This window comes from Peromyscus maniculatus, chromosome 22, assembly GCF_049852395.1.
Source record: "Peromyscus maniculatus bairdii isolate BWxNUB_F1_BW_parent chromosome 22, HU_Pman_BW_mat_3.1, whole genome shotgun sequence".
Classification (NCBI taxonomy): domain Eukaryota; kingdom Metazoa; phylum Chordata; class Mammalia; order Rodentia; family Cricetidae; genus Peromyscus; species Peromyscus maniculatus.
In genome coordinates, this window is record NC_134873.1 from 39895987 (window position 1) to 39966637 (window position 70651).

Genomic DNA, 70651 nt, shown 5'->3' on the forward strand with positions numbered 1-70651 from the left:
GGCGGCCGCGTTCTCTGTCTCAGGGGCTCCCCGGAGCGAGGCGCGTGCAGAGAGACGAGGGGTTGGGTGCGGGGAGGGCGGCGGGACGCCCCGGGGCCTGCTGGGCAGCACCGTCCCCTCGTCCCGTCGGGGCCACCTCAACGGTTCCACGCCGAGCGACGCGTTCGCGGGAAAAAGCGCGATCCCACCGGGGAGGTCCACGGAGCTGGAGCGGAATAACGGCAGAAGACGCGGGGGGGCGGGGCGGGGGCGGGGCCACAGCGCCAGCCCCGCCCCCAGCCGTCTCCGCGCTCCCATTGGCTCCAGCGCCCCGCCGGCCCCGCCCCCCGGCCGTCCCCGCGCTCCCATTGGCTCCGGCGGCCGCACGCTCCCGGCCCGGGCCAGCTGGCGGCTGGAAGCGCGGGTGTCGCGGCCTGCGGGCGACCGGCGCGTAACCGCCTGAGGCAGCTCGCTGACGCGGAGGCTGCTTGCGGGGGCCGCTCGCCCTTCGCCGCTCTGCGCAGGCAGGTACCTCCGCCCTCACCGGGCGGGCGGGCCTGGTGACGCGTCCCGAGTGGCGGCGGCGGTGGCGGCGGCGCCGGTGCCCTCCGCTCGTCCCGCCCCCGCCCCCCGCAGCCCTCAGCCAGCGCCGCGGGCTCGCGGCCTCGAGCGCCCCGGCGCCGGCTCCCAAGGGTCGCGACATCGCGGGGTGGGCGTCGCCGAGGGAGGCCCGGGGAACGGGAGCTGGCGGCGCGGGGCGAGAGGAGGGAACCCCGGTGGGGTCGGGAGCCGTAGGAGGGACCCCGGCCACCCGGCAGGGGGCGCGGGGTGCGGGGAGAAAGGGGGCTGGGGGGGGCGGTGCGAGCCCTGGCGCTCCGTCCCGGGTCCCTCGCCCCGAACCCCCCGAGCCGCACCGCGGGAGGATTGAGTGGGGAGCTGCTGGGTCTCATCGCCCCACCCTTTAGCCCCGTTTCCCCGCGAGTACGAAAGGGTCTCCCGCCTACCTGTCCCGAGTCTCCCAAGATCGTTAGGTTTTTCATACAGAAAAACTTAGAATTTTATGATTCTGTCGCCAGGTGCCCTTTAGACTCCACCCAGACAGAACTTTCCTCAGATGCCTGCAAAATTGACAAAAAAAAAAAAAAAAAAAAAAACCCAAACACAACCCCGCACCTCACAGACCCCCGGTCTTCGTCATTATGAATTATGCTGTGATTTTTCCAGATGTTGGGTAGAATGCATGCAGGTGCATTGAAGGATTTTTTTTTTCTTTTGTACCTTGTGTTGTGAGACTTTTCCTTGAGAGGTGCAAACCAATATCTGCTTACCCCAGATAGGGAACCAGTGACCCCAAAGTAGGGGTTCCACCCGAACCAGTGAGTGGTTGTTGGGGTTACTCAGAGAAGCATGGGTGAATCGACCGCATCACTGAAAAGGCCACCCCAGCGTGGGTGATGACTGGGAGAGGGCTGTACAGGCAGGCAGTCGGGTGCCTCTCCTCCAAGTCCTTACTGCTTGGGTCGGGGTCGGGGGGGGGGGGGGCTCGTGAGTCTTGTGAATTGTTTGTTTTCCGAGCCCCGTTCTGTTTACTTCCCGACCCGGAGGCAGCGTCCCTCCAGGATGGAATGTGCTGTTGGGAGGAACTTACTCCACAATCCCGTTGGGCAGAGTTTCTCTTAGGCCCCCTTCCCCCCTTTCTCTTGAGAAATGCCCCCATAGTTTCATTTGCCTTTTTATTCTTTCCCTCTAGACCAAGAGCTAAGTCAAAGACACCCTGCAAAGTGGAGCTTGCCACAGGCTGTAGCATCGATGGCTCTGTCCTCTTACCCCACAGCCCTTCAGTCTTGGTTAACTTCAGGGAATCTCTGTCTGGGAATTTCAGACTTTCCCCTCTTCCTGTCTTCTCGGGTCTTCGATGAAATAGTCTGATACACGAAGTTTGCATTTTCCTATTTACCCATTTCAATGTAAAAACGTTATTTGAAAGTCACTTACCATTGAGTCAAAAGGACAATGTGCCACGATAGTCCGTATTCTGGTGTGTCCTGTCACTGACCCTAGCCCTGCCCCACTCCGTTTGAGAAGCTTAGTGACTGCTTGGTTGTTGTTTTTCCAGAAGACAGATGAAGGAAGCAAATCAAAAGACAAGAACTAATTTTAGAACTAATTGTAATTTCTTCAGTCTAACTTTTGTTGTTGGCTAGTTGGTTCTGTTTGTTTACTTTTGAGATACAGTTTCTATATATTCTCCAGGCTCCTCTTAGACTAGAGACATAGATAGCTACTTGTCTCCATTCCTAACTGTCCTCTGCCTAGTGTGTTCTCTCTCTCTCTCTCTCTCTCTCTCTCTCTCTCTCTCTCTCTCTCTCTCTCTCTCTCTCTCTCCCTCCCTCCCTCCCTCCCTCCCTCCCTCCCTCCACTCTCTTCACACACACACACACACACACACACACACACACACACACACACACACGGAGTATTTTGCCTGCCCGTGTGTCTGTACACTACATACATTCCTGGCACCCTCAGAGGCCAGGAGAAGGCCCCGAATTCCCTGGAGCTGGAGTTAGATGCTTGTGAGCCACTTGTGTGAGTGCTGAGAACCTGCATTCTCTCAAAGACCAGTGAGTGTTCTTAACTGTTGAGCTATCTCTCCAGCCCCTTCTGCCTAGTTCTTTATAATCTAACTCTACACTGGTTAATACTGTAGCCAGTAGCCACATGCAACCATACACACTCGAATTTGGCTGGGTGCAACAGAAAACTTTAATTTTTATTTAATTTAAATATAAAATGGAAGGGGTGTTGTTATGCCCAGATAAGGACTCCCAAAGAGACCACCAGGAGGCCAGATATATCCAGAATGCAATAGCAAGGTTTACTTCTTGGCGCAATACGAGCTAGCAAGGAACCTGGTCCGCAGTGCCCGGCGCATCGAGGCAGGGAGGAGAGTTCCTCTTTCTTGGGGAGATTAGCTTTTGAAGGCAAAAACCACAGAATTCTTCAGAGAGGAGGGAGTTAGTACGGGTCCACCCTTGATTGGTCCAGTTTTCCTGAGTTTGGACTTTTATCTTATTTTTTGCTCTGTCAGGAGTTTTACAGCCCATCTCCAAAATTTGGTCATATTATCTCAGGGGAGGGGGGCATCTCGTGGTTAGCTACCACCAGACAGTCTGATTTTGTACTTTTAAAACTTCTGACTTCACCCTGTCTGGAAATGGGAACTGACTTGGTTCTGGCTATTTTAAGATGTCCCTTTCCTCAGCTCTCCGGGCCTTAGGGGGAACTGGGGTGGGGGTCTCTCAGTGTAAAATATTCTCTCATACACTACTTCATTTTTATGGGACTACATTTTGAGCTATTTAGTAGTTAGCATAAAATTGAGATATGTATAAAATATCAAAAATGTACCAGAATTAAAAGATTTAGGATGTAAGGCATTTTATTCATTTTATATTGGTTATATGTTAAAATTGCATGTTTGATTTACTACATTGGATTTATTAAAATTAACTTTGTTTTCAGCACTGAGGATTGAGTCCCTTTTCTCATGCATGCTCGGCAAGTAGTCTCCCCTCCCACTGAGCTATGGCCCAGCCCTCATGTTTTCTTTTTAAATACGGCTTAAAAATATTAAACTATGTATGTGACTCTCAGATTGGACAGTATTGGTAGTACCCAGCTAGTTTGGATGTAGCCTCATCTTCAGCAGGGAAGTTTCTGAGAGTCAGGAAAGAGAATCTGTACATAACTCCTTGAGTGCCAAGGGAAGTGTGGCTGCTTGGGTCACTATGAGTCATGGATTCAGGTGTTCTTATTAGGATCTTGGAGTTATTCCAACCTGGTCTACCTAGTGATTTCCAGGCCAGCCAAGAACTACATAGGGAGACCCTGTCTCAACAAAAACCAAGTATATATGTATGTATATATATACATACATAAATTGTGAAAATTCTACAAAGCACATGTGCCATTTATTTTCTAAAACTGTTCAGAACATGCCAGTAATTGCTTATTGAATATGGAAACTTTGTGACCAAGGAAAACTTAACAGGAGAAAGGAACACCACACTGCAATAAAGAAAATAGACAAGTTTCAGATTTGATTTTGAGTTCCAGAATAACCAAGGCAAAATGCAACAAGAGGGAGTATATCATTACCCAGAGGAGGTATAGCATTTCTGAGTGCTGTAAGAACAATTTCTAATATGACTCAGTGTTACAAATGACATTTTAATAGCAAGATCAACATTTTATATGACTCCATCTGGTAGTATCCAGCTAGGTTTTAATGTAGAAATGAATAAATGTGATCAATAATTTTGTATTTTTATTTTTATAGGAATCTTGGGAAGCCAAAATGCGGCATAATCAGATGTGTTGTGAGACACCACCTACTGTCACTGTTCATGTAAAATCAGGTTCAAATAGGTCACATCAAACTAGAAAACCTATTAATCTGAAGCGTCCTATTCTTAAAGATAGTTGGCAAGCACCTGAAAAAAATGTACATAATAACAAATCTAAGCGGCCCAAAGGACCCTGTCTAATTATACAGCGTCAGGAAATGACTGCTTTCTTTAAATTATTTGGTAGGTGTAAGACATTTTAATAGTATAAAGTACTTAAGAATCAGAATGTAAATCTCTTGTGTCAGTTGTTTACAATGTAGTATTTATACCAGCCAAGAAAAGGAGTCTGCTTTTGCAGTCATAGAGCAAGGTAGACATCAGAGTAAGGGATAGGGTAGATATTTCCTGATAGGAAGTCACAGCACAGTCTAATAGTTGTGTGTAACAGACCTCCTTGTTTATAGAGGAAGGTTATGTGCATGGTAAGATGTAAAGAATAGCAAAACTAAATGATGAGATAAAATATGTAAGGAATGTAAACAGAAGTTACAAAGATTTTCCCCATCGAGAATGTTAACATGTTTCCATTTCTCCTTATTAAGAATAGAACAAAATTATGACCCACAATAATGCCCAAAACTTTTCTTTACCCCCTTTCTTCCTCCTCCCCACCTCCGTATCAGAAAGGGTCTCATGTATGCCAAGCTAGCCTTGAACTCTTTATGTAGCCAAGGATAACCTTGAGTTTCTGACCCTCCTGCCCTCCCTTGCCAAATGCTGGGAGTACAGGTGAGCAAATTCCCATTTTGTTGGTCATCTCCAGCCCTTACCTGCAAGGTTTTTGAATACTCTTCACCCGATTCTACCATGTTAGGTAATTTAAGAAGTAGAAACAGAATTAACACACAAATTAATTCTCAGAAAATCAAGTTATTCTTAGAATTTTCCAAATATTAATTACATTGCTGCAATTCATAACATGCAAAATGAATAAAAAGACCTTTTTGCTTTGTTACTAAAATGAAGGGGATTTTTCTAGATTATATTCTGATAGTTTTCAACATATTTTGAGATCATCTATTTTAATGCTTTCTAATCAAAACAAGGTTTTTTTAAATTTACTTTTTGGATGTTGCTTTTTGTTGTGTTTTTGTTTTGAGACAGAGTCTCGCCATGTAACCCTGGCTGGTCTGGAGTAGAACAGTCCAGTCTTGAACTCAGAGAGATTTGCTTGCCTCTGCTTCCCAAGTGCTGGGATTAAAGGCATGCAATACCACTCAGGGGTAGATATTAGTCTTCAAGATTTTGTTGATCTTTTTATCCTAATAATCAGTTTTCTCAAAATTAAATGTTAATTATAAGTCCAAGTAAAATTTGAAGTTATTTATATAAACACATTTATATTTTTATTTGAATAATAAGTAGACTGGAGAGGAAATAGGGGAAAGGATCCAAAATGAATAATACCCAAAATGAAAAAAGGAGAAAGTAATAGAAAAAGTAATACACTTAGAACAGTATTAAGATATTTGTTCTTAGAAGATTAATTATCTTGCATCAGATTCCATATCTGCCTCTTAAAATTGACTGCAAAAGAAGGAGTTACCCAACATGATGTTGGATACTCAGAAAATTAAGCATATTATTCACATTTAAAGTTGAGTATATACATTGTAAAGTAAATCAGATAGGAAATAGATGTCCTTGCAATAATAAATATACTAAAAAAAATGACAACTAAACCTTAGCAGCCATTTTTGTTTAATTTCTAATCATTACTTTAAAATGTCCCAATATAGAAATTATTTTTTCAAAAGGAAACATTTTAAAGAAGATAAGTCAAAGTTATCTTTTGTTGTAGATGACGATTTAATTCAAGATTTCTTGTGGATGGACTGCTGCTGTAAAATTGCAGACAAGGTAAACCGGAAATAGTATAACCATAAACCATCATTGTTATTGTTACTAAACCATTAAAATTTTTATGATACCCAATAAGAATTTTCTCCTTCATTAGGTTAGAAAAACAGCTAGCCTACATTTTTCCTTCAGAGAGGAATTCTTTTGTCATATTTGTTTCATATTTGTGTGTGTGTATCACAACATGTATGCCATAGCCAGTATGTGGAGATCAGAAAACAATTTACACAGACTTGTTTCTTCCCCCATGACAGCATGTGCTTTTACCGACTGAGCCACCTCACTGGCCCCCAAAGCAGAATTCTTACACTTAATTTTTACCAAATCTGTTTGGAAACAAGAACAGAAACTCAATGCTTTGGTGGCAGGAGTGGACATAGGGAGTGGGGGTGGAGGGCAAGGATACATTCTCACTCCAGCCCACCCTGACCTCAGATTCATAAATTCACAGTCATCTTAACTCAACCTCCGAAGAGCTAGCTAGGAGTGTAGACATATAGCATTGTGGTCAGCTAGATTCAATACAGTTTGGGTGGAATAACTTCCTTTAATTGGTATGGAGAAAAAGTTCTTAAGACTCAGTCCATTCAGGTGGCCTCCTATATGTTTGAATGTTTTTTTGTTTGTTTGTTTTTGGTTTTTCAAGACAGGGTTTCTCTGTGTAGCTTTGCGCCTTTCCTGGAACTCACTTGGTAGCCCAGGCTGGCCTCGAACTCACAGAGATCCGCCTGGCTCTGCCTCCCGAGTCCTGGGATTAAAGGCGTGTACCACCACCGCCCAGCATTTGAATGTTTTATAAGTAATTCATACCAAAAATTCCAGTTATATCCTCAATTAATTTTATTACTAAAATTCAACAGGCATTAAATTGCTATGTATAAAATATAATTTCTAATAGCATAAATAACATCTTATTCCATGTTGGCTTCCTCACTGCTGGATAACAACCATAGATTGGCACCTGTCACATACTTTGAGAAACACTAGACAAATGAAATTTGAGAATTATTCTATAGAACAAATGGCTTGTATGGCTGGAAAAATGACTTCGCAGTTAAAAGCACTTGGTGCTCTTCCAGAGGATCTGTGTTAGGTTTCTTCCACCCACATCTGGCCGCTTACAACTGCCTGTAACTCTAGCTCCTGGAGGGAGGGTGCATGAGTTCGTGCATATGCACACACACACACACATGCATGTGTGTGTGCTAATACGACATAATTAAAAATATCTTTAAAATACCGGATCACTCTCTTTTTGCTTAGTATACAAAGAAATGAGTTTCATTGTGACATTTTCATATGTGTGTGTCATTGTACTTATTTTCTTGAGACATGGACTTACCTATGTAACACTAGCTGGCCTAAAACTTCCTATATAGACTTGAACTCAAAGATATCCACTGTCTCTGCCTCCAGAGTGTGAGGGTTAAAGGCGTGTGCCCAGATGCCCGTCTACTTTATTCTTATTCAGACCTCTCATTCCCCACCCTTCCTAATACTCTTACAAGGTACAATTAGTTTAACATGTTCTTCAACTAGATGTTAATAATTTCATAAACTGTCTAGTTTCTTAGGAACAGTGATGGCTGTGCTTTTTTGTGGATACATTCAATATTTGTTTCTATGCTTTTGAGTAAGCTGAATAGTTGCCATTTTACTTTTGTAAATACCCATTTAGACTGGGCAGTCATATATTAAGTTCAGTAACAGTTAAAATATAAATCAATAGATAAAGGAATGTTTAGGAGATTAGCTTATGGTTTAATTCTAAGTATTGAGATGAAGGCTTTTATTTCATACTTAAATGTGGCAAAGATTAAGAAAAAGTTTATTTTTTTTTAATTTGGGAGGCTAGAGAAATGGTTCAGTGGTTAAAAGCACTTCCTGTTCTTCCAGAGGACCTGAGTTCAGTTTCTAGCACCCATACTAAGTGACTTATAACTGCTTGTAATCCAGCTCCAGGTGATCTGATGACTTCTGGTCTTCTCAGGCATCTGCACTCATGTGCACACACACACACACACACACACACACACACACACACACACACACAATTAAAAACTAAAATATTTTTAAAATAAAAAATTAATTTTGGAAAGTTTTTTAAAAACTTTGTGTTTGGCCAGGCGGTGATGGCGCACGCCTTTAATCCCAACACTCGGGAGGCAGAGGCAGGCGGATCTCTGTAAGTTCGAGGCCAGCCTGGGCTACAGAGTGAGTTCCAGGACAGGCTCCAAAGCTATACAGAGAAATCCTGTCTCGAAAAACCAAAACAAAACAACAAACATTTATGTTTGGGTGTTTAGCTTGTATGTGTGTCTGTGCACCACTTGCATGCTTGGTGCCTTTGAAGGTCAGAAAAGGTTGTCAGATCCTGAAGACCGGGCCTTATAGACAGTTGTGAGTGTGCTAGGAACCAAACTTCCTCTGGAAGAATAGACAGCACTGTTAATTAATGGCTGAGGCAGCTCTGCAGCCTCTGGAGATTGGTTTAGAACAACTGAAACGCACACAATTTAAAATAAAGACAAAGACCTACCATGTGGCTCTTCGAAGTACAGTCATCATCAACGTGGCCATTCTTGTTTCTTTTAACCCTTCTTCCTGGGAATGTAAGTTACTTTGAGGTAAACCTGAGGCATGCTAACATCTTATCATAAACATTTGATAATGTGAGGCAGGCGGGATACATACATACTACATCAGCTGCTAATGGTGCCTGATGCCTGAGTTGATCCCGGGATTCACATGATGGAAGAGAGAATGGAAGGGACTTTCCTAAATTGTTTTCTCATCTCCACACCTTGGTGGTGACCTGACACATGACGCACATAAATAAATAAATATATATAAATAAGTGTAAAAATAGAATATGTCTCCAAAATGTACTCTTTAAAACAATCACAGTGTCAGTTTTCAAATAAACAGTAATGATACGCCCAAATACTCAGTTTCTTTAGAGGTGTGGTTAACAGTACAGTTTAAGTGCTTTAATGCTGGAGGTCAGCAGGGGGCAGTGTTTGAAAAGTAACTATCCCAGAATACCTGACATTAATTCAAGAGCCCTTTACTTGGAAATGAAGGGAACACTTAGAACCATCTTCTTGTACAATTCCCTTACTAGATAATGAATAAGTATGAGAGAGAAAAAAATTTATATTTTAACTTGTTACAAATTTGAACCATTAGATCTTGGGCATATGTTCAAATAGGATAATTGTGTCTTTGTAATATTACATTTAAAATGTGTTTTCTCAATGAAAACTAAGCCTTGCTATCCTAATTTCTGAAATTATTTAAAGTCATTCTTAAATGTTATTTTTAAAAGTAACTATTGGTGAATCTAGGTGAAAGATGTTTGGTTAATCGAATTATTTTAACTTCTCTGTAAGTCTGAAATTTAAGTTAGAAAAAAATGGAGTTTTAATTTTTGAATGCACCAGCTATAATAAAACTTAGAAATCCACCTAGCTAAATGTGATAAATTATCAGTAATTCTCATACTATTCAAGTGGATTAATTACAGGAGACAAAAATAAGTACTCAGGTGGTTGTATAAAGATTAATAATGTCTTAAGGTTTAAAGTCAACTATTTTATATCAATTGTATTACTGAAAGCAAACCATTAATATTAATTTCTAACTTTTCCTTATAGTATCTTTTGGCTATGACATTTGTTTATTTCAAGAGAGCTAAATTTACTATAAATGAGCATACCAGGATAAATTTCTTTATTGCTCTGTAAGTATGCTTTCTATTAAATGAATTTTTTGATTATTTACAATATATGTGATTTGTAATTTAAAGCAGAAATATTAAATTTTTATGGATATTATTAATAGGCCTTCTTGTGTATGAAAATTATGTATATTTTACTTTAATAGGATAGTTTTAATGTTCTTTTCCCTGTTCTTACATTACATGCCACATTTGTTGTTCAGTATCCCACTTCAGATTGTATTGTGTATTTTATATTTTCTACAGTGCTCTTATGTAAATTTCCCCAATTCTCTTTCTCTTCCTCCCAACCCTACTGGTTTTTTGTTGTTCTTATTGTTTTGTGGGGTTGGTTTTTTTGTTTTTTTGTTTTTTTTTTTTTTTTTTGTTTGTTTGATTTTGTTTTTTTGAGACAGGGTTTCTTTGTGTAACAGCCTAGAACTCCCTTTGTAGACCAGGCTGGCCTCAAACTCACAGTGATCCACCAACCTCTGCTTCCCAAGTGCTACCCACCCACCTCCACTCCTACACCAGCTCACACACTATTTTTTTTTTTTAAAGACAGGGTCTCTCTATGTTGTCATGGCTGTTTTATAACTCACTGTATATAGTCTAGGCTGGCCTTAAAATTACTGACATCAACTTGTCTTTGCCTCCTGAGTGCTGAGATTAAAGATGTTTGCCACCACACCCAGCAATTTATATTTTTTAAAAGGCAGAATATTCTTTTTAAAACTGCCAGTTAGTATGTAGTAAAATCATTATCATACTTTTATAACTTGAATCTTTGTGAAAAATATTTTGGATATATTATTTGGGGGGAGTTGAGATTTTTTATTTATTTATTTATTTTTTGTGCAACAGTCCTGGCTGTCCTGGAACTCACTCTATACACCAGGCTTGCCTGGAACTCACAGTGATCCACTTGGCCTCCCAAGTATTGGTAAAGGCATGCATCACCACTGCCTGACTTGGATATTATCTTTGTAGGTCTATATCCAAAAGATAGGAATTAATTCATATTTAATACTTTTGTGTTCACTGATGGTCTCATCAAACACTGAATATTGTTTATTCTTCAGATTTTCTATTTATATCACATTAATTAATGATAGTTTTGTTATCTGTTGTTTTAATGATGTAATTTTCCAATTTATAGGTCATAATTTGGTTAGAAAAAATACAATTTCAGGGCTGGGGATATAACTCAGTAGTGGAATACTTGCTTAGTATGCACAAAACCTTGGGGTCAGTCCCCAGCACTGCTTTAGAATAAAAGGGAAAAAATTAAATTTAAGAATACATTTTGGGCCGGGCAGTGGTGGCTCATACCTTTAATCCCAGCACTTGGGAGGCAGAGGCAGGTGGATCTTTGTGAGTTCGAGGCCAGCCTGGTCTACAGAGCAAGATCCAGGAAAGGCGCAAAGCTACACAGAGAAACCCTGTCTGGAAAACAAACAAACAAACAAACAAAATAATACATTTTGGAGCTGAGATATGGTGACACATGCCTTTAGTCCTAGCACTCAGGAGGCAGAGCCAGGAGGATCTCTGTGAGTTTGTGGCCAGCGTGGTCTATAGAGCGAGATCCAGCCAGGACAGGCACCAAAAAAAAAAAAAACCAAAAAAAACCAGAGAAACCCTGGCTTGGAAAAAAAAAAAAGAACACATTTTGGTTCCAGGATAGCCAGGGCTCTTACAGAGAAACCCTATCTCAAAACAAACCAATAAAAAAGAATACATTTTGGAAGTTGTGGTGTGTGAGTAGAGTGTTTCCCTGGTATGCATGACGCCCCAATTTTAATTACTAGCAATGCCCCCACCCCTGGCAAAAAGAAAAAGACAATGAATATGTTTTTTTCTACCCTATATGTGGATACAACAATGCAGCTAGAATATATGTACATTTTTTTTTTTTTTTTGGTTTTTCAAGACAGGGTTTCTCTGTGTAGCTTTGTTGCCTTTCCTGGAACTTACTCTGTAGTCCAGGCTGGCCTCGAACTCACAGAGATCCTCCTGGCTCTGCCTCTCAAGTGCTGGGATTAAAGGCATACGCCACCACCACCTGGCGTATGTACATAACGTCCTCTGGAAGAGCAGCTATCTTAAATAACCTCTGAGCCAATCTCTCCAGCCCCCAATACTGCAATGTTTTTGTATACAACTAGGAACTGTGGTTTAAGATAGCAGCTCTTCTAGAGAACTGGGGTTCAGTTCCCAGCACAACCACCTGTGACTGCAGTTCCAGGGAATCCCCCTTCTGGCCTTTGGGCACTAGGCACACTCATGGTTCACAGGCAGGCAGGCAAAACACTCAAACACATAAAAACAAATTTTAAAGACACTGGAGCGCCATAATAGCTATCAGCACTGAGGAATAAGTTTTTACTCAAAGTGTGTTTAGAATCAGAGTTTTTAAAGAAGTCAGACCAGAGGAGCCTTATCTATGCATTAGAGAGACATTTTTTTTTTCAGAATGTAGGAAAAATAAGCTGGATTTAATATTTAATGATGGTTGCTAAACTGGAAGAATTTAATAGTAATAGCTAATACTGAGTATATGTGTCAATTGCCACTTCTTACAGATTTATACATTTAGTTTTCTTATAAAATTCATTTCTTTTTGTTGTTTGTTTCCAGACAGGATTTCCATGGCTATCCTGGAACTCACTTTGTAGATCAGGCTGACCTCTAACTCACAGAGATCTGCCTGTCTTCCTCTGCCTACAAGTGCTGGAATTAAATGAAATGCATTTCTTATTCCTGATTTATAGATGTAGAAACAGAATTTAGGAAGATAAATCACTTTGCAAGATCACAGAAGTTAGTAAGGAGGCCAGGTGTTGTAGTATACACCTACACCCCCAACATTTAGGAAGCTAAGGCAGGAGGATCATGAGTTTGAGGGCATCCTGGGCTAAAACGGGAAAAAAGGGAGCAGAGTTGCTGAGGTGCAAGTTCATGTATGGTTTTTCCAAGAGCCAGATTCAGCCTTGACACTGTTAAATTGCCATTTACATGTTTCAGTATTATATTTTCATTCAGTATCATACATACATATTCTATAGTTTTCTTCACCTGACAAAGATAAATCAAAAATGGCTTTAGTGCAAATCCAGGTAGAAGCCTGAAATTGAATTTGTTTCACTTGTTTTGTGGTTATAGCCATTAAAGTGCTATTTAGCTTTTACTCTGCAGTAATCTTTAAGATTGGACTGCAGATTGTATTATATTTTAAGTAGCATGAATTATAATTTTCATACTGTGTCTGATCATATATTTTCTATAGGCTAACTTGGTATTTCTTTTCATTCAGCATCTCTTGTTAGCCACAGTTGTAATGCTTGTATTTTCTATGTAGTTATGCAATGCTTTCTTAAAACATTCTTGTAACACTCTGATTTCATTTTCTTATTTTTTAAAATCTTTTTTAAAATTTATTTATATTTTATGTATGAATGTTCTGCCATATGCCTACACACCAGAAGAGGGCATCATATCCTATTATAGATGGTTGAGAGCCACCATGTAGTTGCTGGAAATTGAACTCAGGACCTCTGGAAGAGCAGCCAGTGCTCTTAACCTCTGAGCCATCTTTCCAGCCCTTAGAATCTTTTGAGACAGGTATTTGTAGCCTAGGCTAACCCCAAGCTCCCTGTGTAGCCAAGGATGATCTTGAACTGATCTTCCTTCTTCCCTCTGCCTTTTAAATGTTAAGATTACAGTTACTGGGAACTGAAGCCAGGTCCTCCGTAAGAGCATCTCCAGCTCCTAGACAGTTATTTTTATGTTCTCTTTTGACTTTGGGATTTGCTTCTGCTCATGGTGTCTTGCTTCCTTGTGCATTTTGTAATGTTGTTGTTGTTAAAGTAACCTATGGAGCCTGCATTGCTTCTTACTGGAAATCTGCCCCATCCTTAACTTTATTTCTGCCTCTTTTTCTTTCTTTCTTTCTTTCTTTCTTTCTTTCTTTCTTTCTTTCTTTCTTTCTTTCTTTCTTTCTTTCTTTCTTTCTTTCTTTTTCTTTCTTTTTTTTTGGGGGGGGGTAGGGGGTGGGGAGAACAGGGTCTCATGTAGCCCAGGATGGACTCAAACTTACTATGTAGCTGAGAATAGCTTTGAATTCCCCATTCTTCTGTCTGAACCTCTCAAGTACTAAGATTACAAATGTGTGCCAACACACTAGCTAAATGTGTCTCTTTTTCTGTCTGACTGCTTTTTAAGATTTTATCATTGCTTTTGAACAATTTGGCTATGATGTTGTGATTTCTTGTTTCTTATTCATTGAACTTCTTTGTAGATTTCTATGGTTTTTTTTGTTTGTTTGTTTTGGGTGGGGTTTTTTTGTTTTGTTTTGATTCTGGGGGATTTTTTTGGGGGGGGTTTCAAGACAGGGTTTCTCAGTGTAGCTTTGGAGCCTGTCCTGGAACTCGCTCTGTAGCCCAGGTTGGCCTTCAACTCACAAAGATCCATCTGCCTCTGCCTCCTGAGTGCTGGGATTAAAGGTATATGCCACCACAGCCCGGCTTCTTTTTTAGTTTTTCAAGACAGGGTTTTTTTTTGTGTGTAGCTCTAGCTGTTCTCAAATTTGCTTTGTAGACCAGGATGGCCTTACACTCAGAGATCCACCTGCCTCTGCCTTCTAAGTTTTGGGATTAAGGCATGTGCTATCACCACCTGGCTATAGATTTATAGGGTTTTTTTTTTGTCAAATTTGTATAAAAGGTCTCCTGTAGCCCAGGTTGGACTCAAACTTTTTATGTAGCTAAAGATGTCCTTGAACTTCTGATCTTTCTGCCTCTACCTCCCCAGGACTGTAATTACAGGTATATGCCACATACCTATTTATGCAGTGCTGGGACCAAACCCAGTCCTGCATGCTGTGGGAACATGGTAACAGCTAGATTACATCCCTAGTCCCATTTTCTTCAAACTTCTGAAAAATTCATCTATTTCATCAATATTTTTGTCTACCTGCCACTTTTCAGATTTCAAGTTCACTTTGAATTCACTTGCTGAAGTGTTCACACATTTAACTAATGTTCTGTTTCTGGTTTTTATGTTTGTCTTTATATTCTGGTTTGCGCAGATGCTGTTGCTGTACCTTCAATTGGCAACTCTCTTCTCCAGTGCTCAGTCTTCCATTAATCCAGCTCAGTGTTTCCATCCTACACACTGTAGTTTTCTTCTCTACAAGTACAGTTGCAGTGCATCTCCTTTTTGAGCAGACAGAATAGTTACAGCTGTCTTGATGGCCCTTTATGTATCAGTTTTGGGTTGGTTTTGATTGGTTAGTTAGTCTCTTTATCATGGTGTTTGTTTTTCTGCTTCTTTGTATGCCTGGTTCCCCTCAAGTATTTGGCAAAATACTGACTTCCAAATGTGTATAAAGGAGCTGTCTGAAGACATCCCAGAGAAAGACAGAAAAAGTGGCTCACAGTCATTCATCTAGAACATGCCTGTTCTCAGCCAGACAAACAGCCACAGTCCCTGGAGTAGTCAGGAGATACCCTAGAAAGTCTTGTCTGGGTTTGGCTGATTAGCTCCAGACTGAACACACCACAGATTCACCTAAGAAGTCAGAAAAGCCTAGTCTGTTTCAGGGTTACTGAATGTTACTACATCCCAGAGTAAAGGCCAACATTTATAGGAATACAGAAACACCTAGAAGGTGTGACAGATAGAAAATTCATTGTATCACCATTTTTATTGTGTATTTTAGATATGAGTATCTTTTGTGCACTGATAAGTCATTTGTATTTCTTTTCTATTCTTTTTTTTTAATTTTTTTTTATCTGCTGTTCTTGTTCTTACCCATTTCTTTTTTGGGTTGTTGACCCTTTTTGTTAGGTACCTGGCTAATACAGTTGAAGAAGATGAAGAAGAAGCCAAGTATGAAATTTTTCCATGGGCTTTAGGGAAAAACTGGAGAAAATTGTTCCCCAATTTCTTAAAGTTAAGGGACCAACTCTGGGACAGAATTGACTATAGGGCTATTGTGAGCAGGCGGTGCTGTGAAGAGGTAAGGATTTTAAAATACTTTTTATTTATAATCTTTGTTTACCTAATTTTCCTTGGTTTATTTATTTATTTTTGGTTTGGTTTAGTTTTCTTCCTTATTTGGAGGTAGATACCCGCAAGTAGCCCACCCGGGCTTGGAATTCACAGCCCTATTTTGTCCTCTTTTAGGATACAAGTGTATCATGCCACTATGTCCTGCCACTTTGGATTTTAATGCTCTCTTCCTATCTCTCTCTCTGTCTTTGTACATGTACAGAGATCATTAGCCTTAGTCACTATTATGAGAACAGCTTGTATGTTCTGTTTCTGCTTGAATTTTATCAGAATTATTAAAAGTTGTAATTTCCATTTTTCAGAGCAGACTACTTCTATACTATTCTAATTGTAGTGTCTCCCCCTATCTGAAAAATCACCAGTATGCTAGCAAAGGACTTGTGGACATTCTACAGCATCTTATTTAAGATTTGTATACAATTAGGAAACTAGAGCTGAATAATAATTTCTACTAAAGTATATGAATTTTCAAGTTTCCCACATTGAGGCCAACAGCATGGTATATAGTTTGAATAAATTTAAATATATTTAAAATCCATACCTCTTTTCACAAAGAATACATTTTTTATTTAAAAAATTGTTACATAGTTTGCAAACTAATATTGTATTTTATTTTTTATTTATTTATTTTTCTATTATCAGCTTGATACAGTACAAATTCTTATCCTAATAGTGAAATGTTTCATTGAGATTTGACCAGTGATTGAGTAAAACCAAAACTTATTATAAGCCACAGTCATCCTAGGGTCCCTCCTGCTAGATTGCCTTCTCGGTTCTGTGGGTTGCAGTCTGATTGTTCTTTACTTTATATCTAGAATCCACTTATGAGTGAGTACATACCATGTTTGTCCTACTGGGTTTGGGTTACCTCACTCAGGATGATTTTTTTCTAGTTCCATCCATTTGCCTGCAAATTTCATGCTGTCATTGTTTTTCTCCGCTGAGTAGTACTCCATTGTGTATATATACTACATTTTCTTAATCCATTCTTCAGTTGACAGTCATCTAGGTTGTTTCCAGGTTCTTGCTATTATGAATAATGCTGCTATGAACATAGTTGAGCATGTATCTTTGTGGTATGATTGAGCATTCCTTGGGTATATTTCATTTCATTTGAGACAGGGTCTCTCTCTGTGGCCCTGGCTGTCCTGGAACTTTCTATGTAGACTAGGCTAGCTCACAGAGATCTGTCTGCCATTGTCTCCCAGGAGATGGGACTAAAGGTATGCATCACCATGCTCAGCACATTGTTTTCTTAGGTTATATTTTATTAAGGTAAATCATTTTATTTATAAATGGGTTTTTTGTTGATTTGGTTTTGGTTTTTTGAGGCAGGGTTTCTTTGTGTAACAGCTGGGGCTGTCCTGGAACTCAATTTGTAGACCAGTCTGGGATCAAAGGTGTGCTCCACCCCTGCTTGGCCCTAGTACATATGCAAGGATTCAGAAATAACAGAGGACAGGAAATAACAGAAAGAGTATTTAGCAGGCTAAGACTCTACAAAGTTAAAAGTCAATGGGAAAAGATGAAAAGTTACATATATGAGGCCTCTAAAATTAATGCACTGTCATTCAAACTGAACTCATCCAGTTCCAGGGTACGGAAAGAACCCTGTAACTTACTTTTATGTCTCTATTTCTTGTATGTGGTTTTTACCTCTCTACTTGGGTCAAGTGGATAATCAATCAGTGTCCATTCCTACAATCTCAGTACTCAGGAGGTTGAAGCAGGAGGATCTCAAATTCAAGTTCAACCTGGACTGCATAACTAGTGAGACCCTGTCTCAAAAAGTAGTGAATGGCAGTTTGCATAGCTATTTGCTATATGCTTGAGAGTGACAGAAGGCCATTTTGAACACCCTAACTTTTTCCAAGTATATCTACTCTGCTTCTAGTCTGTTCTCTTCCATTCTCTTTGAAACTATTACACAAAGCCTTTCCTCTGTTGTTGAACAGAACTTTGTCAAAGCCTCCTGACGGCTTCATGTTGCCAAAAGCATAGGTCAGTTTTTAGTTTTTAGTTCTCCACTTAGCAGTGGTATTTGGCACACTTGTTTCTCTGATCCACTGTCTTCATGAGGCTTTCTGAATCTCAAGGTTGACAGATTTCCATGTGTTCTGTCGGCTCCCTTTCATCTCATCAGCCTTATTAAGGTGCCCCGGAGCTCAGTCCTGGGACCTATTCTTACCTGTACTGGAATTAACTTAGTAAGTGATCTCGTTCATTCTTAAGACATTAACTTAGAGGGACTGGAGAGAGAGCTCAGCAGTTCACCACTTCCTAGTCATCCGGGAGACCAGAGTTCAGTTCCTGGCACCCATATCTGGCAGCTTACAACCACTGTAGCTCTACTGCTAGGGATCGGACAAGCTCTTCTGGTATCTACAGGCATGGGCATGTGCAGACACAGATAAAAATTAAAATATTTTTAGAAGGCTTTAGTGCAGAGCTCTAAAGGTCCCTCCCAATTCCAGACCTGCATATCAGACTGTTTATTCCATTGTCTGATTGAAACCTTAACATGTCAGATTGCTTTCCCGATTCCTACACATAGACCAGCAAACGTGCTTCTTTACAGTCTCCCGTATCTTAATAGGAAGCAACTCTGTCCTTCTAGTTGTTCCTGTCACAAAGCTGTCACCTTTGGCTCTTTCCCTCCCTTGCCTTCAAAAGCTATGCAGGGGGCTGGAGGGATAGCTCAGTGGTTAAAGGCAGGGGCTGCTCTTCCAGAGGATCCTAGCACCTTTCCTGTCTGCCTGCTGCCATGATGTCACTGACTCTGTCCCTCTGCCACTGTGAGCCCCAAATTGAACATCTTCTAAGTTGTCTTGGTCATGGTTTTTTATCATAGCAATAGAAAAGGAACTAAGGAGTATTGTAACTCAATATGCATTGTTTTTTTAATTTACTTTTATATGTATTGGTATTTTGCTTCCATGTATGTCTGTGTGAGGATGTCAGATCTTGGAATTATAGTTGTGAGCTGCCATGTAGGTGCTGGGAACTGAACTGGGTCCTCTGGAAGAGCAGCCAGTGCTCTTGACCATTGAGCCATCTCTCCAGCCCAATATGCATTGTTTTATCCTCACAGAGACACCTCTGAGGATGGAGACATTTCTCCTTTATATTGATAAAATTGATAAAATTGACCCAAGGACGTTAGGATTTATGTGTGCAGAGCATACAATAAGTAGCAGAGCCACAACTTGCCCGGCTGTGTATGTAATGACTTCCTGCTGTTCTGTTTTCTATGCCATCTGCCTCCATAGAAACTTCTCAATGGTAATTTAGAAGATTCACCTGTATCTCAGCTTGGGAATTAAGAAGCATAACTATTCTTTCCATTTCTCAGATTAAAAAATGTGGTTAACTTACAACTTGTCTTTTTGTTAGTACTGTTAAAGAACATACGTTCCCCTTTTAGATAATATTGAGATTTGTAATTTGTCTCTTTCTCCTTTCTTTCCTTCCTTCCTTATTTTTTTTTAAACATAGGGTCTCCCTGACTGTCCTGGAACTTACTACATAGAACAGACAGACTTTGACCTCACAGAGATCTGCCTGTTTTTGCTTCCTGAATGTTGGATTAAGGGGTGTACCACTATACCCAGCCCCCTTTTCTTTTTAAAACCACATTTGAAAAGCTATTATCTATAACCATATTAACTGCATTGCATTTTATAACTCTGTCTGCTTTTTCCCACTTTAGTTCAATTTCCCCTTTGGGTCCAGTTTAGTGAATTCTTTTTTGTTGTTTTTTTTAGACTTATTTTATGCATATGGGTGTTTTATCTGCATGAGTGTATGTGCACCACATGTGTGTCTGGTGCCATTATAGAAGAGAGCATTAGATCCTCTGGAACTGAGATACAGAGAGTTGTGAGCTACCATGTGTGTGCTAGGAACCCAACCCAGATCCTCTGCAGGACCAACAAGTACTCTTAACAGTTGAGCTATCTCTCCAGCACCCACCCACACACTCACTCACCCACTCAATTTTGTGTTCAGTTCCCTTAAATACTTGTTTGAAGAATGGTGGACTATAATTATGTGCAAATAAAAATATTCTATATATACATATATATATACATATATATATATACATATACCTCTGTGTGTGTGTGTGTGTGTGTGTGTGTGTCTTGGCTTCTTACCTACTTACCTTTTTAGACATAGTTCCTTTGGAGTGAAATTAATTTACATTGGTGATGGCTTAATTTCTAGACTGGCTCACGGGTTAGAGAGGGTGCCTGTCCACTGAGAGACATTCCATCCCGTCACCTTTCATGTATCACAGAGGGTGGCAGTTGATTGGAGGGAAGCTTTTCTTCTTGCTGCTTTATGTACTGTGGTGTAGTGCCACAGTATCATCATAGCTAACTTCTGTCAGCTACCACGTGATTTCAGATTAGTAATTTAGGGAGCAATAGTACTGGGCAGAATAATACAATGATGGTATGCAAAAGAGACCCTCTATTGGAATGTGCTGGAAAGAGCTAAATTTGCTAGTTTAGGAACTAGATAGCCATGCTCTGGCAGTGAAGCCAGTGTTAGAAATGTTACAAAAGTATAATTGTTATGACTTTGTAATAAGTTGGATATAGCATATGTGGGAAAGAAAGTTATTGGTTTCAGATCTGTATAATGGGAAAAATGTTGGATTCTCTAATGTAATAAGAAAGGGAAGAGAATCAAACTAGTTTATTGAAAAATTAAGGAATTTGAATCAGGTACCTTTAGTCCCAGCACTCAGGAGGCAGAGCCAAGTGGATCTCTGTGAGTTCGACGTCAGCCTGGTCTACAGAGCGAGATCCAGGACAGGCATCAAAACTACACAGAGAAACCCAGTCTTGAAAAACAAAACAAAACAAAAAAAAAGGAAAACTAAGGAATTTGGTATTTAAACATAGGAATTAGGGTGATAACTGGGTAATAGCAGCTGTGGAGAATTAGCACATATAAACGATGCTTAAAGCTTAGTAATATGTTTTCACTGTAGAGCTCTTTTATTTCCTTGGTTAGGTTTATTCCAAGGTGCTTTTTTTTTATTTTTTATTTTTTTGGGTGGTTGTTGTTCGTTTTTGAGGAAGTTGTGAATAAGATTGTCTTTCTGGTTTCTTGCTCAGCATGTTTGTTATTGTTATATAGGAAGACTACTGATTTTTATATGATTGTGTTATTAATATATGCTGCTACTTCGCTGAAGTGTTTGTCAGATCTAAGCGTTTTCTGGTGGAATCTTGGGATTGTGAACTTTATGTATGAAACCAGATCATCTAAAAATAGGGATACTTTGACTTCTTTTCATATTTTGATCTTTTTATTTCCCTTTCTTGTCTTATTACTCTGTAGACCTCAAAAATGTGAATACCATATTCTTCTCTCTTTTATGCATCTTAGATTTTTATAGAGATGCACCAAGCCATATATGTACAGCTGACAAGAAAATATAGCTGGGATGGCATAGTGGTGCCCAACTTTAATGCCAGCATGTGGGAGGCAGGGGCAGGCAGATCTCTGTGACTCTGAGGCCAGCCAGGGCTACATAAAGAGACACTGTTTCAAATAATAATAATAATAGTAGTAGTAGTAATAGTAGTAGTAGTAGTAGTAGTAGTAGTAGTAGTAGTAGTAGTAGTAGTAGTGAAATAAAAGCAGCAAAACATAAAGGGAACTAATAGGAATGGCAAGGAGTAAAAGGGTAAGGGTAGCGAGGTGTGGGGAATATGCTCAAAGTACATTACACACTTGCATGAAAATGGCCTTGTCACCCAGTATAGTAAAATTATGTTCAATGCTGTGAAGATTCAGGGGAAAACAGCATTTGAAGTGACTGAGAGCCTGTCAGGCATGGCTGAAATCCCCACACATGAATTACCTCTCAACCATTCTGGAGAGTCAGCGAGGTAATTCCAGATGGGGACTGATGGAGCACGGAGGATGCACATCACTGCTCTAGGGACACACAGTTATTAAGGCAACTGCAGGGCCAGTGCTCTTTACACATACTGCTATCCCCTCTTGGGACCAAAACACTACCAATCTTCATCTTTACCAAAGGCACCAAACCAAATATCCCTGACGATAAAGTGTTTTTAGAGGAGAAAATTGTTTTTAGTAGGGCAGCTGCTACCAATGTTTCAGAGAAACCTCTTCCATGGAATCTGACTTAGCACTTGACATTGTATATAAAAGATACTCCAGGACCTAGAAAGTTAGCTAATTTGCCCAAAGTCCTAAAGAATTAAGAACAAGCTTGTGATCCTGGGACAGGCTTAGTTCACAGCTGTTATTATAGTAATATTCTAATTGTATATGTATTTATAGTATAAACATGTAGACTTTTTTGTTTTGTTTTTGTTTTTTGAGACAGGGTTTCTCTGTGTAGTTTTGGTGCCTGTCCTGGATCTCGTTCTGGAGACCAGGCTGGCCTCAAACTCAGAGATCCGCCTGCCTCTGCCTCCCAAGTGCTGGGATTAAAGGCGTGCGCCACCACCGCCCGGCTACGCGTAGACTTTTTAAATGCGTGTTTCTTTCTAGCTGAGTTAGCATGGAGACAGACTACCTACTGCTCACATTACAGAAGGAGCAGTTTACCACACCTTCTGTTTGTGCCCTTTGCTTCCTATTCCCGATGCTCTTCCCACTAGATCAAGAGTCCAACAAAACCACACTAGGCTTTGTAATGTCGATAGCTTCAATCTTGGCTGCTTCCATATGGCAGTAGTCTTAAGACAGCACTGACATTAAGACCTACAAGCTGGGACTTTAAAATGGAACTGGTGCTGAGTCTTCAGGGAACAGTCACACTAAGACAAAAGGGAAAGAATAGTCTGGACATGGAAAAGTGCTGGGAAAAGACAGTCACTAAAAATGAAGAACTAAGGCACCAGGCAGGCCATGGTGGCAGTGCACGCCTTTAATCCCAGTACTCGGGAGGCAGAGGCAAATGGATCTCTGTGAGTTCGAAGCCAGCCAGAGTGAGTTCCAGGACAGCCAGGGCTACACAGAGAAACCCTATGTCGGAAAAAAAAAAAGAAAAAAAGAAAGAAAGAAAAAACAAACAAAAAAAATTCTTGATAAGGGGAATCTAGCACAGTGGAATAGTGCCAGCTTAATTTGTATAAAGCACTGGGTTTGATTCCTAGCACCACATACACAGGTCATGGTGGTATACACCCGTAAACCCATCATTGAGGAGGTGGACAAGAAGACCAGAAATTCAAGGATAAGGTCATCCTTAGCCATACAGTGAGTTCAAAGCCATCCTGAGGTATATGAAACCTAGTTTCTCTCCTCTCCCCACCATCTTCATGTGTGTATGTATTTATTTTATAGATTTATTGTATTTTATCTATGTCTATAAATTCAAACACAAAATTTAAGAAACTTGCATGGAGGTTTGTGATGTGGCTCAGTGGTACAGTACTTGTTTGGTCAAGTCACACTACCATCATTTGCTGAATAAACTCATCTAGCAGGAGTTTCTTTTCCTAGCCAGAGCTCTTTCTCATCAAACAAAATTACACACCTTATACAACACCCTAAAACTGAGCTCCTCTGCTGCTGCCTTCCCTTGACCTTCCTAGGCTCCCAATATGCTCTGAAATTTTAGAATTTTTAAAACATCTTAGAAAAATCACTAGTTTAGGCAACTAGTATGGCTCTGTCTGGCTCTCATTTTAGGATCCTCCCCTCCCCAGGCAGGGCTTCTCTGTGTACTTTTGTTGCCTGTCCTGGAACTCACTCTGTAGACCAGGCTGCCCTGGAACTCACAGAGATCCACCTGCCTCTGCCTCCCAACTGCTGGGATTAAAGGCGTGGGCCACCACTGCCTGGCTCATTTCAGGATTATTATAATTCTCATTTACTGTGGGCCAATGTTAACTGAAGCCAAAGGTTTTGACTTAAAACTCATTGCTGTTTTGAATTTTATGAGGTCAGCATAATACTTTTCCCTATCTTGACTTCTTAAATGTTGTGGTAACCACCATTGTTGTAGTAAGGATTTTACATAGAATATTGAATTGAGGTAGTTAGCACTCCCATTTTATCAATGAAGTAAGTGAACCTCAGAAAGGTTAAGTAACTTTCTCTGTAGCATACAGTCAGCAAGTGGCAGATCCAGAAGAAAGTTACAACTAAAGTCCATGCTTTAACAGACCTATGACAAGGCCTAAAGGTGAGGGCTAAGTGCTTTATAAAATGCTCTTTTCTCACCACAACCTTCTAAGAATATACTCTTGTTTTTATGTTAACAAATAAGGAAACTGAAGAACAAAAATTAATTTACATGTGTTAGTTTTTTTTTTTTAACCACATCCCTTGATGGAACTGCAAATATTTATCAGCCTAACAAACATAGTTAGGAGCCTAATTTTTTTAACCTAACACACTCAAAAGTTAAGAATTATGTAATGCTTTAGATGAACTGTATATCTTTCATAAACTTAGAAATATTCAGAATTTTAAAAATAAATACCCTGGCAAGGTAGTAGCACACACTTTTTCCTGGCATTCAGGAAGCTGACTGGCAGATCTCTAAGTTTGAAGACAGCCAGGGCTATGTAGAGAGACCCTGTGTCAAAAAAACTGACTAAATAAATAAATAGCGACTTAAAAGGTTTCTTCATTTTCATTATCTGCTTGAACTAATTTACTGTCAACTATAATATTAAAGGTCTAAGCAATCACTCTACAGAAATGCTGCTGTAGATGTTTTAAACTTGGTAACTTCACTGTTTTTATTGTTGTTCTTTGAGTCAGGGTCTTAGGCCTTTCTGGTCTGGAACTTGCTTTGTGGACTAGACTGGCCATGAACTCACAGATTCCTCTGCCTCTGCCTCCCAAGTGCTGGAACTAATGTTTTGTTTTTTCTCGGAGACAGGTCTTCTCTGTGTAGCCCTGGCTGTCCTGGAATTCGCTCTGTAGACCAGACTGGCCTCAAACTCACAGAGATCCACCTGCCTCTGCCTCCTGAGTGCTGGGATTAAAGGTGTGTGCCACTACTGACTGGCTACACAACTGTCTTTTTTTCCTTTCCTTTGTCTTTTAATCTCAGTTTTAGAAAAAGCTGCTCTTCGAGTACAACTTCTGTACTTTACTCAATTTAAAAAATTTATTAACTTCACAAAGTAACCATTTCACTATAGGTTATGGCCATTGCACCAACCCATTACATCTGGCAACGAGAGCGCTCTGTGCATCACAGTGGAGCGGTGAGGAACTACAACCGAGATGAAGTTCATCTGCCCCGGGGTCCTAGTGCCACACCAGTCGATTGTTTACTGTGCGGTAAAAAGGGAAGATATATGAGATTGGGATTGTCTTCATCATCATCTTCATCCAGTGACACAGTAGACCTAACGGAAAAACATTCTCAGGAATCACACAATTCATTATCAATGGACATGATAGGTGAACCTTCTCAAGCTAATAGCTATTCTCAAGGTATGATATAATAGTAAAATAAAATTAAACTAATGCATGTTATTTATCTTTCAGGCAGGGATGCATATGTTACATTATTGAGTTAAATTAGTATTGGAAGTTTTCCCTCTTCCAGTTACCACTGTTTACTCTCTGCCTATACCTGTTTTGTGGTAGCCTATAAACATTAAAAAGATTTTAACATATCTTAAACTGAAACTCAATGTGCTGTGAGCTCCAAGTATTAGGGATTGAAGGGTTTCTATGAAATGTATGTTTTATTTAAAAGTGATTTCAAGAAGAAAATAAATTTAATTGTAATCATCATCCAACTATTGGTTTCTTCTATATACTTTTCTAACAAAATTAGACCATATTTTAGCCAGGCTAGCTTTTTATTATTTAGTATAAATCATTTCCCTATGTCATTTAGTCTTATTGTGATGTATATCATAATGTATTTGCATATTTTCATTTTTGTTGAGCTCTAAATGCTTACTTAGAAAAATGACATATTAACTAGAAAAAATTATATTAACCAGAAATACAACTATATTATAACTTTCAAATTATTTTTATATGTAGCATTTCCCTGACATTTCATTTCTAGATTTGAAACAGTATTAGAAAAATACTCTATAAAAGGGTCCTGTTTACTTCTTACAGATTTCTCCAATTTGAAAGACAGGTTTCCTATAGTCCCTTCTAACTATCATGAAAAAACAAAAACAGACCCACACAATTTCAGAATTTTATTCGTTTATTTTTACCATATCCTATGAGAAGGACAATGTCTACTGAAACTTTACTTTACTAAAAGGAGAAACTAAATTCTAGTCCCTTGACAGTAGAGGTTGAACCTTGTTCCTCTTTCTTTCTTTGGACACAGTATTTACATAACAAATTTTACTGACAGTATAGTCTCTTTCTTCTCAACATCTCCAGGCACACTTTTTATTGTCATACTCATTTGACAGGAAGTAGGGCTGATCATTAGCTCAATTATAAAGTAAGAAGTGCCATTTATCAGCCCTCTCCTGTCTCCCAGGCTTCTTTTACTTTTACATTCTTTGATCCTCAGAATAGGTAAGTTTTATTGGATACTTCAATGTCCCAGGCAATACGGAAAACCCCTTACATTCATAATGCCCTTAATATTCACTACCACTGAAGGTTAAGTATCGTTATCTCCACTTGACAAATAAAGAAACGGAGGCTTCTGTTAATTTGCCCAAGGTTGGTAGAGTAATATTGGAAACCCCCAGTCTTGTGACTGGAACCTGAATTCCTACCTAGTATGCTGTACAGGCCTTTGATGAAATCCTGCTTTTAGCAATGAAAATAAGCTGTGGCAGAAGCCTTTAGGAAGACTGCTAAAGCAGTAGAAATATCAAGAACCAAGTTCCTCCTTGTAGAGTGAATTGGGAGCAAATTCTAATAGTTTGAACAGGTATCTACAGAAAGCAGAAGAGAAACCACCATGTTTTCTTTAGACCAATCCCTGTATATCTCATTGGAGCATACTCTGTACTCCAGGTCTTGCCGTCCCAATAGGAAACTGGAGTGCATGCAGGAAGTAAGGCACTTTGCCAGTCACTGTACTGAAAAGGCTGCGGACAGGGGATGTGTCAGTGGGTAAAGGCTGGTAACTGACGATCTGAGTTCAGTTCTCAGTCTCCCTCACACTGTCCTGACCTCCACATGAACACTGCGGTACATACACAAAGCACACACAAAGGAGGAGGGGAGACAGAGAAGGGAAGGAGGAGAAGTTTAAAGCAAGTCTTTGAGACGATATGGATAAAATAGGGTAGGGAATTGTAGAAGGGATTGTGCTTTCACCTTGTTTATTGATGAAATTCCCAAATTAGGATTTATTGGTCCTTTTTTATTTATTTATTTATTTATTTATTTATTTATTTATTTATTTATTTATTTATTTATTTTCTCCAGAGACAGTTTCTCTGAGTGGCTCTGACTGCCCTGGAACTAGCTCTGAAGACCAAGCTGGCCTCGAACTGCCTCTGCCTCTGCCTCTGCCTCTGCCTCTTGAGTGCTGGGATTAAAGGTGTGTGCCATCACCACCTGACTGTGGATCTTAAGGTTAACCTTAAGGTTAACTCTAAAACCTTTGATAATGTCAGAGGGAAAGTGCTATAAAGAAAAAATATTGCTGAGTATGGTGGCAATGTCTTGTAATCCTAGCACTTAGAAGGTTGAGGTAGGAGGATTACAAGTTGGGATACAGTGATTTACCATTAAAAAGGGGGTGGGGTGGGCCCTGGAGAGATGTCTCAGTGGTTAAAAACACCTCCCACTCTTCCAGAGGACCCCAATTTGATTCCCAACACCCACATGGTGGCTCACAACTGTCTGTAACTCCAGTCCCAGGGGACCTGATGCCCTTTTCTGGCCTTTACAGATACCGTACCTGTGATACACAGACATACATATAGGAAGGCATCACACAAGCACACAGGAATACATGCAGGCAAAACACCCGTACACATAAAAACTAATAATAAAATTAAAAAACAAACTGCTACCAGCAACAAAACCCCTATTAGATAAATGGATAGATAGGTATGAAATATTGATCACATATACATTTGACCAGTAAAAAAAGTTTGCATTGATTTTTTTGATTAACAGTATGAACTAACCAGGGATGAAGTTAACAATATAGTCATAGTATTACCTAGGGTAAGGTCAGTCTCTTAGCAGCTGCTCATGCCTTATAGTGACCTCTGTTAACAAAACATTTTCCCTACAGTCTACTTGAGGTTGGAGTCACTTGATGGTTTATAGTCATTAAAAAACTCATTCCAGGTGGGCAGTGGTGGCACACACCTTTAATCCCAGCACTTAGGAGAAAGAGCCAGGTGGATCTGAGTTTGAGGCCAGCCTGGTCTTCAGAGTGAAGGCTACACAGAGAAACCCTATCTTGAAACCCCCCCCCCAAAAAAAAATTCTTCAAGAGAGACACACAAGGAGCTGATGTTGGCTCAGGTTTTTATACTACAATTTATTGTAGATAGTAATTAGTGCATCTTTCAAACAAAAGGAAGCAACTTTCTTCCATCCATCCTAACTTTTTTCTTTTCTTTTTCTCTTTCTTTGTCTCTTTTCTTTCTCCCTTCCTTTCCTTCTTTCTCTTTTTCCTTCCTTCCCTTCCTCCCTCTCTCTCTTTCTTTCAACATGGTCTCATTGTGTAACACTGGATGGCCCAACCTCACTACAAAGACCAGACTGGTCTCAAACTCACAGAGATCCGCTTGCCTCTGGGATTAAAGGTATGCAATACCATGACTAAAGTTGTTTGATTTTTAAGTAACAGGTACCGAAAAGCAGCTTTAACACAGAATTGCTTGTGACATTTAAAAACAAAATGTCGGTTTGACAAGGTAGATGGTAACACTGTCAAAATACTTTCATGGGGATAGAAGAGGTATTCTTTAAAATTCAGACATATTACAACTAACAATATTATACTAGTCCTTTATACTAATCATTAGAAAACTCAATCCCCCAACAAGTTTTGAAGTGGTTTTCTAATATTCATTTTATTGCTAAAATAACAAACAAACAAACTCAGAAAAGTCACACTCTTACCAGTTAAAGAAACAGCAACAAAAATATGGGATTTCAGCTCTATCTAAATATGCAACTTGTGTGTGTGTGTGTGTTTAATTTTATTGTGTGAGTGTTTTGCTTGCATGTCTCTCCAGCCCCCACTTTTTTGTTTTTGCTTGCTTTGTTATTGGTGTTTGTGTTTGAACCTAGGGCCTTATATATGCTATGCTCATGTTCTTCCATTTAGGTTATACCTCCAAACCCTGTAGCACATTTTATAGCAAACTATCACTGTTACTCTTTATACCCAAGGCATCTAGGCTAGTCCAAGTGAAACATGGACATGAATTATCTGAAAACCTGAGGTTTTAAAATAAAGACAAAGGGGAAAAAATACACCAAGCCTTATCTTTGGCATCGACAGGCACAGAATATTCTGTATGCTCGATAACCTATAACCAAATAATTTTCTTAAAAATAAGTCCACTTTTGAACTTCATTTTTTGTTATATTGTCATTCACTGTTCTGGACACAGTCACCTATGTTTAAAATCCTTGCACTTAACAAAGATATAATCAGGGCTAAAGATATGGCTCAGTGGACGAGCATATGTTTGGCAGGCACTGGACATTGGGTTCAAGCCCCAGCACCAAAAAATACACAGAGTAGGGCACATGGAGTAATAATGTGACCAAGACCAACATTTAGAAGCACAGATATTATAGCATTATAAAAGATTGGTAAAAGATTTTCAGGACAAGTAACGTATGAACAGGACATTGAATGAATCCTGTTTTCCCAGAGACTGGCAAACCTAAGGGGCAGGGCAGAATAGTGGACAGAAATTTGAAAATACAGATTGTCTTATACCAAATCACTAGCTAATCTGGTTCTTTCTTTACTATTTTTTTTTACACTTGTCCTCTTTAATTCCTAATCACATCTGTATTGCTATAAGTCAATAGATGAAACAATTCATGATCCAGTGTACACTTAAAGCCACAAGCAAACTTACTGACCATTTACTGGATAGGAAAGGTAGGGCAAGGCCTCTAGAAAGCAACTGCAAGACAGTTCTGCACCAGATCTCTTAAGATTTGAACATGATACATAAGGATCAGACATAGACACACACAAAAAAAAACCTACCGTAAGTCAGGCATGGTGGCACACACCCATAATGTCAGCACTTGGGATGTGGAGGGGTCAGAAATTCAAGGTCATCCTTGATATATAGCCAGTTTGAGACCAGCCGTGTGCGCCACCACTGCTTGGCTCATTATTACTTTAAAGTTCCATACAAGCAATTAAAATATGTACTAGGGCCTTTAATCCCAGCACTCAGGAGGCAGAAGCAGGCGGATCTTTGAGTTCAAGGCCAGCCTGGTCTACAGAGTGAGTTCCAGGACAGCCAGGGCTACACAGAGAAACCCTGTCTCGAAAACCTACAAATTAATTAATTAAAAAATAAAATATGTGCTAAATCAGGTAGTGGTGAATTCCTGTAAGTCCAGCATTTAGCTAAGGCAGGAATATCAGAAGTTCAAGACAAGGCTGTGCTACATAGTGAAGTCCTATTTCAATCTTTTTGATGTTTTTTTTTTTTTTTTTTTGAGATAGGGCCTCTTGGTAGCTTGATCCTCCAGCCTCCTCCCAAATGCTGGGATTAAAAGCACGATCATCACTCCCAAATTGAAACTCTGGCACCCCCTCACCAAAAAAAAGTCAAAAAGTATTTTAAAATATATAAATTTTTGTCTTAAATACATACAATTTACCTTAAAATGCATATTTTATTTCGGTAGCCAATGACCATCAATCAAACAAAGAAAAGGAAACTAATTTTATGAAGCAAGACAAAGCTATGGAGTGGTTCACAGGAAGTGAAGAATGACAAGGCTCTACTAAAGCAACCTGGAATCATAGCTACAGAGTGTCCAATTAAATGCAAGACAATGTCAAAATGGGGCAGTTACCCAGCTGTACAATGTTCTCTAGCTTCTGTTACTCCTCAAACATATGTAAAAGTTACATAAATCATAGTAATAACTGAAAGTACCAGTTTATGACAGCGATTGAGAATACGTTCTCATTTGATACTTCTCTGCCTTCAAATTGATTGCTGTCACCTCAGGTACTCAGTTCAGCTGTGGTTTGAACTTCCTTAACCTGACGAGAAAAGCTAGTTTGAAAGAGAAAACAATTAAGGTCATAACAGTGCATTAGTTAAAAGAAAGAAACATTTAATATATTCTGAAAATATTACTGACATGTGTGACCAGTTTGCAATATAGGGACATGGTCTGTATAGAAAATGTGATTTTTCTGTAACAGAACAAAATGCATACTACACTGTGTGTTTTATAATTTGTTTACAAAAAAGTATTGAAATATTAAACACTGTTCTTTTCCTGTAAGCTTTTTCTGAGACCTTTTCTTCTTCGTCTTAATTTTTTTTTTTTGCATTGTTTTGGAGCTATGTTGCTTGTCGATATACAGAAACATTTGCCAGTGATCACATAGTAACCTTACAGATGAGCTTATAACCAAATGGATAAGCCTGTTCATAAATCAATATATCTGAAACCCTTTTCATGGCCTAAATAATATACACATACCAGGACCTAAACTTGCTTCTTGGAAGAACTCCAGCAACACTTTAGGACTTACATTTTGCAATTAATTTAACAGAATAGAAAAACACTACATTTCAGTTTCTGTACCAAAAAAATCTCTGAAGAGTATCTGATAGTTATGTGAGTGTATTATTGTGTGAATGTGTTGGTCAATATACTTAAGAATCTATAATACTTACGATCAGAAATAAGCATAAAATAAAACTGAAGCTCAATATGGTTCTCCTCTTGAAATACTTCGTTTCCAACTCCAATTTCCTTGAGAGAATGTAATTGTAAATTTGTGTTGATTTTGGTCTGACTTTTGAACCAAGCAGAATTCCACTTCTCCATTTTGTAAGACAAAGCAGCCAATCTCCAACCTCACTTATCTGTTCACATGAGAGAGCAAGTTCACAGGTGTAAATCCCATCTAAAAGTTCAATAACCTGTGTGATGCTTTCAGAAAAGTGAAAAATGTTTATTTCTATCAAGACAATAACTTTATAGTCTCTAAGTTAACTACATTTCTCATCCAAATTTAAATGTTCTTACCTAAATTTAGATACAACAGTTAAATGAAAGGAAGGATTACAGAGGCAAGTTAGGTGGGATGCAGCTCAGTAGTAGATGCTTGCCTGGCCTGTGTAGGGCCCTGGACGCAATCCCAGTACTACCAAAACAAAAACAAAAACAAAAAAGCATCAGATCATGAGCAATTTCATAGACTTCTAAAGTCTATGAAACAGAGACCATTATTTAACTTTACTTTTAATATTACACTTTCAATTTTCCAACCTGTCAAAAAAAAAAAAAAAACCCACCTCTTTATTACTGTTTTTGTAAAGGATAGTTTAAACAACAATATAATGGAATTTGGAACATATGGTCATTTTGTAACAATTTTACAAAATGAAATGTACACCTTACCCAGTTACAAAATGATCATTTTAGCCTGACATATAAACAAAATAAAAGTAGTTTCATCAGGAGGCTGAGGCAAGGAAGGTTACTGGGAATTCAAGGCAGCCTAGGCCACACTGTGAACTTAAATTCCAGACCACTCTGGGCTACAAAGTGAGACCCTGTCTGAAACAATGGGGGGAGGAGGGTAATTTAAAAATCATAAAGAAGGGCGGTGGTGGCGCACGCCTTTAATCCCAGCACTTTGGAGGCAGAGGCTGGCGGATCTCTGTGAGTTTGAGGCTAGCCTGGTCTACAGAGCGGGTTCTAGCATAGCCAGAGCTACATAGTGAGACCGTCAAAAAAAAAATCGTATTTACTGGGGAGCCGATGGAGGTCAGAAAACAAAAGGAGTCTCCTCCTCTCACCATGTGGGCCTTAGGGACTGGACGTCAGGCTGGGAGGCAAGCACCTTTACCTACTGAGCCATCTGGCCAGCCTTAGTCCTTTTTCCTTCATACTCAATAACAAAAAACCATGGCCCTACTGGCATTCTGGTAGTCTTTTCTTATCTCAAAACTTTGATCCAACGTAAGCAAGAGTAATTTGTGATATTTCACAGTATCCGTTTATAAACTGACAAGAATTTATTTTGCAAAGGTGTTAAATATATCTGGGGTGGGGCGGAAGCCAAATAGTCCAAGGTTACAAAAATCTCTTCCCAATCCTTTGGAGGTAGCCCCAGTACTAGGCACTTGCCCTTCCTGTGGCAGCTGTTACTTACACAAACCTGCAAGTGATTGTGTGTTTTTAATACGTATTATGGCTAAATCACCCCTCTTTGACTTTCCTGGACATTGTCATTTCAGCAATATGCAGACACTGTGCTCTTTTTAACCCCTGTATTCCATGAGCTATTTAACCGGCAGCTTCTGGATAACCATTTAGCTGTTTCTAGTCTTACTCTGATACAAATACTTAAGGGAACATTCTTCCGCCTAAGTCTGTGTAATGGCAGTCAATTACAAATTAAGCTCAAGGGGTATGTAAGGTTTTTATATTGAAGAGTATGTGCATTTGTCCTGTTACAAAATGTTTCCAGTTTATATTAAATAGTAGTGTACTAAAGTGTCTGTTTCTCCATACCCACCCCAACAGTTATCAACATTTTACATGTGCCAATCTAAAATGTGAATAGTTTGCCATTGTTCTTTCTTTTTTCTTTTTTAGATAGGTTCTTGTGTAGCCCAGGCTATCCTAGAACTAAGTAGCCCAGGTTAACCTAGAACTCAATTCTCCCAACAGTGCTAAGATCATAGGTATGTGCTTCCATGTCTGGCCTACCACTGTATAATTTTCATTTTTCTTCAATTATAAATGAGGTTGAGCTGTGTGTGTGGATATACATGTGTGTATATGTTCGTGGAGAGTATACCCCTGTGTGTCTTCCTCTACTGCTCTCCACTTATTAAGACAAGGTCTCTTCACTGAACCTGGAGCTCACAGCTTCTACTAGATTGGCTGGCCAGTGAGCTCTGGAGATCATGTCTCCCCCTGCCCCATGACCTCCTTTAGTTATGCCAATCTTACCTGCTTTGGATAAAAGTAAGCTCACTGCACCACAGCCTGAGTCTGCTTCCAAAAGTGTCCCCTGGGCTGATGTCCATCATCAGTACATCCTTTATCTCCTATGATGGAACACAGTGTGAGTGACTCATAGATACATGCCAAGCACCTATTCTCACCTTACACTACTGTTGGAGAAAAGAATCAAAATAGAATTGAAAGCAGATTTTGCTTGATAAAATACAAATTCGAAAATCAATTAGTGTCTGAGTTAGGGTTTCTATTGCTGTGAAGAGACACCATGACCACAGCAACTCTTACAAAGGAAAACCATCTAATTGTGGTAGCTTACATTTTCAGAGGTTCATTCCATGGTGCTGGAGCAGGAGCTGAGAGTCGAACATTTTGACCCACAGGCAACAGGATGTAGTCTGAGACACTGGGTATGGCTTGAGCATATGAGACCTCAAAGCCCACCCCCACAGTGACACACTTCCTCCAACAAATCCACACCTCCTAATAGTGCCACTCCCATTGGAGGCCATTTTCTTTCAAACCACCACCATTAGCAAATACGGCAGTACTTCAGAACCAACTAGAAATTACAGATAAGGGCTGCAAGGGCTCAGAGGCAGCAGAAAGCAGCAGAGTGCCTTAACTTAAAAAACGAGAGTAGAGAATTCAAATAATCATGGCTGAGACAGGGTTTCTTTGTGCAACCTTGGCTGTACTAGAACTAGCTCTGTAGACCAGGTTGGCCTCAAACTCACAAAGATCCACCCTCTTCTGCCTCCCAAGTGCTGGAATTAAAGGCATGTGCCACCATCTACCGGAGTAGGAACAGCTTTAACCATAGCAAAAGAAGGATAAGCACTTTAGGATGGAAGACAGAGACTTAAAAGCCAGCATGAGGCATTTGAACTTGGCCTGGTAAGCAGTTAGGGTGTGTCACTGAGGCAGCAGAAAGAACATTTTATGAAGACTGATAATGGCAAGGGAATACATGAGAGGCCAGAAAATCAGTTTTTAAGTTATTAGACACCTTTTTCTTGAAATGATGAAAACATTTTGATGTGAGCAAAAAAGGAACTTTATCAAAAAATTGAAGCCGAGTGGTGGTGATACACACTTTTAAGTCCAGTACTTGGGGGTCAGAAAAGAAAAAAGAAAAGAAAAAGAAATGATTAACTTTTAATTTAGAATTATAATATTAGAGAGTTTGGAACCTTGCTATGCAGACCAGGCTGGCCCAAACTTACAGCAATTTTCCTGCCTCTGTCTGCTAGATGCTAAAGGCATGCACCATCATGCCCAGCTAGTAGAACTCCAACCTCTAGGCAGATAAGACCTTTGTAGTCTGGACATCAGCATATATTACCAATGAGACCTCAAAATATCCCAAGGATGGTCCTATTAAAATTCAGTCCTTGAAGTGGGTTAGGGGTGAGTTTCACCTACCTACCCACTCCTGCTCACCCATCAAAACTCAACTTCCCCATGTTCCAGCTGCTGTTTCACGTTGTTATTAGGGGTGACATAGCATATAAGAGGTGGAAGGTTTACTGGGGTTGGGACTCCACTGATGTGGCTTTAGAAAGCAGTCATCCATGCTTGGATGGGTTTTTTCCAGGAAGTGGCTCCTTGGCATACTCACGCATCAGTACTTAATCCCAATAATCTCACTGGCTCACCAAACTCGACTTAGATGGAATCGTTTCTTTGGTCTGCTGGTGTCCTATCTGGGGTGAATAGCCATTTATGAGCATCTCCCGAGAAAAAGAACAGAACCCAGGATTTTTGATGCATTCTAGGCAAGCCCTCTACAGCTACTATTATTAAAATACCACCATGGGGCCTGCAAGATGGCTCAGCCAGTAGATACACTGTGGACAAGTCTGGTAACGTGAACTTGATTCCAGGATCCCACAAGGTGGCAGAAGAGAACTGACTTTGAGTGTTACCCTCTGCCCTCCACGATCTGACAGCGGCTCGCAAGCATACATGCAAGAAGGACTCGGACTCACACACACACACACACACACACACACACACACACACACACACACACCAAATATTAAAAAATAATAATAATGTCACAATGATACTACAAAATTTACCCCCAAGCAGACAACATTCTCTTAAGTACTGAACTCACTTAAGAGCTGTGGGGAGCAAACAAATGCGTCTGTTTAGCAAGTCCACATCACTCTAATAGAAAACTGGCATAGTCTTCATTTTAGATAAGGGAGTAGGGGTTATCCAATTTAAGCTCAGTTTATTTTTGAAATTATCAGTATCTGGACAGATTTTAAAACCCAACATGTTGAAAAACTCCAACGTTTGGTGATATGATGAGAACATTCATCAGATTGTGGTCCTGCGCCCGTCTTTGCCCTTCCTGGAACCCACACCTACCTAATCCCCTTCGCAATACCTCTGGATACATTACGGTAAGCCCTCTTTTCATCAGTAATACATAATTCCCCCAAAGCTGGTCTCTGCAGCAGAAAACTCTTAACAGAAGAACTCGTCGGGATTTGTCCGGGGGAACTTGCCCACGATCTCGCTGAATGTGATTGCCCCCGGTTAGTATCAAAGTGTCCGACGTTGCACAGCCGAAATCATTTCTTAAATTGCGTGTGTCTTTTCCCTGTCTGAGCTAAAATAAGCTCCCCGATCCGAAAGGGTCCCCTCTCTGGAAGGAGAACAAGAAGAGGAAACCTGAAGCTCCCGGGGCTCGGTCTCCCAACTGAGCCACCGCGGACAGCACGCGATCCCCGGGGTCAGGGCGTGAGGGGTCCCAGTGGCTCTGCTCTCCACTGCAGTCCTCCCGATCTCGAGGGGGTGACTCTTCCCGCGAAGTCCACAGCCGGAGGTTTTCCACAGACCAGAGACACCGAGTCCAGACACTCCGGGCACCGGGAGCAAGAGATGGGGACAACCCCCGCACGCCTTCTCCATCTCGCGCGTCTCCAGGCGAGGACTCGCAACACCGGAACCGAGCTCCCTCTCCAGACACTAACGCAAAGTCCAACAGGAATGAATAGACCCGGAGCCTCGGCTGACTCTGGAGCGCAGCAGCCTCAACGACGAAAAAGCAACAGCGCAGATGCTGTCGCACACATATGACGACACACAGCCCCAGCCCCTGCGCCTCGTTTCGGGGCAGCCGGCGTCGCAGGCAGAGTTGCGTCGCTGCTCCTGCGTCCAGCAGGCACGGTGGGCGGAGCCTGGGGCTCGTTGACCTCGGGGCTAAGAACTGATTCTGGAGCTGAATGTCTTGCTTTTTTTTCTCCCGGGTGGCGAGAGTAACGAGTTTACCGCTCAGCAGCCTCCGCTAGCCGCTGGGGCACAGAAGGGACAGGAAAGACGAAATGTAGAGATGGTGGAACCTGCGAAGTCTTCTGCCAGGTTTCAGTCGCTAGTGATGGGAAACAGGAACGTCACCTATCATCCCCGAGAGGCAAAAGTTAAACTAGCCCTGAGATTCGTTGGTCAGACGTCGTAGATCGCAGTGCTTGGTGACCCGCACACCTTGCCCATAGCTGGCAAGTACTTTTCGAATGGGTACGGACTGTATGTCCGTCCTCAGCCCCATGTCCAGAGTGTCCACAGAGGCGGAGGAAGTCACTAGTGGCCATCGGGGGTATAGCTCAGTGGTAGAGCATTTGACTGCAGATCAAGAGGTCCCTGGTTCAAATCCAGGTGCCCCCTTTCCTTTGGCTTTTGGAAACCAACTGAAGCCAGGTATGGTGGCGCATGCCTTTAATCCCAGCACTCGGGAGGCAGAGACAGGTGGATCTCTGTGAATTCGAGGCCAGCCTGGTCTACAGAGCAAGATCCAGCAGAGACCAGAGACCAGAGACCAGAGCTACATAATAGAAAAAACAAACTAAAAAGTGACACTATTCATTTGTGTTCTTATCCAACAGAATTCTTAAAAAAAAAAAAAAAAAAAAAACAACAACAACAACAAAAAAACACACAATTGTTTGAACCTCCCCGCCCCCAAATGAAATAAATGCTTCTTAAAACTGAAGTTACCTTTTGCACCCAAAGTTAAATATCACTGGCCTGTCTGCTTGGTCACTTGGCACATGTCTATTGAGAATCAGGCAATACCATGCACGTATATTGAAAATTCACAACTCAAGACGAAGATTATGTGACTTCAGCAAGGTCCCTGACATGATAGCTGAGAAGTGGAATGTGAGAGTTCTAACTAGTCAATCAAATTCAACAGCCCTTGTGGCTTGTACCATTCACCTCTTCTAAAGACTAACCAAGGACCAGGAGGATAGCTCAGTCTGTAAAATGCTTGCTTTGTAAGAACTGGGGTATGAGTTTGATTTCCAGAACCCACGTTTAAAAGAGAGGTAGGCAGCGAGATGGTTCAGCAGATAAAGATGCCCGCCCCAGAGACTGATAACTAGATTTCCATCCTAGGAACAAACTCATATGATGGAAGAACAGACTTTCCTGGGTTCTCCTCTGACACCCACACATATTTTGTAGCAAGTGTTCCCCCCACACAAATATTTTTTTAAGTGGGGCATGATGGGTATATAATTCTGACCCTAGGGAAGCAGAGAAAGGCAAATCCCCCAGCACCTTGCTGGCAAAGAAGCCTAGCTCACCAGGCAAGTTCCAGGTCAGTGAACAGGAGACCCGGTCTCAGCACCAGGCACACATGTGGTACACAGACATACATGCAGGCACTCACCCATACACACAAAAATAAACAAAAGTCTTTTAAACATAAAAATAAACCCCATTCACAGCCTGGGAGTGTAGCTGCCTCACCATCACCTGGAAAAATTCTATTCATATTTTTGAAATTTACCTCATTTTGTGTCTCAAAACTGATTTGACATACTGTTCTTTAAATTTCTGTAATAATTTCCTTATGTTACTGTTTTAAAAAAATTAGCCAGGTGGTGGTGGCCCACACCTTTGATCCCAGCACTCAAAAGGCAGAGGCAGGTGGATCTCTGAGTTCCAGGACAGCCTGGTCTACAGAGTGAGTTTCAAGACAGCCAGGGTTATACAGGGAAACCCTGGAGAGAGAGAGAGAGAGAGAGAGAGAGAGAGAGAGAGAGAGAGAGAGAGAGAGAGAGAGAGAGAGAGATTGAGACTTATGTATACGAATGTTTTGCCTTGTATGCATGTATGTCTACCATGTGTGTGCCTGGTGCATTCAGAGACCAGGAAAGGCCATCAGATCTCCTGGCACTGGAGTTACAGACAGTTGTGAGCCACCACCCTATAGATGCTGAAACTGAACTGGGGTTCTCTACAAGAGCAGCAAGTGCTTTTAACCTCTGAGCCACCTCGCTAGCCCCTGCTTACATTTCTTTTGTGTTTGTCACATTCTGCTTTGAGCATAAAATCATCCAGTGAACATTGGTGGGTTTTATTACTTCCAATTTTGTTATGTGTCATTGTAAGTAGACTTTAAAAAAAAAAGAGAGATGATGAACCACACAAGATGCTCTATGAGAGAAACAGTGTCCTTTTAAATGACTTCCATGCATTTCCTCAGAGAGCACTTCCTCCATGTCCCTCCGTTCCAGGCTACTTTCTGTTTGCTTTGGGCTTTTCCTCATCTCCATTACTAACAGGTGAGATTGTTTTTGGCTCCATCTCCCAGGCTTCCATCTGCTTTTGAGTTCTGAGAGCAGATCTCTCTTACTCCATATTGTATCCCTGAGGTCCTAGCATGAGGCCTGAAGGAACGGATGAGGGAAAGTTGCAAAACAAAGCCATAGGATTTCTTTCCTCCAGGTGATTTGCCTGCAAAATTCGTTTCCTTGTGATGCATCATGAAATAGGAAAACAAACCAATGCTCAGAGACAAGAGAAGAAGAACCCTCCAAAATCACTTAGCTACTGGGTCTTAACAGTTCCTCTGCTTGTAGACCAGAGGAGAGGATCCCCAAATTTATGTTCTCACATTCTTAAATGGACACATCTGTGTACATGTCATTAACTTTTTAGAAAATATTTCCTATTTTCCTTCTTTTAAATTTCTATAATCCATTATCATCCCAAAAAAAAAGAAAAGTAGCTTTCACTTTACCTGTGCTATAAGGAGATGCGGAGAGCAGTGAACTTCAGAAAGCCAAAGAGGCAGAAAGAGTCTGAATTTTTTGTCTGTGCCTTGGTGTTTTGCCTGCATGTATGTCTATGTGAGGATGTCAGATCCCCTGGAACTGGAGTTACAGTTAGTTGTGAGCTGCCATGTGGGTGCTGGGAATTGAACCCAGGTCCTCTGGAAGAGCAGCCAGTCCTCTTAACTGCTGAGCCATCTCTCCAGCCCCTGATTTGATGTCCTTTGTGGAGAGCATGCCATGTGCTGGAAACATCACTCTGTATGACACGGTTCTTCAGCCAAGTTCTCAGAGCGCAGGATCTGCACAGCCAGACTTAGGACTGCGCAAGTCCTTATTGAAACCCCTATTTTTAATTTTTTCCAAAACATACTTTTAAAATGGAATTCTGGGAGGTTTTCTTGAATAATAAACTGCTGTTGTTTACATCTGAATTTTCCAAAGTTACTTTATTGTTCAATAATATTATTTTATTAGTAGTTATGGATTTTTCAATAATAGGGATCTTATTTATTGTTGACTTCCCATGATGCAGTTGAGAGCTAGCTGTTTTACCCCATTTTCTGCTCTTAACCCTCAGCTCTGCATGCATTTTCCTACCTGTGTTTCCCAGCACTTTCTTATCACAGTTTTGCCTACACTGGTATTCAACGCTCAGATAATTATGGCCATATAAGTACTATTTGCAGCTGGATTGTGCGTTTCACTGAGCCACGTAACATAGCTTTTTGAGGGGACTAGAGAGGTGGCTCATTGGTTAAGAGTGCCTACTGGGGGTTAGGGTTTAACTCAGTGGCAGAGCACTTGCCTAGAAAGCATGAAGCCTTGAGTTCAGACCCCAGCTCTGAAAAGAATTGGCAGAGCATGGTGGCACAGGCCTTTAATCCCAGCATTTGGGAGGCAGAGGCAGGAGGATCTCTGAGAGTTCGAGGCCATCCTGGTCCACATAGTGAGCTCCAGGGCAGCTATGACTACATAGAAGACCCCATCTCACAACAACAACAACAACAACAACAACAACAACAACAACAACAACAACAAAAGAGTTCATACTGCTCTGAGTTCAGTTCCCAGCACCCACATCAGGCAGTTTACAACCTCCTGAAACTCCAACTGCAATGGATCCAGTGCCCTTCAAGGGCACTGGCACTCATGTTCACACACACACACACACACACACACACACACACACACACACACACACTTCAAAAGGCTGTTTTAAAAGATGTTTTATTTTGTAAGTGTGTGTGTTCAAGGATGTGCATGCACATGTGTGTCCATGTGTGGAAGCCAGAGAACAACCTTGGGAGCTGTCACTCAAGAATACCATCCACATGGCTGGGCGTGGTATCTTGCGGCTTTAATTCTAGCACTCGGGAGGCAGAGCCAGGCGGATCTCTGTGTGTTCAAGGCCAGCCTGGTCTATAGAGCAAGATCCAGGACAGGCACCAAAAAACTACACAGAGAAACCCTGTCTCGAACCCTCGTCCCTGCCCTCTGCCACAAAAATCCAAAACAAAAATCATCCATCTCATCTGATGTAGTGTCTCTCATTGGCCTGGAGCTCACTAATTAGGATAGTCTAGCGAGTCCCAGGAACACTCAGATCTCTGCCCTCCCAGTACTGGAGTTATAAGCCTGCCACCATGCCCATTTTTACATGGACATTTCTAGGGACTGAATGACGTTCCTCATGACTTCGAGGCAAGCATTCTCCTCAGCTCTGAAATAATACCTCTTTTAGTATTTGAAATGAAACCATGCAGGTAATACAGGTCTATAATCCCAGTTATTCAGGAGGCTGAGGAAGGAAGATCGGTAAGTCCAGGTCTGCCTCTTGAGCTACAAAATGAATTCAAGACCAAGCAGGCAAAACTTAGTGAGACTTATTCCCCCCCCCAAAAAAAAAGGAAAGAAAGAAAAATAAATAAAAAGAAGTGTGGTAGCCTTCAAAGAAGGTTGAGGATGTAGCTAGTGTCTACCATGTTTGTCTAAGCATGTGTGAGGCTCTAGGTTCAGTTCCAATGCATCAGCCACAGAATACTTCAAATCAGGAGTTCTCAACCTGTGGGTCACGACCCCCTTGGGGTTGAAAGATTCTTTCACAGAGATCACCTAAGACCACTGGAAAACACAGATATTTACATTACGATTCATAGATAGTAGCAAAGTCACAGTTATGAAGTAGTAACGAAAATAATTTTATGGTTGGGGGTCACCACAATATGGGGAACTGTGTTACGGGGTTGAAGCATTGGGAATCTTGAGAACCGCTGGTTTAATTACTGGTGATGTCATAAGACTCAACAATCTAATCACAGATTGCTATAGCTGATGGTTCCTTTTCCGCACAAGTTTTGTTTTAGTTGTTATAAAACAAATGGGTAATTTTTAGAAAATAATTGGTCATTGACTCAACTTACCCACTTCCAGCTGTATAAAACACCGCCCAATGTCTGCATTCATATTAGTTATCTTGTCATTTTCATCTGCTTACATTTCTTGAGACTTTGGAATCATCTTCTTCTTCATCAGTTGGCCCCGTGTCCTCCAGAGTCACCCTTGACGGGAGATTGCCTTGGCCTCTTTCTCAGTTCTTCTGGGATTCCTATATCCCAGCTTCTTTTTTCCTCATCTACTCACTGCTTTTGGTAGAGAACATCATCCTTCACTCACTTCTAAAGAGAGCTTAGGAGGTAAAGTCTTTGTACCTCATACGCCGGACAACATCTTTATTCGACTCTCACTCTTTTTTGTTTTGTTTTTCAAGACAGGGTTTCGCCGGATGGTGGTGGTGCACGCCTTTAATCCCAGCACTCGGGAGGCAGAGCCAGGCAGACCTCTGTGAGTTCGAGGCCAGCCTGGTCTACAGAGCAAGATCCAGGACAGGCACCAAAGCTACACAGGGAAACCCTGTCTCAAAAAACCAAAAAAAAAAAAAAAAATGCCCTGGCTGTCCTGGAATTTCCTCTGTATAGACCAGGCTGACCTCAAGCTCAGAGAGCTCTGCCTCCCAAGTGCTGGGATTAAAGACATATGCCACCACCTTCTGGCTCCGACTTTTTTTTTTTTTTTTTTTGGTTTTTCGAGACAGGGTTTCTCTGTGTAGCTTTCTTTGCACCTTTCCTGGAACTCACTATGTAGACCAGGCTGGCCTCGAACTCACAGAGATCTGCCTGGCTCTGCCTCCCGAGTGCTGGGATTAAAGGCGTGTGCCGCCGCCGCCGCCGCCGCCGCCGCCGCCGCCGCCGCCGCCGCCGCCGCCGCCGCCGCCGCCGCCGCCGCCGCCGCCGCCGCCGCCGCCGCCGCCGCCGCCGCCGCCGCCGCCGCCACCACCGCCCGGCCATGGTTTTCTGGGTTCGAATTCTGTTTTTCCTTAGGGTTTTGATACTTTAATTATCTTCTAGCTTTCACTTTCTGATAGATTTCATCAGATTCTTGATAATTTTTCTGTCTCTCTGAATCTTCTCATGAATTGTTCACAGCGATGTAATTTTAAGTGTGATTTTGCCCACTCTATTCACCTTTGAGGAGCTTTTTGAAAACAATTTACATGTTCTATGTGCATAGGTGTTTTGCCTGCATGTGTGTCTATGCACCACTTGCATGCCTGGTGCCCATGGAAGCCGGAAGAGGGCATCTGATCCCGTGGAGATGGAGTTACGGAGAGTGGTGAGCCACCGTGTGGGTGTTAGAAATTGCACCTGGGGCCTCTGGAAGAGCAGCCATTACTCTTCTGGTGGTTGGAGTTGTTGAGTCGTCTCTCCAGTCCCTGTTTTCTTTTATTCCGTGTCCTTCTTCTCACCTACCCACCGTTTGACTCAGCTTCTACACAGCAGACTATGTTAGATGTCGTACAAGTGAAACCAGGCAGTGCTTGTCCTGTGATGGACAGCCACACTTGGTGCAGTGCCCTCCAGGTTCATCCATGCTGGGGCAGACAGCATACACTTCTTTTTGCTTTGTTTGTTTGTTGTTGTTTCGAGACAGAGTTTCTCTGTGTAGCCCCAGCTGTAGGAGAACTCGCTCTGTAGACCAGGCTGGCCTCGAACTCAGAGATCCATGTAGCAGGGATCTTAAAGAGTCTTATTAATAAAATAAAACCTGTGGCCAGTTATTGGAGTGAATGCTGGAAGGTCAGAGAAGCAGAACAAAGCCACAGCTCACCTCACCTGGCCAACTTTCTCAGCTGGTCTTGTTTTCTCAGTCTGGAAGCCTCTGAGTCCTCATCCAGAATGAATCTCAGCTGAACTGTGCTGCTCGAAAACCTGAATGCTTAACCAGATAAAAACTTCTAGTTTCTGATCCTCACGCCTTATATATCTTTCTGTTTTTGTCATCACTCCCTGGGATTAAAGGCTCACTTCTTGGGATTAAAGGCGAGTGTCACCATGCCTGGCTGTTTCCAATGTGGCCTTGAACTCACAGAGATCCAGAGGGATTTCTGTCTCTGGAATGCTAGGATTAAAGGCGCGAGTGCCACCATTTTCCAGCCTCTGTATCTGGTGGCTGTCTGTTCTCTGACCCCAGATAAATTTATTAGGGTGCACAATATTTTGGGGAACACAATACCACCACAAATCCACCTGCCTCTGCCTCCAGCATGCTGGGATTAAAGGCGTGTGCCACCACTGCCCAGCACACTTCTTGTTAAAGGTTAACTAACTACCACTCTCAATGGATATACACATTTCCTGCCATCACTCATTTGACAGTGGGTATTTAGATTATTTTGGTATTCTGCCTATTGTGGATAATTTGTGGTGAACACAGGACTGCCGGCAATCTCTTTGATAGCCCGAATTCAGTTCTTTCTCATATCTGCCCAGATGGGATTGGTAGAGCATATGATCGTTCTATTTTTAACTTTTTTTTTTTTTTTGAGGAACCTCTATACTGTGTTTTTCTTCTTTCCACACTGTTTTCCACAGAGGCGTACAAATTCACATTCCCACCAGCAGTGTACAAGGCTTCCTTGTTTTGCACATCCTTGCCAATATGTGTTTCCTATTTTTCCAACAATAAGCACCCAAGCAGATGTGAGATGACACTGGGGTTTTCCTTTGCATTTCTCTGATAATTAATGATCTTCTCATGTGCTTGGTGACCATGTTCTTTGGGAAAATGTTGATTCAAGACCTTGGACCATTTTAAGATGAGACCAGTTTGGTTTCCCAAGTCCTTCCAGTTTAGAACTTCATGTCCTTTGCTTCTGGAAAAATCTTTTCTTAATTTTTTAAAAAATTATATACAAAAAAAAATTATATACAGAGACGTGGGTGGGGTAAGAGACAGGGAGAGGTATGGTAAGGGAGAGGGAGAGACTTGTATGTGGATATCAGTGGACAACTTGCAGGAATTGATTCTATTTTCTACCATGTGAGTCCTGGGGTTGGAACTCCTGTCCTCAGGCTTGAGTTGGCCAGTGCCTTTACCCATAGAGCCTCTGTTTGAAAAACAAAAACAAAGAGCAACACATGCATGTAAGTTAAAAAAAAATTTTTTTTGAGGTCTGAGTTATAGTCCTGTGCTTGCCCATCAAAGCCCCACATTCAAGCCTAAGGAGAAAAAGGAAGGAAAAAAAAAGAAATGAAGGAAAGAAAGGGGTCTGGAGAGATGACTCAGTAGTTCAGAGCCTGGACTGCCCTTCCAGAGAATCCAAGTTCAGTTCCCATCCTCCACATGGTGGCTGACAACCATCTGTAACTCCAGTTCCAGGGGGTCTGACACCCTCTCCAGGCCTCCATTGGCATCATGCACACATGGTGTACACCCATATATGCAAGGAAAGCACTCAGACACATTGAAAATAAAATAATACATAAAAACTAAAATTAAGGGGTCTGGAGAGCTAGGTCAGTGGGTAAGAGTATTTGTTGATCTTCTAGAGGATCTGAGTTCAGTTCCCAGCACCCTCATGGTGTTTCACAACTGTCTGTAACCCCAGTTCCAGGGACCCAATATTCTATTCTGGTTTCTATGGGTACCAGACACACAAGTGGTGCACATATTCATGCAGGCAAAACACCCATACACATGAAATAGATAATAACAATAACAAAGAATTCTTTAAAAAGAAAGGAAGGGAGGAAGGAAGGAATCAACGATGCGGTACCTTTCCTTATTCATTGTTTTAAAGGTGTGGATCTGGTTGACCTCTTTATTTTTATTTTACATGTATGAGAGTTTTGCCTGCATGGATCTAAATGCACCACATTCATGCAGGTGCCCTTGGAGTACAGAGAGGGCATCAGATCATCTGGAACTGGAGTTGCAGGCTGTGGTGAGACATCATGTGGGTACTGGGAACTGAACCCAGGTCCCCTGCCAGAACAATTAATGTTCTTACCCACTGAAGCCATCTCTCCAGCCCCCTTTTCTTACTTCTTAGAGGTGGTTGTAATCTACCGTTTGTTAAGACATACATTTTCGCCGGGCGGTGGTGGCGCACGCCTTTAATCCCAGCACTCGGGAGGCAGAGCCAGGTGGATCTCTGTGAGTTCGAGGCCAGCCTGGACTACCAAGTGAGTCCCAGGAAAGGCGCAAAGCTACACAGAGAAACCCTGTCTCGAAAAACCAAAAAAAAAAAAAAAAAAAAAAAAAAAAAAAAAAAAAAAAAAGACATACATTTTCAGCCGGGCGGTGGTGGCGCACGCCTTTAATCCCAGCACTCGGGAGGCAGAGGCAGGCGGATCTCTGTGAGTTCGAGGCCAGCCTGGGCTGCTAAGTGAGCTCCAGGAAAGGCGCAAAGCTACACAGAGAAACCCTGTCTCGGAAAAAAAAAAAAAAGACATACATTTTCCACACTGTAAATATTTCCAAAGGTTGGGACAGATTTAAGTGCATTGACTTTGAGGAACCCATCAGAGATCTGTGTTTCCGAGAGCCGTTGCCATAGACTCCCATAAACACGACAGTCTAACAACAGAAATGTATCCCCTCAGAGCCTGGACACCAGGAGTCCAAGGCTTTAATATGACCATGCTCCCTCCAAAGGAACTAGGGCAGAATTTTATTATACAATATTACTTGTAGTGCTAAGGATTGAATCAGGGTCTTGGTAATGCTGAACTTGCTGTATACTGAGCTACATCCCCAGCCCTTGGGGGAGAATTTGCCATTTCTTTCAGAATTCTTTCTTTTTTTGAGACAGGGATTCTCTGTGTAACAGCCCTGGCTGTCCTGGAGTCCAGGCTGGCCTTGAACTCACAAAGATCCATCTAACCCTGCCTCCCTAGTGCTGAGATTACAGGCGTGTGCCACCACTGCCGGGCCTTTTTTTTTTTTTTTAAATCAGAGTCCAGGCAGGCCTCAAACTCATAGAGATCCACCCATCTCTGCTAGAACTAAAGGCATGTGCCTCCACACCTGGCTTTGCCTCTCTTCATGTGACCATCCCCATTATGTGTATCTCTGCCTTCCAGGTAGAAGTTCACCTGTTTTTCTTAGAAGTGTTCCAGTCACTGGATTTAGGGACTACTTCAGGATATTATCATACTGAGATCTTTAACCATAGGCAAGGCCTTATTTCCAAATAATGCCACATCTACAGTTAACAGAATTAGAACTCAGACACAGCCTTTTTGGGGACACTATTCAACTCAGCACTATATCCATGTGAAGATGTTGAATTGAATATGCAAGTTTTAAGTTCAGGGGAAAGACCGGAAGTTGGAGGCACACATTTGTGACCATCAGCACATGGATGGTGGCTGAGATTAATGGAGAAAGAAGAGCCCCCCAATAACCCTGATGTCAGAGCGTGGAGGGATGAGGAAGATTTAAGACAGAAGACACAGGATTAGAGGGAGGGCAGGGGGCGTGTGAGGTTATGGAGAATGGTAATGACGATGGGCATTGACATTGTATGGAGGGTCTGGTATCCTTCACTGTAGTTTCAGAGGAAGTGTGTGAAAGCTCTGTTAGAAGGAACAAAGTAACGAAGGCTAGTTTTTAAAAAATACTTTTGTTTTTAAAGAAAAAAATTAGAAACTATCATCTATCTATCTATCTATCTATCTATCTATCATCTATCTATCTATCTATCTATCTATCTATCTATCTATCTATCTATCATCTATTTTCTTTTCAAGACAAGATTTCTCTGTGTAGCTTTGTGCCTGTCCTGGATCTCACTCTGTAGCCCAGGCTAGCCTCAAACTCACAGATCCACCTGCCTCTGCCTCCCAACTGCTGGGATTAAAGGCATGCGCCACCACATCTAGCTGGGAATACTTTTCAAAAAGGGAGAAATAATAGAATGTTTATGTTGACAATGAGCAAGTTAAGAGATAAAAATCGCTGCCAGCAAGGAAAGGAAAGACTTTCTCAACAGTGACATCCTTGGGTTGAGCAGACAAGAGGAGAGATAACCTAGAACTGAAGTGGAGGCTGGCCTTTGGAACTGGGACAGTTCGTCCTTAGTCCCAGGAGAGTGGAGAGCTGGTGTTTCTGGGAGTTTGTGGTAATTCCTTGGTGACTGCTGCTGTTTCCTTAGGAAATAGGAAGCAAGGTCACCTGCAGAGAGGAAGGATGGAGAGAAGAAGGGTGGAGAAGGAGGTTCAAGACAACAGAAGGTATGAGTATCTTGGAATCCTGGGAACAGTTGTGCTAGGGAACAACCATTTCATAACTTGGAAATACTAACTTCTTAAGAGAAGTTAGTCACTGTGAACTTAGAGTAGAAGTCACAGTATAGCTTGGCTTCTCTCTAGCTCCTTTCAGGTCTTTGTGGGTGGAGAGTTAGACTTGGCCAGCTTGCAGTTCTGCCAAAGACGTATGATGAGAAAGAGAGAGGGAGTTAGGGATTGCAAAGAGAGATTTAAGTAAAGAATGAAGAGCAGTGGTCTGAGAGGTTCCTGCAGGGTTTAGAAGCCAGGAAGGGAAATGGGTCTCTCCTACACACTCTCATGAGGTCATGTGACAAGAGATACAGCTGTCCTCTATTTCCTAGTTACATACTGCAGGGGACAAGGGCCAGCCAAAGAACCCTACCCTGGCCCTGAAACTAGAGCCAAAGAAACACACTCGGCCCCTGACCAACTCAGTACAAAAAACAACAACAACAACAAAAAAACCAGCCAATCTCTGAGCACGAAATCCACCCCATCTCTGAACTTCTCCAAGCTCAGGGATTGAAATCTGACCAATTCCCACCCTAAAAACCTCCATCCTGGAAAAACTCCAGCCCGAAGAAGTCCTACATAAGCCCTGTGCCTGTTCCCTTTGCCGCTGCCTTTTCCCACCCTGGCAGAGGCAGCCAGCCTCCTGGATTCTTCTCTCCCAATAAATCTCTTGAATGAGGTTTGGGTGACACCTTCTTTCACTGGAATGGAGTGGAGCAGAGAAGTAACATCTTTTGTTGGAGCAGAACAGAGCAGAACTGTAACACTTTCATTGGGGAGACCTTCCTCTAAAGCAGAGATGTTATACTCCCGGGGACCTGAGCAGAACTGAAAAACTTCGCTGGGGAAACCCTTTCCTGCCAGAGCAGAGTTATTACATTGGGGTCTCCAGCAGGGCTGTAAGCTTCGACCCCCTCCCCCCCCCCCACTACGGTGACTTTGTGGTAGTTCTTAGCTCCCGCCTGCCAGGATCCCTTTCCATCCAAGCTGCAATGCTTACACCAGTATCCCAGTTTTCCTATCTGAGAAATGGATAATACTGATAGTTTCTACCTTACCACGTAAACATCTACAATAGTGCTTGCCAATAACTGTCTTGGGCCTTTCTTCATGCAGATTCCTACCAACTCTTTTATATCACTGGTTCTCAGACATTATCTTAAAGTCTCTGACACAGCTTTATCATGCCTTGCTTCCGAAATTGCCGTGCTTTTCAGGGGCTCTTACTCTTTTGGCTTTTATCCCGTTTCACGGCTACCTCCTCTCAATCTCCTTTGTAGGATCCATATTCTCTTATTGACCTCTGAGCTTGGCCCTAAATTCTCTTTAGTAACATTCCTTTTGCGGGGGTGGTTTCAAAACAGCCTTTCTCTGTGTCGCCCTGGCTGTCCCGGAGCTTGCTTTGCAGACCAGGGTGGTCTCAAACTCAAGAGATCTGACTGCCTCTGCAGCCCAAGCTCTGGGATTAAAGGCGTGCGCCACCACGCACCGCTTCCTTTTTTGTTTTGTTTTCCGAGGCAGGGTTTCTCTGTGTAGCTTTGTGCCTTTCCTGGAATTCGCTTTGTAGCCCAGGCTGGCATCGAACTCACAGAGATCCACCTGCCTCTGCCTCCCGAGTCTGCCCGGCACCGCTTCTTTATTCACATCCAACGCGACCTCCCTTTGTTTCCAGTGGCCTCAGTATGTTAACATGGCCCAAATAGGCATCTTTCTCCTTCTCCCAGCCCCAGCTACTACTCTGTTAGTACTATGATCGGAGAACTACGGTATGCACATCCTTGAAGAGACTAGAGGAGGATGGAGAACCTTGTTACAATCCTGGAGACAGAAGCAAATAGCTCTTTGAAACATTTCCTGTAGTTATTTTTTACAGGCCATATTTTTTTTTTAAAAGAAGGGCCTTGCCCTCTCTGCAGGATGTGCTCACTTCCCCACTCGCGCGTCCTTCCCTAGAGCCCGTGGCGACGGTCCCCACCGGGCCACCGTCCACAGGGTGGGGCGGACCCCGCCCCGCCCGCCCCGGGCTCCAAGCTCTTCTGCGTCACGCTCCGCCACTCCCCGGGCTTCCCAGCGTCCCCTCCGCCCTACTTCCTCCCTCCAGGCCCCGCCCCGCGCCGGGTGCGCCTGCGCCTGGGCGAACACGTGGCTGCCGCGGAGCCAGAAGCAGACATGGCGGCCGGTGGCGGCGGTAGCTGCGACCCCGTGGCCCCGGCGGGGGTCCCCTGCGCCTTCTCGCCGGACGGCCAGGCCTACTTCGCCCTCGCCTCCGGCGACGGTCACCTGCGGGTGTGGGAGACGGCCAGCAACCGGCTGCACCAGGAATACGTGCCTTCCGCGCACCTCAGCGGTACCTGCACCTGCCTGGCCTGGGCGCCGGCGCGGCTGCAGGCCAAGGTAGTGCGAGCGGGACGGGGCGAGCGGGACGGGGCGGCGGGGCGGGCGCCCTCCCGGCCGGGCTCCGGCCGTCCCGGGCCCCCGCGCGCGCGGGGCCCCGGGACGCCCGCCCGGAGGCGCGGAGCGGGACGGCGGCGCCCCCTGGGCTCCCACGCCGCGGCCGAGGAGAGCGCGCGGCCTGTCCCGAGGGCGAGGGCGGGCGGGGGGGCGGGAGATCAATGAGAGGGTTGCGGCCCGAGCCCCGCGGTCCCCACGAGGTCCGCGCCCGGCTTTGGCTGGGCCGCCATGTTCACCGAAGCCCTTGCCTCCCTCCTCCCCCCCGTCCTCCCCACGGGGGGCATCTTCACACTTGCAGGCCCGGCTCCTCTGCGTGTGGGCATCAGAGCACCTTGGGGGGCACTCCCCGCCCCTCCGCATCCCAGACCCGGGGTGCTGGTTTTGCTTTGGGCAGTAGGAACGCGCAGGTCTTGTTTTCCTTCCGGGAGCCCCTTTGCTCGGATGCGTGTTCAACACGTGTTCTCCTCTGTCCTCCAGGTTGTGGGAGTCTCACTCCCGCAAACTCTTTACTCTCCTAGCTTCCTTTCGTTCTCAGATGTTTCGCTTAGGCTCAGTCCCACCTCTCTCAGCTTCCCCTCTCATCCCGAGGTCTGCATCGGATGCAGAGGCACAGTGGGGCAATGAAGTAGTAGAACCGCTTGGTTTAATGCGGATGATCCACGCCCCAGTGATTTTTTTTTTTTTTCCCGTAGTTGGGAAACTGCCGAGTTAGGGAATCCTTTTCGCTGTCAGGTAAACGCTGTTCACTGTTTAGTCACTCAATTACATCTCAGATTACCACGCACGTGGTTACTGCAGTTAGGTAGTAGGCAGGCCAAAGGAATCACTGCCGTGTGGTCCGGAACTGGAAAGGATCCTGAAGTATGGGACGCTTTGCTGTCACTGGTGAAAAAGTTACAGTTAGTGCTTGGGATAGCTTACTTCCGATCACCAGAGAAAACTTAATCTTTGGCTTGAAAGTTGCTGGGCTTGTATCTAACTTGCCATACTTTGGGTGAGTATGTTTAGCTATTGGTCAGGTTTTAAGAAGCTGCATTTCCAATTTCTCTTGGTGACAGAGAGCACTTATCGGGCCCTGTAAATCAAACATTAATCAGACTTGTGAAAAGGCTGTGTAACTGTCATCAGAATTGTGGTACTTTTTTCCTTCTTAAGTTTGTAATTTTAACAGTGCTGTAAAGTAGTGAGAGTCCTAACACCGAGAGAAATCCAGACAGAGCAGTGGTCAGGTAAACACATGTGCACAGGCTGTAAAGTTGGAGTCCATCCTCTGCAATAATTGTGCTTTTTGTTCCCTACATCAGTCACACCTACTTCATAGAGTAGTTGTGAAAGGTAGTATATTTAATAATGCAGAATCACTTATATACAGTGTTTTAAGGGCAATGCTAATTATGGGTATAGTTAGTCCTGCAAGGTACGTAAAAGTGAGCAACATCAATAAAGCCCCAAAGGAACTAGACCTGGAACTCATGTCTTAAACCCAGTTCTTGGTTGCCTGCAACAGATAGTTAATACTAAATTGGCTGAAACTTGGTTCATGTTGCTTTCCTGTTGACTTCCAATCTTGTATGCCCCAGAACAAAACCCAAGTTTCAAAAACTATGGTTTGGATTTGTTTTTTTAAATATATTTATCCACTGTGATACACTAGGGATAAAAGTGTTTTTGAAAGGATCCCAACTTTAGCTTTTCAACAAAGCTCCTCAAAGCAACTTTATATGACAGAACATCTTAGTTGAGTCCTGGGTATGAAGCCAAAGAGGTGTGCTGGATGTGTAGTGCAGAGGAACATGTGATTAGCATACCCAGAGTCCTGTGTTCAGTCCCCAGCAAGCCCTGCCCCTAAATGTTTATAAGTTTCACTTTCCTTTTATCTGTATGTTGTCATTCTCACTATGTGACTATGAAATGTCCAGAAATTACTGCATTTAAAAAAAAAACTGATTTAGGCTTGGGATGGAGGTCAAAGATAGAATACTTGCCAAGCACATGAAAAGCCCTGGGTTTAATCTCAGGGACCAAAAAAATAAAAAATGGAGCAGAAAAGCTGATAGCACTTGCTTGAGTCAGGGCTTAGGGAGCTAAAAGGCATTAACCAAAGCCTTGGTCACTAATAAGTAGTGGCACTAGGATTCTGGTACTCTGGACTCCCAGTCCAGTGCCCTTTACACTATTACCCTTGCACTGTAGTCCTGGAATTGAGAGCCAGGATGACTGCAGAGATGATCAGTTCCCATCCTGGGTGTGTTACCTACTGATGCTCTTACTAAAGCATCAGTTTTCTTGCATTGGGTCTGTACGTATTTCAAACAGGTCTGACTTTGTGATGGAGTGGGTGGGGGGTTATGGTAGGGTATGGATCACAGTTTGTGGCAGCTGCTCAGCCTCTTGCTTTGGCCTCCCTGGATTGTGTGCCCTGTGATTTTAAGTACTAAGATGATTTCATCATACCAAACCCATTTTATTTTACATTCTTGAGCCTTTAAAGCATGAGATGTGAAAAAATATGTTATTATGAAGCCCATGTTCCCAGCATGTTGGTAAGGTTTGGCATGGGACTTATTCTCCAGTGTGGAAGTAGAGATAACACTACCCTTCTTCCCGAGCCCTTAGCATTAAATGAGGCAGTATATATGATTGTTGTAGTAAGACCCGGTCCATAGTAAGCGGTCATTGTATGTTCTGTCTGGACTCGGGTAGTGCTGTAGTCTCCAGTGTAAAAAATTCGTAAGAGTGTCCTGCACTTGGTTTAGTAATCGGCAGTTTGCCACAAGGACAATGTATGCTGATACGCCTGTCAGTAGAGAAGGATAAATTCATGCTACATTTCTTGGACAGTGGATTATAATAACGGGTCATAAATGTTTGAAGATGCTAGATTGCTATTCCCTGTTTCCAGAATGATCTAAGGCCTTTCAGTTTATGGCCTGATAGTTGTAGCATTTCTCTGGTTTATCTTTATGATCTGAAGCTGTCATACTAGTGGTAGGGTAGAGCCACACAATTAAGCCACCTAGGCTTTGGTCTTGATTCCTCCCCAACCTTCTCTCAGATGTTTCTTTCTTCATCCTCTGGCTGTACAACCCCAGAAGTCAGGCAGACCATGTCTGATGTTGGCTACCACAGTAAATGCTGCTTTGTGGAGACATGAGCACATACAGCTCAGAACCTGACTAGAGGACATGGCGTTTCAGGCATTAGGAGGGAATGGGACTGAAACGTTGATGATGATATGTCTAGGAAGAATTGAGCTGTCTTCATTGCCATCTCTTGGAGATACAGCACGATTCAACTGTGTTCCTGTCAAGAGGTCTCAAATATTCAAAAGAAGGTAAAGGTGCAGATTAGATCTAGTGGCAGAAACAGAAGAACATTTGTTTTGATGTATTTGTGACTTTGTGAAATGTATACTTTCTAAAATTCTTACTTATGAAATACATATGCCAGAGTAAGTGCCATTAAAACAGGCCAAGAAATGGATTTAAACTACTTACTAAAAATCGAACATAATTTTCAGTGTTTAGAGGTCAGTTTTTAAGACAGGTTTGATCTATTGGTGAATTGTGAAATAGATTTAGTGGGTTGTAACAGCTTAAGTGAGATAGAATGGAAAGGTAAGGAAGTGGTAAGGGTAAGTCTCTGTGTGTATGCAAACTCTGATTCTGCAGTCTCAGTCTGAAAAGCCATTGCTTAATTGATGACCAGAACCAGTCAGCCCTCTGGTTGTCTGGTTATACTTTTTTAAACCCTTGTCCTCACCTCATCTGTAACTTGGCTGCTTTCAGAAGTAGCACATGTGTGACTACCTCAGCATTCTGATGCCCTTGATCAGATGCATTGTAAGCTTCCATCAGACAGGCTTCTGGTGTTTATTACTTAGCTCATGTTGGAAATCTCTTTACGAAATCACATTCTTTTTATTCCTTTTCACTCCTAGTGCCTTCATGCAGATTTTATGATTACACGTGCTTGAACTTTTCTCATTCCTTAAGCTTATATGTGTAGTCAGTATTCATGTGATATTATGCTTAGCTCTTTAGAGGAAGGAGCTATGACTAAAAGAAATGGACAGCTCAGAGTTTACTGGTCTATGACACAGTAAGACTTCTTAAGAGAAGCAAGAGGTTTTTGGAGGAAAAGTGCACGTGTAAAGTTTAGAGAGTATGGTGTAAGTGTGGAGCTAGATTCTGGAGCTAGCCTTGTCCTCTTGGATTCAGGACTGTTTGGTGTGGGGTTATACTTAGCACCCTACATTTTGAGGTGGTGAATGAACACATACGTCCCAGTCTGAGGACCTGAGTTTGGGTGGCTTACAAATGCCTCCAACTAGAGCTCCAAGGAATCTAGTACCCTACCTCTGTGGGCATTTATACACATATAGAAACACTGATGTTTTTAAGCTATTGTATTTTGTTAAGTATTGTTTAGCTTTAGACCAGTGAGTGATCCTTGAAGGTGCACAAAAATCTGAAGTGATTCCTTATACCAGCCTTTGCTTCTTCTACCAGAAATAGATTCTGAAGGTGGGACAAATAGGGATTTGATAATGTTTAATTTTTTTCTTTTAAACAAATCTGTAGTAAAAAGCATATTTGGACTGATTTTTGTTTTATACTTTAAGAAACTTCAGTGTGTGTGTGTGTGTGTGTGTATAAAATTTGATTTGTATAAAATAAATATATATCCATCCATCCCTGTGTAGCTCTGGCTGTCCTGGAACTCTGTATCCCTAGCATTGGGATTAAAGGTGTGCCCCACCAGTGCCTGCCTAGCTACTTTCTTTATTTTAGACAGAGTCTCAGATAGCTCAGGCTGGCTTCCACTCTGTGGTAGAGACTAGAGGTGTGTCCACACAGAGGGGAGACTCTGCGAAGGCAGTAGAGTTTGTAAGGTGTTGCAGAACTGAGAAGTCTGAGATGTTGGAATGTTTGCCTTCAGTGTACTGTTTGAGCATTCCTGATCTGAAATGGTCTGTGTTAATGCCTTCCCCACTGGATGGATGCATGTGTCTTCAGAGTCAGCAAAGCAGCATTGAAAGCATCAGGCCAACCCTTAGTCAGCCACTGGGTCCCACTACTAGTCAGAGCTCTTGGTTGACTCAGATCGAAGTCAGTGTATATCAATATAAAAATGTCTGTTTTTACTTGACAATGAAGCTAGAGCTTGAGGAATGATTGGGAGAAAAATGGAAGAGCTGTCTGTTTCAGTGGAAGAGTTTGGGCCTGGATTTAGGGGTTCATAAATCCTTGTGGATCTCTGCTTGGGGAGGGGAGGCTTTCTTGGGAGCTGCTTGGAAGACTTGTTGGTGTCTGAGCAGTAGGCGTGTTGAGGCGGTCGGGTCTGTTAGAGCGCTGAGGGCACAGGAAGTGGTAGTTTGCTGCCTGACCCCTTGCTAGAGGGTGGGAGGGGCCAGGAAACTTCTACAAAGTGTCTTTGAGGGCAGTGGGCACTGGTGTTTCTGTATTAGGATGTTTTGGTGTGTGTATGTGTATTTGAAATACTAAGTTAAAATCTTATTTTTATTTTTTTTCCAGGAAAGTCATCAAAGGAAAAAAAGGAAATCAGAAGTTATAGGAAGCAGTGACCAGGTTGACTTGTTGGCTCTTGGCACAGCAGTTGGTAGCATTTTATTGTATAGTACAGTAAAAGGAGAATTGCACAGTAAATTAATAGTAAGTACATTTACATGTTTTATATAAAAATGTGACAGACTAATTAGAGGTGATTAAAAATATTTCAAGATCTTGAACTTTTTCTATGTAGAAGCAGTTTCCCATCTCATTGCATTAAAACAACTACAGAATATTTGTTAAGAGCTGTGGTGGGTAATGCTCACTTGTATGAGTTAGGGTAGAGAGAACTATTGACCAGAGGTAAAAGGGATCAGAGGGACTTGCATATCAGTTTAGGGAGCAGCTTCAGGAAGACGCTTCCACCCCAGAGGGAACAGAGGCACTTGGGGTTGCTGCTGAAGCTGAGACCTTAGGAGTTGACTCTGCTCCCACTACTGTGGGCTTGGGGTGCGTATTCCAGAGGAGAGTGCTCCTGCTCATTGGTGTCTCAGGGGGAAGTGATGCTAGTTCTTCAGACTGCCTGTTGGCTTCAGTTGGCACCACCAAGGGTGAAGAAGCCAACTGGTGGGGTGATGCAGATGAGGACAGGAGAAATAAGCCCCCCTCTTGACCTCCGGTCATGTCTCCTCACAAAACACGGTGGCAGTGGATCCAGCTGGCAGAGCAGAATTGTGTTGCAGAATCCCAGCCCAGTGTCTCAAACTATTGTGAGTTATGCGCTGGAAGACAGTCACTTCCCTGGTGTAGCTGATTTCAGGCTGTTTTTTACAGGATGCTTTTCAGTTCACTGGGTGGATTTCTATATAGAGGAATGCTTACCCTTGTAAAAGAACAAGACAGTAGGTTTTCCACTTTAAATAGTGTGTACCATAGAAAATTTGGGAAATTGAAAATGGGAAAAGTTTACATATAAATCTGTTACCAAGAGAGATCTCCATTTAATAGTTTGTATATTTCTATGCTTAATTCATAGACTAAAAAACAGACGGCTTCTATCTGGTCATTTAGTATGTTTTGTGTCCTGATTTTTTTTTGTTTTCATTAAGTTATAATTAGTTTCATCTTTTCTAAAACTAACTGTAATCTTTCTTATGATGGTCTTAAGTTTGCATTAAGTTGCATAATTCCTTTAGTACATAACTGTTGTTGACCATTTGGAGGTTTCTAGTTTTTCTATTACAAAAGAATGACACCCTCCTCCTCCTGTAGTCCCTTGAATTTATAAATGTAGGTAAGGAGTCCGAGTTTTAGAGTTAAGAATGGTTTCTGGAGTCTTCCTCATTTGTCATCATCACTAGTGGAAGGATAATACCTAAGTTTCAGTAGCATTATAGCCACCCTGAGGAGCCCATTCAAATAGCAACAAGAACATCCCCAGTGTTTGGTGGATGAGAAATGTCTGGTTTTCTTCTAGCCTCCATGGGCCTCTATGTGCACATGTAGGCAAATAGGTAGGCATGCATACACATAAATTAAAAAAAAAAGAAAATACAACCAAGCTGGGTGGTGGCACACGCCTTTAATCCCAGCACTTGGAAGGCAGAGGCAGGCGGATCTCTGTGAGTTTGAGGCCAACCTGATCTAAAAAGAAAGTTTCAGGACAGTCAGGGCTGTTGTTACACAGAGAAGGAACCCTGTCTTAAAACACAAACCAACAAACAAAAAATGCAGCCTAATTAATTGATTTGCTTTACACCTGCCTTTAGAAATTGTCTACATTGGGCTGGGAGATAGCTTAGCTGGTAAGATGCTTGCCATGCAGCATGCGGACCTGAATTCAGTCTCCAGAAACCACATTACATTTAAAAAGGCTGGGCATGGTAGAGCATGCTTGTAGTCCCAGCACTGGGAAGTGAGAGGCAGATAGTGCTCAGGGACTGGATGGCCGGCCTGCTTAGCCTACTTGGCAAGTTCAAGTCTTGGGAAAGACCTGGTCTCAAAATAAATTTTAAAAAGTAGCAGTTTCTAGGGATGATACCTGAAGTTGACCTCTTTGTATAGCAGCACTCTTGGGTGCACATGCACATACATACCTACAACATCCCCAGCATGAACATACACACCCAAAATTGCCTACAGTAAAGATGCTAAAGATACAACGTTTTGACAGATACCAAGAATGTGCTTATTCCTCTCCAAGTGGAGCGCAGTCTTTGTGTGCTCCACCTGTTGGAAGACAGCAAAGATAAAGCACTGTCCACACAGTATGGTGTCACCCGTGTCCCACCACAGGATTTACCTGAAGAAAAGCTCCACCAAGGTAGCACATTGCTGTGTAGCTCAGGCTGGTCTCAAACTCCCTCACCTTCCAGTGCTATGGTTAGAGGCCAGCAGCACCCTGGTTGGCAGATTTTTTTTGTGGTATTTTCAACTAAATACCTTAAAAGTTGCTTTCAGCTAGACATTGGTACATGTCTATGATTCAGGTGTTTAGGAGGCAGAGGCAGGAGGATCACTGCAAGTTCAAGGCTATCCTCGTCTGTATAATAAGTCCCTGGTCTTAAAAAGAAGTTGAGTTTTGGACTCCATGGTTTGAGTTCACTCATTCTTTCCAGTATTGCTCATACCTTATGCTGGTATTTCTGTCCAAAGCAATGACATTTGGTCTCGTGCCCTTTGAGGATGTAGAAGTACATTTTTCCTATAGAAAAGAGGGGGAAATTAACAGTTTAAGATCTAGCTGGTTTACCTCATTTTTGATTTTGGAATACTAAAATAGGTAAGATGTAAGTTAAGGCTTTAGTTATCGTAAGGACTAAGGTTTTGAGGTAAATGCTCGGTAATTCCAGGACCCATACTATTATGTAAGACTTTGTTCTTTGTTTTTTTTTTAATCTGTAGAGTGGTGGGCATGAAAACAGAGTCAATTGCATACAGTGGCATCAAGACAATGACTGCATATATAGTTGTTCAGATGATAAGTATATTGTGGAGTGGAGTATACAGACATGCAAAGTTAAGTGGTGAGTACCACTGGTTCCTGGAAGTGGAGCTTGAACCAGCGTCTTTTGGGACCCAGTAGGGAATATAAACACTCTAATTATGTAGATGGTTCTCGAGGACCTTTTGGTCAAATCGGGCAGTTTGACTACATAAAAGTAAATAGAGGAGCTTAAGAAGGGGGTGGAGGGATTTAGAATAAAGACGTGCAAGAAACGTCGTAGGTGGTATTAGGTTCCTTGTCAGAACAGCAGGTGGAATTGGGAAGGGATGGTGGAACTATCATGGTTAAGGTTGGACTTTCTAGGATAGATGGATAGGTTTGTTTGGATAAGGAAAGATGGAAAAGCCCTTTTAGGAATGGGCAAAGAAAGGTAGAGATATGGCCAGAGCAAAGGCCAGGGCATAGGGAAGTGAAAGATTAACTTGGGAGTGAGTAATTAATTTAGAGGTGGGTGTACTACAGTAGAATAGATGACACAGGATAAAAATATCCTTTAGTTAGAAAAATTATGGTCTGAAGAGACAAACCAATTTGGGAGCTTTCATAGAACTTGAAAGACCCAGAGTACATGGTCGCAAGGAGGGTTTAAAAATCTGAGGAAGGATTGGAGGTGCAGGTGTTTGCATTGAACTTACTGGCATTCACACTTATCATGCTGGTAACTGGCCAGAGACACCCGTGGAGAGTCTTGACAGTGGTCTGGGGTGGGGCTTGCAGTGTACATGTACTCTGGATGAGAGTTCATGGTCATTCATACAGAAACTGTTTAGCATGGTAGACATACATTGTATTTAGTCATAACTTCATGAGCCTGGATGTGTCCCTGCTGTACATAAGAAATAGGTTAGATGAAAGCCTGTCCTCTTTCCTACTAAACTGTGCTGTCTCATAAGAGAATTGAGTTTCCAGCTCCTTCCACCGTTCTTTTACCACTGTGTACTAACTTTGAGCTCTGGAATTTTAGGGTTACTCTCCTTCCTCTCACCCTTCTTCCATTAGTTTCTCAGCTTGCTTCAGGTTTTTTTTTTTAAACAACATGACTGCTTACTGTTACAGTTGAGGCTTGCAGAACTTCAGGTTTATATTTTTTTGCTGAAAGTTTTGGTCTCGTGTGTACCTATTTTCTTAGAGTAGTGCAGCTTGGCTCAGTGACATTTAGATGCATCCTTTAATCGATTTTATTTATGTCTCAGAGGACTTCCACCTTCTATAGTTTGCAGAGCAGCTACCAGCCTGGGTTCTGTTCATCAGCCTGCAGAAAGTTTTCTCTTGTTAGATGGTGAAGCCTGCTCCCCAATCCCAGTTCCCTCTCCTTATTGGTGGACATGTGAATTTGTAGCTTCCTGAGGAAAAAAGTGTATGTGTGTGCTGAGATTTTGCTTGTTAATCATTGTTTTTAATTCTATCCTCAGCAGTTGATAATTTGTGGGAAAAGAGCTTTAGGTTAGAAAGAATTTTCTCTCAGGATTCTTTTCTTTTTAAAAGATAGATTATATCTTTAATTATGTGTATGTGTATTAATATGTGTACATGAGTACATGTATTCCCCCCCCCCCAGGCCAGAAGAGGGTGTGCGATCCTCTGGAGCTGTAGTTTTGAGCTTTTGCAAGCTCAAAAGCTGGATGCCAAGACCTGAACTCAGGTCTTCTGCAAGGATAGTACACATTCTTAACTCAGAGCTAGCTGTCTTTTCAACTCCCAAGATTATTGCCTTTTCTTTTCAAAATTCCTTTTGCAGTTACATTGATTTATTTATCTGCTTATTTATTCATTGTGTATTGTCTGTGTGCATTATGGCATATGTGTGGAGACTAGACGACAACCTTTGGGAATTGATGCTCTCCTGGGTCCTGGGATTGAATTTAGGCTGTTGGATGTGGCGGCTTGCACTTCTCCCCACTGAGATATCTTGTGGGCCCTGATAGCTTTGTGTGTGTGTGTGTGTGTGTGTGTGTGTGTGTGTGTGTGTGTGTGTGTGTGTGTGTGTGTCTCAGAGACGGAGAATATGAACACCTGGGGACATGGTCTTCTGCAGCCCATGCTGGCTTCAAGTGTTCAGAAACCTGAACTGATTGCCTTTACCTCCTGGTTGCTGTAACTACAGGTGTGCACCGCATGCCCAAGTCCCTGTGTATTTAAGGAAATACATTGGTGCTTGGTGGGAACATTCTGGTCTTTTCCTCTGATTTTCTATTTTATGTTTTTGTTCTTTATATTTTTATTGTGTTACATTTCATTATATGATATTGTGGGATTTCAACATTTTCTTTTGTCCTTAGATTGTCTCTTTGAGGGTAGCATGTTTTGAATTGTTGGATGTAGTCCCTGTTTACATATTGAAGACATTCTTCAAATTGCTGAAGATTCTTGGCTTCTTGTTGGTGTTTGAAATGAAATTGTTTAAAAGCAGAGGAAATCCTAGGGTGTGTTTGTGCTTGGTCCTTCAGCTGTCGGTATTCTATAGAAATCTGAAGGCCTCCAAGGTGTCAGTTTATACGGATTGTTATTCTGCAGCCTGTCATAGTCCTCAAGGAGAAGGCTCTACTCTAGTGCTTTGCTTTTTTTAAAAAAAATTCTTTGTTCATTTTATGTGTATGGGTGTTTTACCTGTGTGTATGTCTCTGTGTACCACATGGACGAAGTGCCTTTGGAGGCTAGAAGGGGGCATCAGACCCTGATTGTGAGCTGTCATGTGGGTGCTAGGAAGTGAACTTGGGTCCTCCTACAGAACAGCCAGTGCTCTTGATCACCTCTTCAGCCACTCTGTGTGTGTGTGGGGGGGGGGGGGGCTTCTTTTTCTTTTAGGTTTTTTGAGACAGGGTTTCTTTGTGTAACTGCCCTGGCTGTCCTGGAACTCTCTAAATTAGGCTGGCTTGAACTCACAGAGATCCCCCTGCCTCTGCTTTCTTAGTCCTGGGATTAAATTCGTATTCCAGTGCTTTTTAAACTTACTTGTGCAAATAGATCTACTGTAGTATGACTGATAGGTTGAGCCTTGGCAATCTGTAATACTGCAGAGTTCTCTGAATTAGAGTTACAATTTCTTTGAGTGTGGTTGGCAGCTGGGTTGGGGAGCATTGGTATTACCCTCTACATGTGGGGATGGATTCAGGAAGCACCTCAGGTTTCTCAAGGCAGTGTGTGTCTATGTCGATGAAGCCAGAGGTCAATTTCAGAATGTCTTCATCGGGTACTCTTTATCTTTTTTGTTTTGTTGTGTTTCCTTGAGACAGGGTCTCTCGTTGAACCTGGAACTTGTCAGCTTGGCTAGCCTGGCTGACCAGTGCACCCCAAGGGTCCTCTTGCTTCAGCCTATTCAGTGTTGTTCATTTTAATTAATTAATTTGTATTATAATGATTTTTAATGTGGGTACTGGGGATTAAACTGAGGTCTTGATACTCAAGGGGCAGGCAGTTTACTGAGCTTGGTACATACAGAATGAATAGTTTGTAAAAAGCCTTAAAATGATGGAAGTTGATAAGAAATTAGGAAACATTTAGAAGCCAGTAGGAAAAAGGAAGGGCCTTTGAACTTTGTTGGTTGGTTACTAGTGAGTTCAAGTATTTTCTGTTTATCAGCAGTATCTGTTTTATGAATTACCTGTTTATGCCCTTTGTTTTCATTTTGCATTCTTACTGATACAAAGGAGCTATTGCTACATTCTAAGCATTATCCCTTGTTTATAATATATAAGTTTGATATGTGAACAGCCAGATTCCCCATTAATTACCACATTGCTATATACAGAAAATTAGACTCATGCTTCTTGGATTTCATCCGTAAAGATCTAGGACAGAAATAACTTTTGGGGGCTGCAGAGAAACCATGTGTTGCCAGTTAAAGACGAGCTTGTCAGAGACAACAGGAATCTTTGTGGGGATAGAATCACTTGTGGAAGTCCAGCTAGCAGATTAGTCTACCTCATGGGTCCCAGGATAGATAGCTCCTTCTATTACATTTTTACAGTATTTATCCACCCATATTCTAACATGTGAGGGAATTTTTATCCTGTCTTTACCAAAGGGAGGTCTGTCTTCAGAGATACTTTACCTTAGTGCTGTGTCTGGGCTTACGTAAGATTTTAGGGAAGGCAATTACTTAGTATTTTTTAATGTCTGACATAATGTTTTGTTATTTTCTGCTCTGAATAAAGTTTCCTTTGTTGATTATGATGTTCTGATTCTCTCCACCATTCAGCAAATGGAAAGGAGACAACAGCAGCGTCAGTTCCCTGTGTATCAGCCCAGATGGAAAGATGTTACTCTCGGCTGGCCGAACAATCAAACTGTGGGTTTTGGAGACCAAAGAAGTCTACAGAGTGAGTGAATCACATTGTTTCTAAGAATGACAGTTCTAGAGGAAGCATGTAGAAGTTGTCGTCATAGAGGATTGTTTTATGAATAGGGATCCTAGCTCAATTAGTAGAAAGCTTGCCCCCCATGCATAAAGCTTTGGGTTCAGTCCCCCCCACCCCTCCAGACACACACACACACACACACACACACGCACGCACGCACGCACGCACGCACGCACGCACACTTGCGCGTGCACACACGCACACTCTCCAAGCGTGCCTTTGTGGTGGTTGTGTACCAGCAGTCCCCACTGGGAGGTGGAAGTAAAGGAGTGCTTAAGTCTGGCCTCTAGAGGCCAGGAGAACAAAATAAGATTCAGTCTCAACAATAACAAAACCCAAGTTCTTTATTTGTAGATAGAGTAAACAGATTTAACAGGGCTGGATATCAGCTCAATTGGTAGAGTTCTTGCCTATCATACATGAAGCCCTGGGTTCAATCCCTAGCACTGAGCTACTAGAGTGTACATGGTAATGCTTGCCTGTACACATGGGCACAGTGAAAGCAAAGGCATGAGGATCAGAAGTCTCATGCTGTATAGCAAGGCTAGCCTGGGCTACAAGAGATCTTTTCAGTTGGGAAAAGAAGTTACCGGTTGTCAGATAATTTGTTTCAATAATAGAGTTAGGACTGGAGAGTTGTTGGTTAGGGGTTGATAGCACTCTCTGCTTTTCCCAGGACCTGGGTTCAGTTCTCAGCACCCATGTTGTAGGCCAGGGGATTTGACATCCTCTTCTGGCCTCTTTGTGTACCTGGTACACACACACACATACATGCATGCGAAGCACCCATACACACAAAATGGTTTTAATAAATAAATAATAGAATTAATAGGAAACATTTTTTAAATCTGAATTTTTTGATCTTAAATAGTTTAGTCATGCTCACATACATTTGAAAACCAGTCAAACAGGTGGAATTTGAATTAAAAAAACTTCATTATACAATGATTATAGTTGTGTTTTTTAGTGTGTAAGTAGCATTTTGTCTCTTTATAGTATATGTGGTGGGAATTTGCTATCAGGAGTTTTAAATAAGTTGCACTCGGGGGTATTGAACTTATGGTGCTGTGATGATGCCCTAAAATTGTGGTTTCGGCTCTCTGAGAGTACCATGAAGACCTGCAATTCCTTGGCTGTGTCTGAGCACCTAAGCATCCTTTAAAAAAATGGTAGGGTCAAGTCCAAAATGGTAGTACGTTCCTGTGATCCCATATGTGGGAGGCTGAGGCAGGAGGATTTCAAAGTTGAGGTCAGCCTGAGTTGCATACTTCCAGGACAACATGGCTTGTACAGCAAGATCCTGTCTCTTTAAGGAAAAACAAAAAGCTCGTGGGAGTGGTGGGGGAGTGAGGAGGCAAACCACCAAGAGGAAAAAGGATCCAGCTAAGGAAATCTTCGTTCACAAGGGAGAGAAACTGGTGGTGGGGTGGGTAATAGAAGAGGCATCTTAATTTCGTTTGAATGTTCAGTGGTTTGTTTGTTTGTTTGTTTGTTTGTTTTTTTTTTTGAGACATGGTTTCACTGTGTAGCCCTGGCTGTCCTGGAATTCACTCTGTAGACCAGGCTGGCCTCGAACTCAGATCCACCTGCCTCTACCTCTAGAGTGCTGGGATTAAAGGCGTGCACCGCCACCCCCCTCCACCCCCTGGGTGTATTTTTTTTAAGAAGAGAAAGGAATATAGCACAAGTAGCCCTTTGCTTAGATGCATTTTAACTGTTCCTGTGCTGTGGGTACTGTTGTAAGATGTGTGTGACGTAGCTTACTTAGGATGCATAAAGACTTTCGTTTTTGCATGAACTGTTTTGTGTTCACCTCATCCTAAACGAGATTGACCTTTCTCCAGCACTTCACAGGCCACTCGACGCCTGTCTCATCGCTTAGGTTCACGACCGTCAGACCTAAGGAGAGCCAGCCTTTTGACGGGGTCACAGGTCTCTATTTCTTGTCTGGAGCAGTACATGACCGGTTACTTAATGTCTGGTACGTAGCTCTTTGGGGTTGGGGAGACAGCTTTGCTTTGTAGGAATCTCACAGCTTATGGGGTCAATATAGATGATAAGTTGGTTTACTTTATTGTACTGACTGTTGGATTTACATTGACTTAGAATAAGTTCAAGTTAGAATGGATATTAAGAATTTAGGAATGCTTTTTTTATATAATTCTAACATTTTTTGAAATAGTTATACATTTTCCACCCTTTCCTCTCTCCAAAGAGTACATTTTTTAAGTTAATAAAGTGTTTGTGCATTTACTGTATATTAAGTTATCTTCTAGACTCAAATAAATATAAAATTGTTTAATAGGAAATAAATGCTCGATAGTTATAACTGAATTTGAAGCATATTTTTCTTTTTAAATTTTGTATTTTATGTATATAAGTGTTTTGTCTACGTGAAGGTGTGTGTACCACCTGTGTGCCTAGTGCCCTCAGAGGCCAGAAGAGGGTGTCAGGTCTTGGGCTGTACCTTGAGACGGTTGTAAGCTACCATGTGGGTGCTTCAAATCAAACCCAGGTTCTCTGGAAGAGTAGCAAGTGCTTTAACCACAGAACCATCTCTCCAGCCCCGAAGCATACATTTAAATCACGTTACTTACTCTTTATCATTTAATTTGTATCTAGCTTTATCAATGTAGAACTTAGAGTGAACAGAATTGAGTCTGAGGAGACAGTGTAGGTTACCAGTGCTTGCTAAGCAAACATAAGGACCTGTAATCCCAGCACCCTGGAGGCAGAGACAGGCGTGGTCTACAGAGCGAGTTCCAGACCAGTCAGTCAGGACTATGCAAAAAAACTCTTGTCTTGAAAAAACTGTAAATAAATAATAAATGAATTAAAACTTTAAAAAAGTTGGGTATGATACAAGTATGTGTGGGCGTGTGCACACACATGAAGACATTTAAATGCATGAAATAAAACCAAAAATGTTTGGGGGCTGGAGGGGTGGTTCAACAGCTACGATTACTTGCTCCTCTTGCAGGGCTGCCAGGTTTGTAGCTTCAGTTTTAGAGACGCTGACACCTTTTTCTTCTGGCTTGTGTGGGCAAGAGGCACGGACGAGGTGCATAAACCTGCATAGTGCTTGGGCAAATCTGTCCTCTTACCTAATGGCTGGTTTGTTATCTAGGCAGGTCCGGTCAGAAAACAAAGAGAAGAGTGCAGTGATGTCTTTTACAGTCACAGATGAACCTGTCTATATTGACTTGACTTTGTCCGAGAACAAAGAAGAGGTAAGCGGCATGTCGTGTGCGAATTGACTCTAGGTCCTACAGAAGTGGTGGGAGGAAGAGGTGGCTCCGTGGATAAAGGTGTGGGCTGTGTATGATCCCCAGAACTCTGACAAAGCTGTGCAGGCCTGGTAGCTCCTATAAGCCTAGCTTAGGCAGTGGAGATTCAACAAGAGATCCTGCCTTAGTAAATGAATCCGAGAGTGACTGAAGATAGCAGCTTCGGGCCCACATACGTGCACAACACACACAGTTGTTCTCTTTAAGTTACTGGAGTATGTGTGTTTGTATGCGGTGGGAGTGCGTATGTCTGAGTATGCATGCCCATGCACCTGTGCAAACCACAGGAGGACATCGGGGATTCTGCTCTCTCACTTCTTAGTCTTTTGAGGCAGAGTCTCACTAAGCTTGTGGCTCAGATGGTGGTGAGCAAGCCACTGGGATCCTCGTGTTCTCTTCCTTCCCACCCTCAGTGCTGGGGTGTTATGTGCGCATGTGACTTTTTATGTAGATTCAGGGGATTTGATTTCAAGTCTTCATGTTCTTATCCTCTGAGCCATAGCTCCAGCCCCGAGACACAGTCTTGCTGTTTAGCCTGATAGTTGCTATGTATCTATGGCTGGCCTTGAACTCTCTTCCATCAGTCTCTCAAGCTCTATGATAGGCATGTGCCACATGCCCAATTAATTGTTATCACCATCATCACTTTTGTATTTTGTTTTCCTTGAGGTAGGGTCTCATATATCCCAGGCTGCCTTTTTTTTTTTTTTTTTTTTTTTTTTGAGACAGGGTTTCTTTGTGTAGCTTTGGAGCAGATCCTGAAACTCGCTCTATAGACCAGGCTGGCCTCAAACTCACAGAGATCCACCTGTTTCTGCCTCCAAAGTGCTGGAATTAAAGGCGGCGCCACACACACCCCTCCACCCACCCTCCCACCCCCTTACCCCAGGCTGCCTTTCAATTCACTATGTAGCCATTGATGATAGTCTTGAACATCTCATCCTCCTACCTCTACTTCCCAGTGCTAGGATTACAGGTGCATGCCACATGCCCTGTTTATGGGAGGGGTTAGGGTTAAACCCAGGACTCCACGTTAGCCAGCACTGGACCAATTGAGATATCCCTAGCTTACACCTCATGGCCCGGCTGAACGTTATTTTAATAATTCAAATGTGGATATTTGGGAATAATAGCGAATGTAAACTGGGTAATTTGGTTAGCTGGCTGGCCTGCCAGTGAGCCACAGGAATCCCTAGCCTCTGCCTCTCTAGTGCTGGGATTACAAAACTTATGCCACCATGCCTTGTATGTTTTTGCTCTTTTGGGGAGCCTGCCAGTCAGCTCCCAAATAAATCACACAAGGAGTCTTATTCTTAATTATGAATGCCCAGCCATAGCTTGGCTTGTTTCTAGCCTGCTTTCCTTAACTTATCCCATCCACCTTTTGCCTCTGGGCTTTTTCCATTGTCTTACTTCTGTAATCTTACTCTTACTCCTTGGTTTGCTCTGTAGCTGAGTGGCTGGCTCCTGGAGTTCTTCTCTGGTTACTTTTTTTTTTTTTCGTTCTCCCAGATTTCTCCCTCTATATTTTCTTTCTGCCTGCCAGCCCCACCTATCCTCTCTCCTGCCTCGCTATTGGCCATTCTGCTCTTTATTAGACCATCAGGTGTTTTAGACAGGCACAGTAACACAGCTTCACAGAGTTAAACAAATGCAGCATAAACAGAAGTAACAAACCTTAAAATAATATTCCCCAACAACACTGGCTTTTATGTGGATGCTAGGACTGAACTCAGGTCCTTACACTTTTGTGGCAAAGCACTTAACTGAGCTTTCGTTCCAGCTCCCTCACAGGCTCTTAAAGGCATTTACATATTAAAGCGAGTAATGGGTCAAGAAGCTGAAGTCCTATTTCTGACATAAATTTTCGGTAGTAATTATTAATTATTAAATAAACATGAAGCCCTAAAACAAAGCCTTGATTCTGACCTTAGACAACATTCTCTTTCTGTTTTCTCAGTTACTCATGGTGTGGGTTAGATGGGAATATCTATTAGGGGCTGTGGAAAAGTGGGGCTGAGGGGTGGCCCTTCCTCTGGGAACCATGAGTCAGGAGACTAGCATTTATTTCTTCTGGAGCAGGCTTCCTTCCTGAGGTCTAATCCTGAAAGCTTTCCCTGTCATTGGATGCCGGCCGCACTGACTGTATTTCAGTGTTTGCTAGTGTAGTAGCCATTCTTTGAATTCTTGAACTAGACATAACTTAGAATGCAAACCACGGTGAGATTTTAGAAGTGCTGAACACCAAGAAAAGCTTTGCTCAAGAAGCTTCAGAACAGACAGTGGTGGTGCACACCTTAATCCCAGCACTCAGGAGACAGAGGCAGGTGGATCTGAGTTTGAGGCCAGCCTGGTCTACAGAGCGAGTTCCAGGATAGCCAAGGCTGTAACACAGTGAAACCCTGTCTCAGAAGAAAACAAAAGAAACAAACAAACAAAAGAGGAAGCTTCAGAACTGAGGTTTAGTCCTCTGCACAGGAAGCTGACAGCGAGAGTGTGCTGGGTGGGAGCTGACAGATAGACGTGAGGAGACATGGGCTCCTCTTCCTCACCAATGGGAGGTGGTAGTTTCATCACTCCTGGCTGCTCTGAGTGGGGCATCCAGGGCCATACAGCCATTCTCTCTTCAGAAAGAGCACATTTACCTTGGAGGCTGCAGTGTGCCACCTTCTTGGCCTAAACATTATTTACAATCTCGACAAGAACAACACTTGGTCAGAGATACTGGTTTAAAAACTGGTGTGTCAGACTGGGTGTGGTGGCGCACACTTTTAATCCCAGCACTCAAGAGGCGGAGGCAGGTGGATCTCAGTGAGTTCAAGGCCAGCCTGGGCTACATAATTCTAGGATGGTCAGGGCTATATTGAGAGACCCTGTGCTTTTTTTTTGTTGTTGTTTTTTGAGGTGAAGTTTCTCTGTGTAGCTGTGTAGCCCTGGCTGTTCTGGAACTTGTTCTGTAGACCAGGCTGGCCTCAAACTCAAGGGATCCGCCTGTCTCTGCCTCCCAAGTGCTGGGATTAAAGGTGTGTGCCACCACTGCCCACCTGAGACCCTTCCTCAACTGTCCCCCCCTCCCCAAAAGTGTGTGTGTGTGTTGCCAGAGGACAGTTTTGTAGCATCATTTCTCTCCATCTTTATATAGATTCTGAGTGGCCAAACTGAACTTGTTA

General features: G+C 42.3%; 3 protein-coding genes and 2 non-coding genes across 13 annotated transcripts in view; 4 read left to right on the forward strand and 1 right to left on the reverse strand.

The window, feature by feature from the left end:
• Window positions 1-354: 354 nt before the first annotated feature.
• Window positions 355-31464, forward strand: Spdya (speedy/RINGO cell cycle regulator family member A). 5 transcript variants are annotated; one of them, XM_076559410.1, is made up of 8 exons: window positions 378-507; window positions 1730-2603; window positions 4322-4571; window positions 6193-6251; window positions 9908-9993; window positions 15820-15991; window positions 25197-25494; window positions 30853-31464. In XM_076559410.1, exons 3-8 carry the CDS (start codon window positions 4340-4342, stop codon window positions 30939-30941), a joined length of 936 nt encoding a protein of 311 aa, XP_076415525.1. In that variant the 5' UTR covers window positions 378-507; window positions 1730-2603; window positions 4322-4339; the 3' UTR covers window positions 30942-31464. The 5 variants fall into 5 exon arrangements, with proteins under 5 accessions (XP_076415524.1, XP_076415525.1, XP_076415526.1 ...); XM_076559411.1 differs by having other exon boundaries at window positions 383-503; XM_076559412.1 differs by lacking the exon at window positions 378-507 and adding an exon at window positions 667-688.
• Window positions 30633-37265, reverse strand: LOC102922300 (uncharacterized). Of its 5 annotated transcripts, none has more exons than XR_013047328.1 (4): window positions 36853-37265; window positions 34156-34253; window positions 31863-32054; window positions 30633-31229 (listed from the first exon to the last, which is right to left on the reverse strand). XR_013047328.1 is itself a non-coding variant. In XM_076559414.1 (3 exons), the coding sequence occupies exons 1-3, from the start codon at window positions 37090-37092 to the stop codon at window positions 32254-32256; spliced, it is 420 nt and encodes a 139-aa protein (XP_076415529.1). In that variant the 5' UTR covers window positions 37093-37265; the 3' UTR covers window positions 32218-32253. The 5 variants fall into 5 exon arrangements, 1 of the variants encoding a protein (XP_076415529.1); XR_013047330.1 differs by having other exon boundaries at window positions 36547-37265; XR_013047329.1 differs by having other exon boundaries at window positions 34484-37265.
• Window positions 37266-37773: 508 nt separating this feature from the next.
• Trnac-gca (transfer RNA cysteine (anticodon GCA)) lies at window positions 37774-37845 on the forward strand. The gene has a single exon. It is a non-coding gene; the product is annotated as a tRNA-Cys (tRNA).
• A 13132-nt stretch (window positions 37846-50977) lies between these two features.
• Wdr43 (WD repeat domain 43) overlaps window positions 50978-70651 on the forward strand; it is a 42996-nt gene continuing 23322 nt past the window's right edge. Inside the window, exons 1-6 of the mRNA XM_006990703.4 lie at window positions 50978-51259; window positions 56854-56991; window positions 59734-59855; window positions 64035-64155; window positions 66039-66175; window positions 67322-67424. Coding sequence (XP_006990765.1) covers window positions 51035-51259; window positions 56854-56991; window positions 59734-59855; window positions 64035-64155; window positions 66039-66175; window positions 67322-67424 — 846 coding nt within the window. The 5' untranslated portion in view covers window positions 50978-51034. The remainder of the gene's footprint in view (window positions 51260-56853; window positions 56992-59733; window positions 59856-64034; window positions 64156-66038; window positions 66176-67321; window positions 67425-70651) is intronic.
• On the forward strand, window positions 65257-65341 carry LOC121825240 (small nucleolar RNA SNORD53/SNORD92). The gene has a single exon (XR_006067366.1). It is a non-coding gene; the product is annotated as a small nucleolar RNA SNORD53/SNORD92 (small nucleolar RNA).

What these genes read in the sequence shown, in the direction of transcription:
- Spdya (XM_076559409.1), top strand. Translation starts at nt 4,340, where the DNA reads ATGCGGCATAATCAGATGTGTTGTGAGACACCACCTACTGTCACTGTT. An exon ending in TGCTTTCTTTAAATTATTTG is followed by an intron (nt 4,572 to 6,192) that starts GTAGGTGTAAGA and finishes CTTTTGTTGTAG; the next exon opens with ATGACGATTTAATTCAAGAT. An exon ending in GCTGTAAAATTGCAGACAAG is followed by an intron (nt 6,252 to 9,907) that starts GTAAACCGGAAA and finishes TTTTCCTTATAG; the next exon opens with TATCTTTTGGCTATGACATT.
- LOC102922300 (XM_076559414.1), bottom strand. Translation starts at nt 37,092, where the DNA reads ATGGAGAAGGCGTGCGGGGGTTGTCCCCATCTCTTGCTCCCGGTGCCC. An exon ending in CCGAGCCCCGGGAGCTTCAG is followed by an intron (nt 34,254 to 36,852) that starts GTTTCCTCTTCT and finishes GTTCCATCATAG; the next exon opens with GAGATAAAGGATGTACTGAT. An exon ending in CTTACTTTTATCCAAAGCAG is followed by an intron (nt 32,336 to 34,155) that starts GTAAGATTGGCA and finishes TTGTTTTGGTAG; the next exon opens with TACTGGGATTGCGTCCAGGG.